The 60,000-nt window shown below is 44.9% G+C and overlaps 1 protein-coding gene across 4 annotated transcripts; it reads left to right on the top strand.

Moving 5' to 3' along the window:
* Positions 1 to 12,980: 12,980 nt before the first annotated feature.
* LOC106610569 (maternal embryonic leucine zipper kinase) lies at positions 12,981 to 44,037 on the top strand. Of its 4 annotated transcripts, none has more exons than XM_045723024.1 (17): positions 12,981 to 13,154; positions 13,576 to 13,663; positions 16,151 to 16,236; positions 16,868 to 16,984; positions 17,295 to 17,438; positions 18,456 to 18,524; positions 21,987 to 22,079; positions 24,557 to 24,655; positions 25,889 to 25,957; positions 26,247 to 26,345; positions 35,214 to 35,300; positions 36,593 to 36,727; positions 37,435 to 37,521; positions 37,620 to 37,920; positions 41,880 to 41,988; positions 43,045 to 43,207; positions 43,908 to 44,037. In XM_045723024.1, exons 2-17 carry the CDS (start codon positions 13,600 to 13,602, stop codon positions 44,013 to 44,015), a joined length of 1,830 nt encoding a protein of 609 aa, XP_045578980.1. In that variant the 5' UTR covers positions 12,981 to 13,154; positions 13,576 to 13,599; the 3' UTR covers positions 44,016 to 44,037. The 4 variants fall into 4 exon arrangements, with proteins under 4 accessions (XP_045578980.1, XP_045578981.1, XP_045578982.1 ...); XM_045723025.1 differs by having other exon boundaries at positions 12,988 to 13,154; positions 37,438 to 37,521; XM_045723026.1 differs by lacking the exon at positions 37,435 to 37,521 and having other exon boundaries at positions 12,988 to 13,154.
* The last annotated feature ends 15,963 nt before the right edge of the window (positions 44,038 to 60,000 follow it).

The raw sequence follows: 60,000 nt of genomic DNA, 5'->3' as shown, positions 1-60,000 counted from the left end.
GGGGAGAGAGAGGGGAGGGAGAGAGAGAGAGAGAGGTGGAGATAGATAGAGGTGGAGGGAGGGAGAGAGAGATGGGAGGGAGAGAGGGAGGGAGAGAGAGGGGGAGGGAGAGAGAGAGAGAGGGGGAGATAGAGGGGGGAGCAGGGAGAAAGGGGGGAGAGAGAGGGAGGGGACACCTTAACACAGGTGTGTATCTCAACAGTGTTACCTAACTGGTGTGTGAATCCTTCTCCTTCTCTCCACCTCTCTGGCTTCCCCCCTTGTCCCTTTCTACCCTCCTCTCTTCTCTCCACCTCTCTGGCTTCCCCCCTTTTCCCTTTCTACCCTCCTCTCTTCTCTCCACCTCTCTGGCTTCCCCCCTTGTCCCTTTCTACCCTCCTCTCTTCTCTCCACCTCTCTGGCTTCCCCCCTTGTCCCTTTCTACCCTCCTCTCTTCTCTCCACCTCTCTGGCTTCCCCCCTTGTCCCTTTCTACCCTCCTACCTCTCTGGCTTCCCCCCTTGTCCCTTTCTACCCTCCTCTCTTCTCTCCACCTCTCTGGCTTCCCCCCTTGTCCCTTTCTACCCTCCTCTCTTCTCTCTACCTCTCTGGCTTCCCCCTTGTCCCTTTCTACCCTCCTCTCTTCTCTCCACCTCTCTGGCTTCCCCCTTGTCCCTTTCTACCCTCCTCTCTTCTCTCCACCTCTCTGGCTTCCCCCCTTTTCCCTTTCTACCCTCCTCTCTTCTCCCCACCTCTCTGGCTTCCCCCCTTTCTACCCTCCTCTCTTCTCTCCAAAATGTTACTCAGATCTCCTGCCCCCCCCCCCCAGAACCACATTTCCCAGGAGGCCGCTGGTTACGTCTGATTCAGAACCACTCCACCTGATGATTCACTCCCTGAAGAATCAAACCATTAAATGATATACCGCTACGGACCAGCCATATCAGGAACCAATTAGAATGATTCAGAGGTTTACAGTAAGTTCACTGGCAGGGAATCAAACAACACAACGCTCTATTACCCCGTAGGCTGGAGCCTTAGCAACAATAAATAAAAAGGTTTTAAAGTATGACATTTGGTACAAACATTCCTCAGGTGATATGAAAACATCCCAGAAAGGGGTGAACATTACAAACGTTAACCGAGAAGCAAATTATTACAAAATTGTTAAATAGCTGCCATAATAGCTGGTATTTTCCCATTTAAAAAAAACTGTTGTGCAAACAGATAAAAGCATTAGAATTGGAACAAACATTCCTCTGATGAGATGAAAACATCCCAGAAGTGGGGAACGTTTCAAACTTAACCGAGATGCGGAATTCAAAATGGCCGCCAATGTAGATGGTAATGTTTACAACAGGTTATTAAAGACATTTTCTAAAATAACATGACATGAAAAAATAACAGTCGAGAAAAGAAAACACTCAGAAACTTGGTTCAGCATCATTATAACACAGCATCCTGGACACTTCAGAGCCCTGGTTCAGCATCATTATAACACAGCATCCTGGACACTTCAGAGCCCTGGTTCAGCATCATTATAACACAGCATCCTGGACACTTCAGAGCCCTGGTTCAGCATCACTATAACACAGCATCCTGGACACTTCAGAGCCCTGGTTCAGCATCACTATAACACAGCATCCTGGACACTTCAGAGCCCTGGTTCAGCATCACTATAACACAGCATCCTGGACACTTCAGAGCCCTGGCTCAGCATCATTATAACACAGCATCCTGGACACTACAGAGCCCTGGTTCAGCATCATTATAACACAGCATCCTGGACACTTCAGAGCCCTGGTTCAGCATCATTATAACACAGCATCCTGGACACTTCAGAGCCCTGGTTCAGCATCATTATAACACAGCATCCTGGACACTACAGAGCACTGGTTCAGCATCATTATAACACAGCATCCTGGACACTTCAGAGCCCTGGCTCAGCATCATTATAACACAGCATCCTGGACACTACAGAGCCCTGGTTCAGCATCATTATAACACAGCATCCTGGACACTTCAGAGCCCTGGTTCAGCATCATTATAACACAGCATCCTGGACACTTCAGAGCCCTGGTTCAGCATCATTATAACACAGCATCCTGGACACTACAGAGCACTGGTTCAGCATCATTATAACACAGCATCCTGGACACTTCAGAGCCCTGGCTCAGCATCATTATAACACAGCATCCTGGACACTACAGAGCCCTGGTTCAGCATCATTATAACACAGCATCCTGGACACTACAGAGCACTGGTTCAGCATCATTATAACACAGCATCCTGGACACTTCAGAGCCCTGGTTCAGCATCATTATAACACAGCATCCTGGACACTACAGAGCCCTGGTTCAGCATCATTATAACACAGCATCCTGGACACTACAGAGCACTGGTTCAGCATCACTATAACACAGCATCCTGGACACTTCAGAGCCCTGGTTCAGCATCACTATAACACAGCATCCTGGACACTTCAGAGCCCTGGTTCAGCATCACTATAGCTCAGCATCCTGGACACTTCAGAGCCCTGGTTCAGCATCACTATAGCTCAGCATCCTGGACTGTTCAGGTCCTGTTCCATCTCCAGTAGTCTGGTCTGTTCAGATCCTGTTACCCTCCATCTCCAGTAGTCTGGTCTGTTCAGGTCCTGTTACCCTCCATCTCCAGTAGTGTGTGTGTGTATTGTAGTGTGTGTGTATAGTGTGTGTGTGTGTGTGTGTAGTGTGTGTGTGTGTGTGTGTTTATCTCACATTCTCTCATGGTGTTGGCTGAGCTTCTCTCCGTCTTGCTTATGGTAATATTTATCTGGACATAAATGATTGGTTCAACTTTAAACACATACGGACGCAGTATTTTCATAACTCTGCTAACACGCACACACACCGTGAGAGGTAACTGTAGAAGTTTCCAGACCTTCTGATTTTTAACTGCTGGAAAATGACAGATGTGAAGACAGAAGAGAGATAAATAAATATTCCAAACGATCTTTACAGTAAAACAGGTTTTCTACGGTAAAGCTGTATCTATGAGGAGTAGTTCTGCTGATCCCCGATCAGTTCTGCCTTTCAGATCACAATGCAGACTTGAGAGCCAGAAATTCTGGAAGGCTCCGGAACACTGGTCTGGAATGTTGTGAATTCTAACCGGACGACAGTTCTAGAACCAGAACACCAGCGTTCCACTGTAACAGCTTCATACAAGCCATGTTGGATTATGCATGCATACTGTGTGTGTGTGTGTGTGTGTGTGGGTTTGTGCGTGCGTGCGTGCGTGCGTGCGTGCGCCAAAACATGTGGTCAGTTACGAGCATTGAGGGACCCTGAAATAACTTACAACACACACACATCAAGTTTGACGTTTTAATGTGCACAAGTACAGTAAAATACCTTTCTTGCTAACTCTAAACCCAACAATGCAGTAATCAATAACAATGTAATATTAAAATAACATAAGGTAGAACAAAAACATACAAAACTTTTTTTGTTTTGTTCCATGTTCGTTTAATTATTTGATTATTCACTCCCTGTACTTTGCTTCCCGACTCCCAGCGTACACGCTACACACACCTACTCATTCAAGGCTTTTTTCTTTATTGTTTACTAATTTCTACATTGTAGAATAATAGTGAAGACATCAACACTATGACATAACACATATGGAATCATGTAGTAACCAACAAAGTGTTCCTAGGCATTAACCACTCTAGCATGGTGGCTAAACACAACATCAGGAATTACTAATACGGGAAGTAACATTACTAGGCATTAACCACTAGCATGGTGGCTAAACACAACATCAGGAAGTAACATTACTAGACATTAACCACTAGCATGGTGGCTGAACACAATACACAACATCAGGAAGTAACATTACTAGATATTAACCACTAGCATGGTGGCTGAACACAACATCAGGAAGTAACATTACTAGATATTAACCACTAGCATGGTGGCTAAACACAACATCAGGAAGTAACATTACTAGGCATTAACCACTAGCATGGTGGCTAAACACAACATCAGGAAGTAACATTACTAGATATTAACCACTAGCATGGTGGCTAAACACAACATCAGGAAGTAACATTACTAGACATTAACCACTAGCATGGTGGCTAAACACAACACATCAGGAAGTAACATTACTAGACATTAACCACTAGCATGGTGGCTAAACACAACATCAGGAAGTAACATTACTAGACATTAACCACTAGCATGGTGGCTAAACACAACATCAGGAAGTAACATTACTAGACATTAACCACTAGCATGGTGGCTAAACACAATACACAACATCAGGAAGTAACATCACTAGATATTAACCACTAGCATGGTGGCTAAACACAACATCAGGAAGTAACATTACTAGATATTAACCACTAGCATGGTGGCTAAACACAACATCAGGAAGTAACATTACTAGACATTAACCACTAGCATGGTGGCTAAACACAATACACAACATCAGGAAGTAACATTACTAGACATTAACCACTAGCATGGTGGCTAAACACAACACAACATCAGGAAGTAACATTACTAGACATTAACCACTAGCATGGTGGCTAAACACAACATCAGGAAGTAACATTACTAGGCATTAACCACTAGCATGGTGGCTAAACACAACAACATCAGGAAGTAACATTACTAGATATTAACCACTAGCATGGTGGCTAAACACAACATCAGGAAGTAACATTACTAGATATTAACCACTAGCATGGTGGCTAAACATAACATCAATAAGTAACATTACTAGATATTAACCACTCTAGCATGGTGGCTGAACACAATACATAACATCAGGAAGTAACATTACTAGATATTAACCACTAGCATGGTGGCTGAACACAACATCAGGAAGTAACATTACTAGACATTAATCACTAGCATGGTGGCTAAACATAACATCAATAAGTAACATTACTAGATATTAACCACTCTAGCATGGTGGCTGAACACAATACACAACATCAGGAAGTAACATTACTAGATATTAACCACTAGCATGGTGGCTAAACACAATCCATAACATCAGGAAGTAACATTACTAGATATTAACCACTAGCATGGTGGCTGAACACAACATCAGGAAGTAACATTACTAGACATTACCCACTAGCATGGTGGCTAAACAAAACATCAGGAAGTAACATTACTAGACATTAACCACTAGCATGGTGGCTAAACACAATACACACATCAGGAAGTAACATTACTAGGCATTAACCACTAGCATGGTGGCTAAACACAACATCAGGAAGTAACATTACTAGACATTAACCACTAGCATGGTGGCTAAACACAACATCAGGAAGTAACATTACTAGACATTAACCACTCTAGCATGGTGGCTGAACACAATACATAACATCAGGAAGTAACATTACTAGGCATTAACCACTAGCATGGTGGCTAAACACAACATCAGGAAGTAACATTACTAGGCATTAACCACTAGCATGGTGGCTGAACACAAACACAACATCAGGAAGTAACATTACTAGATATTAACCACTATCATGGTGGCTGAACACAATACACAACATCAGGAAGTAACATTACTAGATATTAACCACTAGCATGGTGGCTAAACACAACATCAGGAAGTAACATTACTAGATATTAACCACTAGCATGGTGGCTAAACACAACATCAGGAAGTAACATTACTAGATATTAACCACTAGCATGGTGGCTAAACATAACATCAATAAGTAACATTACTAGATATTAACCACTCTAGCATGGTGGCTAAACACAATACATAACATCAGGAAGTAACATTACTAGATATTAACCACTAGCATGGTGGCTAAACACAATACACAACATCAGGAAGTAACATTACTAGACATTAACCACTAGCATGGTGGCTAAACACAACATCAGGAAGTAACATTACTAGATATTAACTACTAGCATGGTGGCTAAACACAACATCAGGAAGTAACATTACTAGACATTAACCACTCTAGCATGGTGGCTGAACACAATACATAACATCAGGAAGTAACATTACTAGGCATTAACCACTAGCATGGTGGCTAAACACAACATCAGGAAGTAACATTACTAGATATTAACCACTCTAGCATGGTGGCTGAACACAATACACAACATCAGGAAGTAACATTACTAGACATTAACCACTAGCATGGTGGCTAAACATAACATCAGGAAGTAACATTACTAGATATTAACCACTAGCATGGTGGCTAAACACAACATCAGGAAGTAACATTACTAGATATTAACCACTAGCATGGTGGCTAAACACAACATCAGGAAGTAACATTACTAGACATTAACCACTCTAGCATGGTGGCTGAACACAATACATAACATCAGGAAGTAACATTACTAGGCATTAACCACTAGCATGGTGGCTAAACACAACATCAGGAAGTAACATTACTAGATATTAACCACTCTAGCATGGTGGCTGAACACAATACACAACATCAGGAAGTAACATTACTAGACATTAACCACTAGCATGGTGGCTAAACACAACATCAGGAAGTAACATTACTAGATATTAACCACTAGCATGGTGGCTAAACACAACATCAGGAAGTAACATTACTAGACATTAACCACTCTAGCATGGTGGCTGAACACAATACACAACATCAGGAAGTAACATTACTAGACATTAACCACTAGCATGGTGGCTAAACACAACATCAGGAAGTAACATTACTAGATATTAACCACTCTAGCATGGTGGCTAACACAATACACAACATCAGGAAGTAACATTACTAGACATTAACCACTAGCATGGTGGCTAAACATAACATCAGGAAGTAACATTACTAGATATTAACTACTAGCATGGTGGCTAAACACAATACACAACATCAGGAAGTAACATTACTAGACATTAACCACTAGCATGGTGGCTAAACACAATACACAACATCAGGAAGTAACATTACTAGATATTAACTACTAGCATGGTGGCTAAACACAACATCAGGAAGTAACATTACTAGACATTAACCACTCTAGCATGGTGGCTGAACACAATACATAACATCAGGAAGTAACATTACTAGGCATTAACCACTAGCATGGTGGCTAAACACAACATCAGGAAGTAACATTACTAGGCATTAATCACTAGCATGGTGGCTAAACACAACATCAGGAAGTAACATTACTAGATATTAACCACTAGCATGGTGGCTGAACAGAATACATAACATCAGGAAGTAACATTACAAGGGATTAACCACTAGCATGGTGGCTGAACACAATACACAACATCAGGAAGTAACATTACTAGATATTAACCACTAGCATGGTGGCTGAACACAATACACAACATCAGGAAGTAACATTACTAGATATTAACCACTAGCATGGTGGCTAAACACAACATCAGGAAGTAACATTACTAGACATTAACCACTAGCATGGTGGCTAAACACAACATCAGGAAGTAACATTACTAGATATTAACCACTAGCATGGTGGCTAAACACAACATCAGGAAGTAACATTACTAGATATTAACCACTAGCATGGTGGCTAAACACAACATCAGGAAGTAACATTACTAGATATTACCACTAGCATGGTGGCTAAACACAATACACAAAATCAGGAAGTAACATTACTAGACATTAACCACTAGCATGGTGGCTAAACACAACATCAGGAAGTAACATTACTAGATATTAACCACTAGCATGGTGGCTAAACACAACATCAGGAAGTAACATTACTAGATATTAACCACTAGCATGGTGGCTAAACACAACATCAGGAAGTAACATTACTAGATATTAACCACTAGCATGGTGGCTAAACACAACATCAGGAAGTAACATTACTAGATATTAACCACTAGCATGGTGGCTAAACACAATACACAAAATCAAGAAGTAACATTACTAGATATTAACCACTAGCATGGTGGCTAAACACAACATCAGGAAGTAACATTACTAGGCATTAACCACTAGCATGGTGGCTAAACACAACATCAGGAAGTAACATTACTAGACATTAACCACTAGCATGGTGGCTAAACACAACATCAGGAAGTAACATTACTAGATATTAACCACTAGCATGGTGGCTAAACACAATACACAAAATCAGGAAGTAACATTACTAGACATTAACCACTAGCATGGTGGCTAAACACAACATCAGGAAGTAACATTACTAGACATTAACCACTAGCATGGTGGCTAAACACAACATCAGGAAGTAACATTACTAGATATTAACCACTAGCATGGTGGCTAAACACAACATCAGGAAGTAACATTTCTAGATATTAACCACTAGCATGGTGGCTAAACACAACATCAGGAAGTAACATTACTAGGCATTAACCACTAGCATGGTGGCTAAACACAACATCAGGAAGTAACATTAATAGACATTAACCACTAGCATGGTGGCTAAACACAACATCAGGAAGTAACATTACTAGATATTAACCACTAGCATGGTGGCTAAACACAACATCAGGAAGTAACATTACTAGACATTAACCACTAGCATGGTGGCTAAACACAACATCAGGAAGTAACATTACTAGACATTAACCACTAGCATGGTGGCTAAACACAACATCAGGAAGTAACATTACTAGACATTAACCACTAGCATGGTGGCTAAACACAATACACAACATCAGGAAGTAACATTACTAGGCATTAACCACTAGCATGGTGGCTAAACACAACATCAGGAAGTAACATTACTAGATATTAACCACTAGCATGGTGGCTAAACACAACATCAGGAAGTAACATTACTAGGCATTAACCACTAGCATGGTGGCTGAACACAATACACAACATCAGGAAGTAACATTACAAGGCATTAACCACTATCATGGTGGCTGAACACAATACACAACATCAGGAAGTAACATTACTAGATATTAACCACTCTAGCATGGTGGCTGAACACAATACACAACATCAGGAAGTAACATTACTAGATATTAACCACTAGCATGGTGGCTAAACACAACATCAGGAAGTAACATTACTAGACATTAACCACTAGCATGGTGGCTAAACATAACATCAGGAAGTAACATAACTAGATATTAACCACTAGCATGGTGGCTAAACACAACATCAGGAAGTAACATTACTAGACATTAACCACTAGCATGGTGGCTAAACACAACATCAGGAAGTAACATTACTAGACATTAACCACTAGCATGGTGGCTAAACACAACATCAGGAAGTAACATTACTAGACATTAACCACTAGCATGGTGGCTAAACACAACATCAGGAAGTAACATTACTAGACATTAACCACTAGCATGGTGGCTAAACACAATACACAACATCAGGAAGTAACATTACCAGGCATTAACCACTAGCATGGTGGCTAAACACAACATCAGGAAGTAACATTACTAGATATTAACCACTAGCATGGTGGCTAAACACAACATCAGGAAGTAACATTACTAGACATTAACCACTCTAGCATGGTGGCTGAACACAATACATAACATCAGGAAGTAACATTACTAGACATTAACCACTAGCATGGTGGCTAAACACAACATCAGGAAGTAACATTACTAGGCATTAACCACTAGCATGGTGGCTGAACACAATACACAACATCAGGAAGTAACATTACAAGGCATTAACCACTATCATGGTGGCTGAACACAATACACAACATCAGGAAGTAACATTACTAGATATTAACCACTAGCATGGTGGCTAAACACAACATCAGGAAGTAACATTACTAGACATTAACCTCTAGCATGGTGGCTGAACACAATACATAACATCAGGAAGTAACATTACTAGATATTAACCACTAGCATGGTGGCTAAACACAACATCAGGAAGTAACATTACTAGACATTAACCACTAGCATGGTGGCTAAACACAACATCAGGAAGTAACATTACTAGATATTAACCACTAGCATGGTGGCTAAACACAACATCAGGAAGTAACATTACTAGATATTAACCACTAGCATGGTGGCTAAACACAACATCAGGAAGTAACATTACTAGATATTAACCACTAGCATGGTGGCTAAACACAACATCAGGAAGTAACATTACTAGATATTAACCACTAGCATGGTGGCTAAACACAATACACAAAATCAGGAAGTAACATTACTAGACATTAACCACTAGCATGGTGGCTAAACACAACATCAGGAAGTAACATTACTAGATATTAACCACTAGCATGGTGGCTAAACACAACATCAGGAAGTAACATTACTAGATATTAACCACTAGCATGGTGGCTAAACACAACATCAGGAAGTAACATTACTAGATATTAACCACTAGCATGGTGGCTAAACACAACATCAGGAAGTAACATTACTAGATATTAACCACTAGCATGGTGGCTAAACACAACATCAGGAAGTAACATTACTAGATATTAACCACTAGCATGGTGGCTAAACACAACATCAGGAAGTAACATTACTAGATATTAACCACTAGCATGGTGGCTAAACACAACATCAGGAAGTAACATTACTAGATATTAACCACTAGCATGGTGGCTAAACACAACATCAGGAAGTAACATTACTAGACATTAACCACTAGCATGGTGGCTAAACACAATACACAAAATCAGGAAGTAACATTACTAGACATTAACCACTAGCATGGTGGCTAAACACAACATCAGGAAGTAACATTACTAGATATTAACCACTAGCATGGTGGCTAAACACAACATCAGGAAGTAACATTACTAGACATTAACCACTAGCATGGTGGCTAATCACAACATCAGGAAGTAACATTACTAGGCATTAACCACTAGCATGGTGGCTAAACACAACATCAGGAAGTAACATTACTAGATATTAACCACTAGCATGGTGGCTAAACATAACATCAGGAAGTAACATTACTAGATATTAACCACTAGCATGGTGGCTAAACACAATACACAACATCAGGAAGTAACATTACTAGGCATTAACCACTAGCATGGTGGCTAAACACAACATCAGGAAGTAACATTACTAGATATTAACCACTAGCATGGTGGCTAAACACAGCATCAGGAAGTAACATTACTAGACATTAACCACTAGCATGGTGGCTAAACACAACATCAGGAAGTAACATTACTAGACATTACCCACTAGCATGGTGGCTAAACACAACATCAGGAAGTAACATTACTAGACATTAACCACTAGCATGGTGGCTAAACACAATACACAACATCAGGAAGTAATATTACTAGGCATTAACCACTAGCATGGTGGCTAAACACAACATCAGGAAGTAACATTACTAGATATTAACCACTAGCATGGTGGCTAAACACAACATCAGGAAGTAACATTACTAGGCATTAACCACTCTAGCAGGGTGCTAGAAAATTGTGTTTTATTTTTTTTAAGTATGTATATTTTCCAGTTTTTTTCCGCCTTCTCAACATTAAAACTACTTAAGGAGGAAATCGAATCCTTTCCAGCCTGAATGGAGAATGTTTTAGGTGGGAACCGGTCACCAGGGGGACAGAAGTGTATCACCAGCTGTGTACATCAAGCCCAGAGGATAGTGGGGGTCCATAAAGCCCAGAGGATAGTGGAGGTCCATCAAGCCATGAGGATAGTGGAGGTCCATCAAGCCCAGAGGATAGTGGAGGTCCATCAAGCCCAGAGGATAGTGGAGGTCCATCAAGCCCAGAGGATAGTGGAGGTCCATCAAGCCCAGAGGATAGTGGAGGTCCATCAAGCCCAGAGGATAGTGGAGGTCCATCAAGCCCAGAAGGTAGTGGAGGTCCATCAAGCCCAGAAGGTAGTGGAGGTCCATAAAACCCAGAGGATAGTGGAGGTCCATCAAGCCCAGAAGATAGTGTAAACTCATCAAGCCCAGAGGATAGTGGAGGTCCATCAAGCCCAGAAGATAGTGTAAACTCATCAAGCCCAGAGGATAGTGGAGGTCCATCAAGCCCAGAGGATAGTGGAGGTCCATAAAGCCCAGAAGATAGTGGAAACTCATCAAGCCCAGAAGGTAGTGGAGGTCCATAAAGCCCAGAAGATAGTGGAAACTCATCAAGCCCAGAGGATAGTGGAGGTCCATCAAGCCCAGAGGATAGTGGAGGTCCATAAAGCCCAGAAGATAGTGGAAACTCATCAAGCCCAGAAGGTAGTGGAGGTCCATAAAGCCCACTAGCTTGCTCATGGCAACGTCATTTCGCTGAGTCTACCTTTAAATCTAGAATGTTATGGATGGTCAGTCCTTGCATCCATAGCTTCGTCTATGAACTTGAGAGTGATTACATTTCTCCAGCCCCCATCCTTCAGCTTTTTACTGAAACAGTGGCGTGGAGTTGCTTTGTTATTGTTTCAACCGCTGACTGGCCCTTTAAGATTAGGATTGTGGGCTAATAATCTGATCCTCGATCCTGTAGTTAGGGATTTGTAGTGTAGAATCAGTGTTATAGCTGCAGTGCCATTACTGAACGATAGATACATAACGGGGTAGGCCGTCATTGTAAATAAGAATTTGTTCTTAAATTACTTTCCAAATTAAATAAAGGTTAAATAAATAATAAATAAAATAAATAAATAAATCTATTTTATAGCTGCAATGTCATTACTGAACAATAGATACAATGACAGGGTAGGCTGTCATTGTAAATACTTTCCAAATTAAATAAAGGTTAAATATTAATATAAATTAAATAAATCTATTTTATAGCTGCAGTGCCATTAAATAAATGACTTTCCTAATTAAATAAAGGTAAAATAAATATAAATAAATAAAATAAATATTTTTATAGCTGCAGTGCCATTAAATAAATGACTTTCCTAATTAAATAAAGGTAAAATAAATATAAATAAATAAAATAAATATTTTTATAGCTGCAGTGCCATTAAATAAATGACTTTCCTAATTAAATAAAGGTAAAATAAATATAAATAAATAAAATAAATATTTTTATAGCTGCAGTGTCATTACTGAACGACAGAGGCAGGAAGGAGATACAGACACCGGAAGTAGGACGTTTCGTCACTGTAGTGGGGAATTCAAACTTCGACAACAGGACGTATATTACTAATACAAAGTATATATTTACCCACATTCGTGATAACGTTTGCTTTCTTCACTATATCCAAGTTTTTTAAAAGTTTTTTTTATTTAAGGTAGGTTCGACGCTTTTAGCATAGGATAAATTAGTTAGCCAAACTGTACTAAAGTATCGTTAGCCTAGCTTGGCAACCCCCAAGTCAGTGAATTAACTTAATGTAGCAATGTTGCTAACTGGTTTGAATTGATATGTCTTGTCACAGTTTACTACCGTATTTGTATATGCTAGAAGTATAAGTATAATATTGTCATCTTATGCGTTGAAACATTTCGTTTTAAGTTAACATTAGCTTATCGACTTTTCAAAGGAGACCGAAGGTTGATCAGTTGACAGGCAGCTAACGTTAGCTAGCTAAGCCAGACAGACAGACCGCTTGTGTGTTTGGGATGTTATTTTAGCCGTCAGTAGCCACCTATCGGAACTAACCTTCTGGAGACTTTCAGCTAAATGTCGCTGTGTGGGTTTTTATATCGCAGCTGGAAGGTTGTGTTTTCGGCGAGATGCCCATGGACAGCGCGGCGGAACTCCTCACGTACTATGAAGTCTACGAGACCATCGGCTCCGGTGAGACACTTCATCCCATCTATACCTGGCACAGGAGCAACCAGGAATGTGTGTGTGTGCGCATGTAGCTGTCTGGGTGGGTGTGTGTTATCCGTTCTAATCGGTGTGTGTGTGTTATCCGTTCTAATCTGTGTGTGTGTGTGTGTGTGTGTGTGTGTGTGTGTGTGTGTTATCCGTTCTAATCGGTGTGTGTGTGTGTTATCCGTTCTAATCGGTGTGTGTGTTATCCGTTCTAATCAGTGTGTGTGTGTGTTATCGGTTCTAATCAGTGTGTGTGTTATCGGTTCTAATCGGTGTGTGTGTGTGTTATCCGTTCTAATCGGTGTGTGTGTTATCCGTTCTAATCAGTGTGTGTGTGTGTTATCGGTTCTAATCAGTGTGTGTGTTATCCGTTCTAATCAGTGTGTGTGTGTGTTATCGGTTCTAATCAGTGTGTGTGTTATCCGTTCTAATCAGTGTGTGTGTGTGTTATCGGTTCTAATCAGTGTGTGTGTTATCGGTTCTAATCGGTGTGTGTGTGTGTTATCGGTTCTAATCGGTGTGTGTGTGTTATCGGTTCTAATCGGTGTGTGTGTGTGTGTGTTATCGGTTCTAATCGGTGTGTGTGTGTTATCGGTTCTAATCGGTGTGTGTGTGTGTTATCGGTTCTAATCGGTGTGTGTGTGTGTGTTATCCGTTCTAATCAGTGTGTGTGTGTGTTATCGGTTCTAATCGGTGTGTGTGTGTTATCGGTTCTAATCGGTGTGTGTGTGTGTTATTGGTTCTAATCAGTGTGTGTGTGTGTGTTATCGGTTCTAATCAGTGTGTGTGTGTTATCGGTTCTAATCGGTGTGTGTGTGTGTGTTATCGGTTCTAATCAGTGTGTGTGTGTGTGTTATCGGTTCTAATCAGTGTGTGTGTGTGTGTTATCGGTTCTAATCGGTGTGTGTGTGTGTGTTATCGGTTCTAATCAGTGTGTGTGTGTGTGTTATCGGTTCTAATCAGTGTGTGTGTGTTATCGGTTCTAATCGGTGTGTGTGTGTTATCGGTTCTAATCGGTGTGTGTGTGTGTGTTATCGGTTCTAATCGGTGTGTGTGTGTGTGTTATCGGTTCTAATCGGTGTGTGTGTGTGTTATCGGTTCTAATCGGTGTGTGTGTGTGTTATTGGTTCTAATCGGTGTGTGTGTGTGTGTTATCGGTTCTAATCGGTGTGTGTGTGTGTTATCGGTTCTAATCGGTGTGTGTGTGTGTTATCGGTTCTAATCGGTGTGTGTGTGTGTTATTGGTTCTAATCGGTGTGTGTGTGTGTTATCGGTTCTAATCGGTGTGTGTGTGTGTTATCGGTTCTAATCGGTGTGTGTGTGTGTGTTATCGGTTCTAATCAGTGTGTGTGTTATCGGTTCTAATCAGTGTGTGTGTTATCGGTTCTAATCAGTGTGTGTGTGTGTTATCGGTTCTAATCGGTGTGTGTGTGTGTGTTATCGGTTCTAATCGGTGTGTGTGTGTGTGTTATCGGTTCTAATCGGTGTGTGTGTGTTATCGGTTCTAATCGGTGTGTGTGTGTGTTATCCGTTCTAATCGGTGTGTGTGTGTGTTATCGGTTCTAATCGGTGTGTGTGTTATCCGTTCTAATCGGTGTGTGTGTGTTATCGGTTCTAATCGGTGTGTGTGTGTGTGTTATCGGTTCTAATCGGTGTGTGTGTGTGTTATCGGTTCTAATCGGTGTGTGTGTGTGTGTGTTATCGGTTCTAATCGGTGTGTGTGTGTGTTATCCGTTCTAATCGGTGTGTGTGTGTGTTATCCGTTCTAATCGGTGTGTGTGTGTGTTATCGGTTCTAATCGGTGTGTGTGTGTGTGTTATCGGTTCTAATCGGTGTGTGTGTGTGTTATCGGTTCTAATCGGTGTGTGTGTTATCCGTTCTAATCGGTGTGTGTGTGTTATCCGTTCTAATCGGTGTGTGTGTGTGTTATCGGTTCTAATCGGTGTGTGTGTTATCCGTTCTAATCAGTGTGTGTGTGTGTTATCCGTTCTAATCGGTGTGTGTGTGTGTGTTATCCGTTCTAATCGGTGTGTGTGTGTGTTATCGGTTCTAATCGGTGTGTGTGTGTGTTATCGGTTCTAATCGGTGTGTGTGTGTGTTATCGGTTCTAATCGGTGTGTGTGTGTGTTATCGGTTCTAATCGGTGTGTGTGTGTGTGTGTTATCCGTTCTAATCGGTGTGTGTGTGTGTGTTATCCGTTCTAATCGGTGTGTGTGTGTTATCGGTTCTAATCGGTGTGTGTGTGTGTTATCGGTTCTAATCGGTGTGTGTGTGTGTTATCCGTTCTAATCGGTGTGTGTGTGTGTGTTATCCGTTCTAATCGGTGTGTGTGTGTTATCGGTTCTAATCGGTGTGTGTGTGTGTTATCCGTTCTAATCGGTGTGTGTGTGTGTTATCGGTTCTAATCGGTGTGTGTGGTCTCTTATCTGACCTGCTGTTCTGCTGGGTGGGTGTTGTGTCCTACAGGAGGCTTTGCTAAGGTCAAGCTGGGTCGCCACATCCTGACTGGAGAGAATGTGGCCATTAAAATCATGGAGAAGAAGGAACTGGGGGTGAGTCTCTCTCTCATCTCTCTCTCTCTCTCTCTCTCTCTCTCTCTCTCTCTCTCTCTCTCTCTCTCTCTCTCTCTCTCTCTCTCTCTCTCTTTCCCTTCCTCTCTCTTTCCCTTCCTCTCTCTCTCTCTCATCTCTCTTTCCCTTCCTCTCTCTCTCTCATCTCTCTTTCCCTTCCTCTCTCTCTCTCTCATCTCTTTCCCCTTCCTCTCTCCCTCTCTCTCTCTCTCTCTCTCATCTCTCTTTCCATTCCTCTCTCTCTCTCTCCCTCTCTCATCTCTCTCTCTCTCTCTCTCTCTCTCTTTCCCTCCTCTCTCTCTCTCATCTCTCTTTCCCTTCCTCTCTCTCTCTCTCATCTCTTTCCCTTCCTCTCTCCCTCTCTCTCTCTCTCTCTCTCTCTCATCTCTCTTTCCATTCCTCTCTCTCTCTCTCTCTCATCTCTCTTTCCCTTCCTCTCTCTCTCTCTCTCTCTCTCTCTCTCTCTCTTCCTCTCTGTCTCTCTCATCTCTCTTTCCCTTCCTCTCTCTGTCTCTTTCATATATCTAAGTCTTTAATATTTAGTGTGTTTTTACTGTTTTAATCTAATGTGGACGGCTTGTTAAAGAAACACCCCATTTCTTCTTCTGTGCAGGAGGACCTTCCTCGTGTGAAGGTGGAGATAGAGGCCATGAAGAGTCTGAGCCATCAGCATGTCTGTAGACTGTACCACGTTATAGAGACTAACACCAAGATATACATGATCCTGGAGGTAGGACCCCCCCCCATCAGCATGTCTGTAGACTGTACCATGTTATATAGACTAACACCAAGATATACATGATCCTGGAGGTAGGACCCCCCCCCATCAGCATGTCTGTAGACTGTACCATGTTATATAGACTAACACCAAGATATACATGATCCTGGAGGTAGGACCCCCCCATCAGCATGTCTGTAGACTGTACCACGTTATAGAGACTAACACCAAGATATACATGATCCTGGAGGTAGGACCCCCCATCAGACAGACCAGCCCCAATATGAACCTCTCTTCTTCCCCTCCTCTTCTTCTTCTCCAGTATTGTCCAGGAGGAGAGCTGTTTGACTACATCATCGCTAAGGACCGTCTGTCTGAAGAGGAGACAAGAGTGTTCTTCAGACAGATCGTTTCGGCGCTGGCCTACGTCCACAGCCAGGGGTACGCCCACAGAGACCTGAAACCGGTAGGTAACCAGGGGTACGCCCACAGAGACCTGAAACCGGTAGGTAACCAGGGGTACGCCCACAGAGACCTGAAACCGGTAGGTAACCGGGGGATACGCCCACAGAGACCTGAAACCGGTAGGTAACCAGGGATACGCCCACAGAGACCTGAAACCGGTAGGTAACCGGGGATACGCCCACAGAGACCTGAAACCGGTAGGTAACCGGGGATACGCCCACAGAGACCTGAAACCACCGGTAGGTAACCGGGATACGCCCACAGAGACCTGAAACCACCGGTAGGTAACCGGGGATACGCCCACAGAGACCTGAAACCACCGGTAGGTAACCGGGGATACGCCCACAGAGACCTGAAACCACCGGTAGGTAACCGGGATACGCCCACAGAGACCTGAAACCGGTAGGTAACCGGGGATACGCCCACAGAGACCTGAAACCACCGGTAGGTAACCGGGGATACGCCCACAGAGACCTGAAACCACCGGTAGGTAACCGGGGATACGCCCACAGAGACTGTGTGGGTGTCTGTAATACGTGTATATAGTTAATACCTGGTATATATTATAATACGTGTATGGAACTACTGTTAATGCTTCCCTCCCTTCTCCCTCCCTCTCTCCCTCCCTTCTCTCTCTCTCCCTCCCTTCTCTCTCTCTCCCTCCCTTCTCTCTCTCTCCCTCCCTCCCTTCTCTCTCTCTCCCTCCCTTCTCTCTCTCTCTCTCCTCCCTTCTCTCTCTCTCCCTCCCTCCCTCCCCTTCTCTCTCTCCTCCCTCCTCTCTCTCTCTCTCCTTCTCTCTCTCCTCCCTTCTCTCTCTCCCTCCCTTCTCTCTCTCTCCCTCCCTCTCTCTCTCTCTCTCCCTCCCTTCTCTCTCTCTCCCTCCCTTCTCTCTCTCTCTCCCTCCCTTCTCTCTCTCTCTCTCCCTTCTCTCTCTCTCTCTCTCTCTCTCTTCTCTTCTATCTCTCTCCCCTCCCCCTCCTCTCTCTCCTCTCTCCTCCCTCTCTCCCCCCTCCCTCAGGAGAACTTGTTGCTAGATGAAGACCACAACCTGAAACTGATAGACTTTGGTCTCTGTGCCAAACCCAAGGTAACCACCCTGCCATGTTGTCTCAGTGATGTGTGTCAAGGCTTAGTGGTCGTTGTCTATAAATATATAGATTTCATTCATGTGTTTTGTGTGCTATTTCCTGTCTAATCACTGTGTTATAGATGGGGTGGTCCTGTGTTTATAGATGGGGTGGTCCTGTCTAATCGCTGTGTTTATAGATGGGGTGGTCCTGTCTAATCACTGTGTTTATAGATGGGGTGGTCCTGTCTAATCACTGTGTTTATAGATGGGGTGGTCCTGTCTAATCGCTGTGTTTATAGATGGGGTGGTCCTGTCTAATCGCTGTGTTTATAGATGGGGTGGTCCTGTCTAATCGCTGTGTTTATAGATGGGGTGGTCCTGTCTAATCGCTGTGTTTATAGATGGGGCGGTCCTGTCTAATCACTGTGTTTATAGATGGGGTAGTCCTGTCTAATCACTGTGTTTATAGATGGGGTAGTCCTGTCTAATCGCTGTGTTTATAGATGGGGTGGTCCTGTCTAATCGCTGTGTTTATAGATGGGGTAGTCCTGTCTAATCACTGTGTTTATAGATGGGGTGGTCCTGTCTAATCGCTGTGTTTATAGATGGGGTGGTCCTGTCTAATCACTGTGTTTATAGATGGGGTGGTCCTGTCTAATCACTGTGTTTATAGATGGGGTGGTCCTGTCTAATCGCTGTGTTTATAGATGGGGTGGTCCTGTCTAATCGCTGTGTTTATAGATGGGGTGGTCCTGTCTAATCGCTGTGTTTATAGATGGGGTGGTCCTGTCTAATCGCTGTGTTTATAGATGGGGCGGTCCTGTCTAATCACTGTGTTTATAGATGGGGTAGTCCTGTCTAATCACTGTGTTTATAGATGGGGTAGTCCTGTCTAATCGCTGTGTTTATAGATGGGGTAGTCCTGTCTAATCGCTGTGTTTATAGATGGGGTAGTCCTGTCTAATCGCTGTGTTTATAGATGGGGCGGTCCTGTCTAATCACTGTGTTTATAGATGGGGTAGTCCTGTCTAATCGCTGTGTTTATAGATGGGGTGGTCCTGTCTAATCACTGTGTTTATAGATGGGGTGGTCCTGTCTAATCACTGTGTTTATAGATGGGGTGGTCCTGTCTAATCGCTGTGTTTATAGATGGGGTAGTCCTGTCTAATCGCTGTGTTTATAGATGGGGTAGTCCTGTCTAATCGCTGTGTTTATAGATGGGGTGGTCCTGTCTAATCGCTGTGTTTATAGATGGGGTGGTCCTGTCTAATCACTGTGTTTATAGATGGGGTAGTCCTGTCTAATCGCTGTGTTTATAGATGGGGCGGTCCTGTCTAATCGCTGTGTTTATAGATGGGGCGGTCCTGTCTAATCACTGTGTTATAGATGGGGTGGTCCTGTGTTTATAGATGGGGTAGTCCTGTCTAATCGCTGTGTTTATAGATGGGGTGGTCCTGTCTAATCACTGTGTTTATAGATGGGGTAGTCCTGTCTAATCGCTGTGTTTATAGATGGGGCGGTCCTGTCTAATCGCTGTGTTTATAGATGGGGTGGTCCTGTCTAATCACTGTGTTTATAGATGGGGTAGTCCTGTCTAATCACTGTGTTTATAGATGGGGTGGTCCTGTCTAATCACTGTGTTTATAGATGGGGTGGTCCTGTCTAATCACTGTGTTTATAGATGGGGTAGTCCTGTCTAATCGCTGTGTTTATAGATGGGGCGGTCCTGTCTAATCGCTGTGTTTATAGATGGGGTAGTCCTGTCTAATCACTGTGTTTATAGATGGGGTGGTCCTGTCTAATCACTGTGTTTATAGATGGGGTGGTCCTGTCTAATCGCTGTGTTTATAGATGGGGTGGTCCTGTCTAATCACTGTGTTTATAGATGGGGTAGTCCTGTCTAATCGCTGTGTTTATAGATGGGGCGGTCCTGTCTAATCGCTGTGTTTATAGATGGGGCGGTCCTGTCTAATCACTGTGTTTATAGATGGGGTGGTCCTGTGTTTATAGATGGGGTAGTCCTGTCTAATCACTGTGTTTATAGATGGGGTAGTCCTGTCTAATCGCTGTGTTATAGATGGGGTGGTCCTGTCTAATCACTGTGTTATAGATGGGGTGGTCCTGTCTAATCGCTGTGTTTATAGATGGGGTGGTCCTGTCTAATCACTGTGTTTATAGATGGGGTAGTCCTGTCTAATCGCTGTGTTATAGATGGGGTAGTCCTGTCTAATCGCTGTGTTTATAGATGGGGCGGTCCTGTCTAATCACTGTGTTTATAGATGGGGTAGTCCTGTCTAATCGCTGTGTTATAGATGGGGTGGTCCTGTGTTTATAGATGGGGTGGTCCTGTCTAATCACTGTGTTTATAGATGGGGTGGTCCTGTCTAATCACTGTGTTATAGATGGGGTGGTCCTGTCTAATCACTGTGTTTATAGATGGGGTGGTCCTGTCTAATCACTGTGTTTATAGATGGGGTGGTCCTGTCTAATCACTGTGTTTATAGATGGGGTGGTCCTGTCTAATCACTGTGTTATAGATGGGGTGGTCCTGTGTTTATAGATGGGGTGGTCCTGTCTAATCGCTGTGTTTATAGATGGGGTGGTCCTGTCTAATCACTGTGTTTATAGATGGGGTGGTCCTGTCTAATCGCTGTGTTTATAGATGGGGTGGTCCTGTCTAATCACTGTGTTTATAGATGGGGTAGTCCTGTCTAATCGCTGTGTTTATAGATGGGGTGGTCCTGTCTAATCACTGTGTTTATAGATGGGGTAGTCCTGTCTAATCGCTGTGTTTATAGATGGGGCGGTCCTGTCTAATCGCTGTGTTATAGATGGGGTGGTCCTGTCTAATCGCTGTGTTATAGATGGGGTGGTCCTGTCTAATCACTGTGTTTATAGATGGGGTGGTCCTGTCTCATCACAGTCTCTCTTTTATAGGGGGGTCTGGGATATGAGCTGATGACCTGTTGTGGTAGTCCTGCCTCATCACAGTCTGTCTTTTATAGGGGGGTCTGGGATATGAGCTGATGACCTGTTGTGGTAGTCCAGCCTCATCACAGTCTGTCTTCTATAGGGGGGTCTGGGATATGAGCTGATGACCTGTTGTGGTAGTCCTGTCTCATCACAGTCTGTCTTCTACAGGGGGGTCTGGGATATGAGCTGATGACCTGTTGTGGTAGTCCAGTCTCATCACAGTCTGTCTTCTATAGGGGGGTCTGGGATATGAGCTGATGACCTGTTGTGGTAGTCCAGCCTCATCACAGTCTGTCTTTTATAGGGGGGTCTGGGATATGAGCTGATGACCTGTTGTGGTAGTCCAGCCTCATCACAGTCTGTCTTTTATAGGGGGTCTGGGATATGAGCTGATGACCTGTTGTGGTAGTCCAGCCTCATCACAGTCTGTCTTTTATAGGGGGGTCTGGGATATGAGCTGATGACCTGTTGTGGTAGTCCAGCCTCATCACAGTCTGTCTTTTATAGGGGGGTCTGGGATATGAGCTGATGACCTGTTGTGGTAGTCCAGCCTATGCCGCTCCAGAACTCATCCAGGGGAAATCCTACATCGGCTCTGAGGTGAGACACCTGTTGGGGGGGAATATAATATATCTGGCTGTGTGAATATAATGAGTGTGTGTGTGTGTATAACACACACACACACACACACACACACACACACACACACTACCGTTCAAAAGTTTGTGGTCACTTAGAAATGTCCTTGTTTTTGAAAGAAAAGCAAATTGTTTGTCCATTAAAAATAACATTAAATTGATCAGAAATACAGTGTAGTCATTGTTAATGTTGTAAATGACTATTGTAGCTGGAAACGGCTGATTTTTAATATGGAATATCTACATAGGCGTACAGAGGCCCATTATCAGCAACCATCACTCCTGTGTTCCAATGGCACGTTGTGTTAGCTAATCCAAGTTTATCATTTTAACCTCTATGGGCTAGGTGGGACGCTTGCAAAAACTTCAATTTTTCAAACATATGACTATTTTACACCATTTTAAAGACAAGACTCTCGTTAATCTAACCACACTGTCCGATTTCAAAAAGGCTTTACAACGAAAGCAAAACATTAGATTATGTCAGCAGAGTACCCAGCCAGAAATAATCAGACACCCATTTTTCAAGCTAGCATATAATGTCACATAAACCCAAACCACAGCTAAATGCAGCACTAACCTTTGATGATCTTCATCAGATGACAACCCTAGGACATTATGTTATACAATACATGCATGTTTTGTTCAATCAAGTTCATATTTATATCAAAAACCAGCTTTTTACATTAGCATGTGACTAGCATGTGACTAGCATTCCCACCGAACACTGCCTGTGAATTTACTAAATTACTCACGATAAACGTTCACAAAAAAACATAATTATTTTAAGAATTATAGATACAGAACTCCTCTATGCACTCGATATGTCCGATTTTAAAATAGCTTTTCGGTGAAAGCACATTTTGCAATATTCTCAGTAGATAGCCCGGCATCACAGGGCTAGCTATTTAGACACCCAGCAAGTTTAGCACTCACCAAAGTCAGATTTACTATAAGAAAAATGTTATTACCTTTGCTGTTCTTCGTCAGAATGCACTCCCAGGACTTCTACTTCAATAACAAATGTTGGTTTGGTCCCAAATAATCCATTGTTATATCCAAACAGCGGCGTTTTGTTCGTGCGTTCAAGACACTATCCGAAAGGGTAAATAAGGGTGACGAGCATGGCGCATTTCGTGACAAAAAAATTCTAAATATTCCATTTCCGTACTTCGAAGCATGTCAACCGCTGTTTAAAATCCATTTTTATGCCATTTTTCTCGTAAAAAAAGCGATAATATTCCGACCGGGAAATTGTTTTTTATTACAAAGAGAGTGAAAGTAAAAGCATGCTATCCCCTCATGCACGAGCCTCAGTCTAATGGCCCTCTGATAGAGCACTTGCCAAACGCGCTAATGTGTTTCAGCCTGAGGATGGAATTACATCGTTCAGCTTTTTCCCGCCTTCTGAGAGCCTATGGGAGCCGTAGGAAGTGTCACGTCATGCCAGAGGTCCCCTGTATTTGTTAGAGATGATCAAGGAGGGCCAAGAAATGGTCAGACAGGCCACTTCCTGTAAGGAATCTTCTCAGGTTTTGGCCTGCCAAATGAGTTCTGTTATACTCACAGACACCATTCAAACAGTTTTAGAAACTTTAGGGTGTTTTCTATCCAAAGCCAATAATTATATGCATATTCTAGTTACTGGGCAGGAGTAGTAACCAGATTAAATCGGGTACGTTTTTTATTCGGCCGTGCAAATACTGCCCCCTAGCCCCAACAGGTTAAAAGGCTAATTGATTATTAGAAAACCCTTTTGTGATTATGTTAGCACAGATGAAAACTGTTGTTCTGATTTTTAAAGAAGCAATAAAACTGGCCTTCTTTAGACTAGTTGAGTATCTGGAGTGTCAGCATTTGTGGGTTCGATTACAGGCTGAAAATGGCCAGAAACAAAGAACTTTCTTCTGAAACTTGTCAGTCTATTCTTGTTCTGAGAAATGAAGGCTATTCCATTCGAGAAATTGCCAAGGTACGACATCTTCAGTACAACGCTGTGTACTACTCCCTTCACAGAACAGCACGAACTGGCTCTAACCAGAATAGAAAGAGGAGTGGGAGGCCCCGGTGCACAACTGAGCAAGCGGACAAGTACATTAGAGTGTCTAGTTTGAGAAACAGACGCCTCACAAGTCTGGACAATAAATGTGCATTTCTCAGTGACCACAAACTTTTGAACGGTAGTTATGTGTAATGTGTGTGTTGTGTTACCAGGCTGATGTGTGGATATATAGTGTGTGTGTGTGTGTGTGTGTGTGTGTGTGTGTGTGTGTGTGTGTGTGTGTGTGTGTGTGTGTGTGTGTGTGTGTGTGTGTGTGTGTGTGTGTGTGTGTGTGTGTGTGTGTGTGTGTGTGTGTGTGTTGTGTTACCAGGCTGATGTGTGGAGTATGGGCGTACTGCTGTGTGGATATATAATGTGTGTGTGTGTTGTGTTACCAGGCTGATGTGTGGAGTATGGGGGTACTGCTGTTTGCTCTGCTGTGTGGATATCTGCCCTTTGACGACGACAACTGTATGGTTCTCTACAGGAAAATCACTGTAAGATCCTCTCTCTCTCTATTGGTCAAGTTACAGGGTGGTTATTAGATCCTCTCTCTCTATTGGTCAAGTTACAGGGTTATGTTATTAGATCCTCTCTCTCTATTGGTCAAGTTACAGGGTGGTTATTAGATCCTCTCTCTCTATTGGTCAAATTACAGGGTGGTTATTAGATCCTCTCTCTCTATTGGTCAACTTACAGGGTGGTTATTAGATCCTCTCTCTCTATTGGTCAACTTACAGGGTTATGTTATTAGATACCCTCTCTCTATTGGTCAAGTTACTGGGTTATGTTATTAGATACCCTCTCTCTATTGGTCAAGTTACTGGGTTATGTTATTAGATACCCTCTCTCTATTGGTCAAGTTACAGGGTGGTTATTAGTTCAGAACTGTTTCTCTGGTTCAACCAGGACTGTTTGTTTTCTCTGGAGAAAGGGTTCAACCAGGACGGTTTGTTTTCTCTGGAGAAAGGGTTCAACCAGGACGGTTTGTTTTCTCTGGAGAAAGGGTTCAACCAGGACGGTTTGTTTTCTCTGGGGAAAGGGTTCAACCAGAACGGTGTGTTTTCTCTGGAGAAAGGGTTCAACCAGGACGGTGTGTTTTCTCTGGAGAAAGGGTTCAACCAGGACGGTGTGTTTTCTCTGGAGAAAGGGTTCAACCAGGACGGTGTGTTTTCTCTGGGGAAAGGGTTCAACCAGGACGGTGTGTTTTCTCTGGAGAAAGGGTTCAACCAGGACGGTTTGTTTTCTCTGGAGAAAGGGTTCAACCAGGACGGTGTGTTTTCTCTGGAGAAAGGGTTCAACCAGGACGGTGTGTTTTCTCTGGAGAAAGGGTTCAACCAGGACGGTGTGTTTTCTCTGGAGAAAGGGTTCAACCAGAACGGTGTGTTTTCTCTGGAGAAAGGGTTCAACCAGGACGGTTTGTTTTCTCTGGAGAAAGGGTTCAATCAGGACGGTTTGTTTTCTCTGGAGAAAGGGATCAACCAGAACGGTGTGTTTTCTCTGGAGAAAGGGTTCAACCAGGACGGTGTGTTTTCTCTGGGGAAAGGGTTCAACCAGGACGGTGTGTTTTCTCTGGAGAAAGGGTTCAACCAGGACGGTTTGTTTTCTCTGGGGAAAGGGTTCAACCAGGACGGGTTGTTTTCTCTTTTGCTCAACTAAATATTTGGGCTACGTGTGAAAGCCAGATCCAAAGCCCTGGTGTAAAACTAACCTCCGCGTTAATGTTCTAGAGAGGTACATACAACAACCCTCACTGGCTGTCTCCTGGGAGCATCCTGCTGCTCAACCAGATGATGCAGGTACACACACACACACACACATACACACACACACACACACACACACACACACACACACCCAAACCTCCTCTTGCTCTTTTGATTTTGCCATATGATCAGGTTTTGTATAGGAGGAGTTATTGAGTGTGTGTGTGTGTGTGTGTGTGTGTGTGTGTGTGTGTGTGTGTGTGTGTGTGTGTGTTTGTGTGTGTGTGTGCGTGTGTGCGTGTGCGTGTGCGTGTGTTTGTATATGTGGTGTGTGTGTGTGTGTGTGTGTTTGTATATGTGGTGTGTGTGTGTGTGTGTGTAGGTGGATCCTAAGCATCGTGTGACCATCAAACAACTCCTAGACCACCCCTGGATGACGTCTGGCTATGACAGCCCTGTGGAGTGGCACAGCAAGCAACCTGTAAGAACACACACACACACACACACACACACACACACACACACGCCTGAGAACGCCCAAACGCGCCTGAGAACGCTCGAGAACACCCGAACACGCCTTGTTACAGGTTTTTGTTTTTCCTTGTACGTTTTGAGGTTGGACTTTAGCTCGGATGGCGACTCGATTGGTGTCACCTCGTTAGCCGGGATGTGTTTCACCTCGTTAGTCGGGATGTGTTTCACCTCGTTAGTCGGGATGTGTTTCACCTCGTTAGTCAGGATGTGTTTCACCTCGTTAGTCGGGATGTGTTTCACCTCGTTAGTCAGGATGTGTTTCACCTCGTTAGTCGGGATGTGTTTCACCTCGTTAGTCGGGATGTGTTTCACCTCGTTAGTCGGGATGTGTTTCACCTCGTTAGTCGGGATGTGTTTCACCTCCTTAGTCGGGATGTGTTTCACCTCGTTAGTCGGGATGTGTTTCACCTCGTTAGTCGGGATGTGTTTCACCTCGTTAGTCGGGATGTGTTTCACCTCGTTAGTCGGGATGTGTTTCACCTCGTTAGTCGGGATGTGTTTCACCTCGTTAGTCGGGATGTGTTTCACCTCGTTAGTCGGGATGTGTGTCACCTCGTTAGTCGGGATGTGTGTCACCTCGTTAGTCGGGATGTGTTTCACCTCGTTAGCCGGGATGTGTTTCACCTCGTTAGCCAGGATGTGTTTCACCTGTGCTGGTCCAGGTGCTATTTAAGGGTGGCTGACCCAGTTCTCCAGTGGTCTGGATAGATGTGGAGGGTTTAACTCCTTTAGTGGTCTGGATAGATGTGGAGGGTTTAACTCCTTTAGTGGTCTGGATAGATGTGGAGGGTCGAAGCCTTTAGTGGTCTGGATAGATGTGGAGTGTTTAACTCCTTTAGTTGTCTGGATAGATGTGGAGGGTCGAAGCCTTTAGTGGTCTGGATAGATGTGGAGGGTTTAACTCCTTTAGTTGTCTGGATAGATGTGGAGGGTCGAAGCCTTTAGTGGTCTGGATAGATATGGAGGGTTTAACTCCTTTAGTGGTCTGGATAGATGTGGAGGGTTTAACTCCTTTAGTGGTCTGGATAGATGTGGAGGGTTTAACTCCTTTAGTTGTCTGGATAGATGTGGAGGGTTTAACTCCTTTAGTGGTCTGGATAGATGTGGAGGGTTTAACTCCTTTAGTTGTCTGGATAGATGTGGAGGGTCGAAGCCTTTAGTGGTCTGGATAGATGTGGAGTGTTTAACTCCTTTAGTTGTCCTGATAGATGTGGAGGGTCGAAGCCTTTAGTGGTCTGGATAGATGTGGAGGGTTTAACTCCTTTAGTTGTCTGGATAGATGTGGAGGGTTTAACTCCTTTAGTTGTCCTGATAGATGTGGAGGGTCGAAGCCTTTAGTTGTCCTGATAGATGTGGAGGGTTTAACTCCTTTAGTTGTCCTGATAGATGTGGAGGGTCGAAGCCTTTAGTTGTCCTGATAGATGTGGAGGGTTGAAGCCTTTAGTGGTCTGGATAGATGTGGAGGGTCGAAGCCTTTAGTTGTCCTGATAGATGTGGAGGGTCGAAGCCTTTAGTTGTCCTGATAGATGTGGAGGGTTTAACTCCTTTAGTTGTCTGGATAGATGTGGAGGGTCGAAGCCTTTAGTGGTCTGGATAGATATGGAGGGTTTAACTCCTTTAGTGGTCTGGATAGATATGGAGGGTTTAACTCCTTTAGTGGTCTGGATAGATATGGAGGGTTTAACTCCTTTAGTTGTCTGGATAGATGTGGAGGGTTTAACTCCTTTAGTGGTCTGGATAGATGTGGAGGGTTTAACTCCTTTAGTGGTCTGGATAGATGTGGAGGGTCGAAGCCTTTAGTGGTCTGGATAGATGTGGAGTGTTTAACTCCTTTAGTTGTCTGGATAGATGTGGAGGGTCGAAGCCTTTAGTGGTCTGGATAGATGTGGAGGGTTTAACTCCTTTAGTTGTCCTGATAGATGTGGAGGGTCGAAGCCTTTACTGGTCTGGATAGATGTGGAGGGTTTAACTCCTTTAGTTGTCTGGATAGATGTGGAGGGTCGAAGCCTTTAGTGGTCTGGATAGATATGGAGGGTTTAACTCCTTTAGTGGTCTGGATAGATGTGGAGGGTCGAAGCCTTTAGTTGTCCTGATAGATGTGGAGGGTTTAGCTCCTTTAGTTGTCTGGATAGATGTGGAGGGTTTAGCTCCTTTAGTTGTCTGGATAGATGTGGAGGGTCGAAGCCTTTAGTTGTCCTGATAGATGTGGAGGGTCGAAGCCTTTAGTTGTCCTGATAGATGTGGAGGGTTTAACTCCTTTAGTTGTCTGGATAGATGTGGAGGGTCGAAGCCTTTAGTTGTCCTGATAGATGTGGAGGGTCGAAGCCTTTAGTGGTCTGGATAGATGTGGAGGGTTTAGCTCCTTTAGTTGTCTGGATAGATGTGGAGGGTCGAAGCCTTTAGTTGTCCTGATAGATGTGGAGGGTCGAAGCCTTTAGTTGTCCTGATAGATGTGGAGGGTTTAACTCCTTTAGTTGTCCTGATAGATGTGGAGGGTCGAAGCCTTTACTGGTCTGGATAGATGTGGAGGGTTTAACTCCTTTAGTTGTCTGGATAGATGTGGAGGGTCGAAGCCTTTAGTGGTCTGGATAGATATGGAGGGTTTAACTCCTTTAGTGGTCTGGATAGATGTGGAGGGTCGAAGCCTTTAGTTGTCCTGATAGATGTGGAGGGTTTAGCTCCTTTAGTTGTCTGGATAGATGTGGAGGGTTTAGCTCCTTTAGTTGTCTGGATAGATGTGGAGGGTCGAAGCCTTTAGTTGTCCTGATAGATGTGGAGGGTCGAAGCCTTTAGTTGTCCTGATAGATGTGGAGGGTTTAACTCCTTTAGTTGTCTGGATAGATGTGGAGGGTCGAAGCCTTTAGTTGTCCTGATAGATGTGGAGGGTCGAAGCCTTTAGTGGTCTGGATAGATGTGGAGGGTTTAGCTCCTTTAGTTGTCTGGATAGATGTGGAGGGTCGAAGCCTTTAGTTGTCCTGATAGATGTGGAGGGTCGAAGCCTTTAGTTGTCCTGATAGATGTGGAGGGTTTAACTCCTTTAGTTGTCTGGATAGATGTGGAGGGTCGAAGCCTTTAGTGGTCTGGATAGATATGGAGGGTTTAACTCCTTTAGTGGTCTGGATAGATGTGGAGGGTTTAACTCCTTTAGTGGTCTGGATAGATGTGGAGGATTTAACTCCTTTAGTTGTCTGGATAGATGTGGAGGGTTTAACTCCTTTAGTTGTCTGGATAGATGTGGAGGGTCGAAGCCTTTAGTGGTCTGGATAGATGTGGAGGGTCGAAGCCTTTAGTGGTCTGGATAGATGTGGAGGGTTTAACTCCTTTAGTTGTCCTGATAGATGTGGAGGGTCGAAGCCTTTAGTTGTCCTGATAGATGTGGAGGGTTTAACTCCTTTAGTTGTCCTGATAGATGTGGAGGGTCGAAGCCTTTAGTTGTCCTGATAGATGTGGAGGGTCGAAGCCTTTAGTTGTCTGGATAGATGTGGAGGGTCGAAGCCTTTAGTTGTCCTGATAGATGTGGAGGGTCGAAGCCTTTAGTTGTCCTGATAGATGTGGAGGGTCGAAGCCTTTAGTGGTCTGGATAGATGTGGAGGGTTTAACTCCTTTAGTTGTCCTGATAGATGTGGAGGGTCGAAGCCTTTAGTTGTCCTGATAGATGTGGAGGGTCGAAGCCTTTAGTGGTCTGGATAGATGTGGAGGGTTTAACTCCTTTAGTGGTCTGGATAGATGTGGAGGGTCGAAGCCTTTAGTTGTAGACCAAATCCTTTATCTCATTTGGTTTCGCTCCAACTTTTTTGCTTTCTGTCTTTCAGTTTGGTGTTGGTTTATCTTTTGTTTTCCTCGACTTGGGCAAATTATTGTGCGTCTCATGTTGGGTGTCTTTTAGGTCCCAGTTGTTGCTAGTCATCTTTCAGTGGACCCCCATGAGTCTTTCAGTGGACCCCCCCCATGAGTCTTTCAGTGGACCCCCCATGAGTCTTTCAGTGGACCCCCATGAGTCTTTCAGTGGACCCCCCCCATGAGTCTTTCAGTGGACCCCCCCAAGAGTCTTTCAGTGGACCCCCATGAGTCTTTCAGTGGACCCCCCATGAGTCTTTCAGTGGACCCCCCATGAGTCTTTCAGTGGACCCCCCCATGAGTCTTTCAGTGGACCCCCCCATGAGTCTTTCAGTGGACTCCCCATAGTGTCTTTCAGTGGACCCCCCATGAGTCTTTCAGTGGACCCCCCATGAGTCTTTCAGTGGACCCCCATGAGTCTTTCAGTGGACCCCCCATGAGTCTTTCAGTGGACCCCCATAGTGTCTTTCAGTGGACCCCCCATGAGTCTTTCAGTGGACCCCCATGAGTCTTTCAGTGGACCCCCCATGAGTCTTTCAGTGGACCCCCATGAGTCTTTCAGTGGACCCCCCATGAGTCTTTCAGTGGACCCCCCCATAGTGTCTTTCAGTGGACCCCCCATGAGTCTTTCAGTGGACCCCCCATGAGTCTTTCAGTGGACCCCCCATGAGTCTTTCAGTGGACCCCCATGAGTCTTTCAGTGGACACCCCATGAGTCTTTCAGTGGACCCCCATAGTGTCTTTCAGTGGACCCCCATAGTGTCTTTCAGTGGACCCCCATGAGTCTTTCAGTGGACCCCCATGAGTCTTTCAGTGGACCCCCCATGAGTCTTTCAGTGGACCCCCATAGTGTCTTTCAGTGGACCCCCATAGTGTCTTTCAGTGGACCCCCCATAGTGTCTTTCAGTGGACCCCCCATGAGTCTTTCAGTGGACCCCCCATGAGTCTTTCAGTGGACCCCCCATGAGTCTTTCAGTGGACCCCCCCATGAGTCTTTCAGTGGACCCCCCATGAGTCTTTCAGTGGACCCCCCCATGAGTCTTTCAGTGGACCCCCCATGAGTCTTTCAGTGGACCCCCATGAGTCTTTCAGTGGACCCCCCATGCGTCTTTCAGTGGACCCCCCCATGAGTCTTTCAGTTGACTCCCCCCATGAGTCTTTCAGTTGACTCCCCATAGTGTCTTTCAGTGGACCCCCATGAGTCTTTCAGTGGACCCCCATGAGTCTTTCAGTGGACCCCCCATGAGTCTTTCAGTGGACCCCCCATGAGTCTTTCAGTGGACCCCCCCATAGTGTCTTTCAGTGGACCCCCCCATAGTGTCTTTCAGTGGACCCCCCATGAGTCTTTCAGTGGACCCCCCATGAGTCTTTCAGTGGACCCCCCCATGAGTCTTTCAGTGGACCCCCATAGTGTCTTTCAGTGGACCCCCATGAGTCTTTCAGTGGACCCCCATAGTGTCTTTCAGTGGACCCCCCATGAGTCTTTCAGTGGACCCCCATGAGTCTTTCAGTGGACCCCCCCATGAGTCTTTCAGTGGACCCCCCCATGAGTCTTTCATTGGACCCCCCATGAGTCTTTCAGTGGACCCCCCCATGAGTCTTTCAGTGGACCCCCATAGTGTCTTTCAGTGGACCCCCATAGTGTCTTTCAGTGGACCCCCATGAGTCTTTCAGTGGACCCCCCATGAGTCTTTCAGTGGACCCCCATAGTGTCTTTAGTGGACCCCCATGAGTCTTTAAGTGGACCCCCCATGAGTCTTTCAGTGGACCCCCCATGAGTCTTTCAGTGGACCCCCCCATGAGTCTTTCAGTGGACCCCCCCATGAGTCTTTTAGTGGACCCCCATGAGTCTTTCAGTGGACCCCCCCATGAGTCTTTCAGTGGACTCCCCATAGTGTCTTTCAGTGGACCCCCATGAGTCTTTCAGTGGACCCCCCATGAGTCTTTCAGTGGACCCCCCATGAGTCTTTCAGTGGACCCCCCCATGAGTCTTTCAGTGGACCCCCCATAGTGTCTTTCAGTGGACCCCCCATAGAGTCTTTCAGTGGACCCCCATGAGTCTTTCAGTGGACCCCCATGAGTCTTTCAGTGGACCCCCCATGAGTCTTTCAGTGGACCCCCATAGTGTCTTTCAGTGGACCCCCATGAGTCTTTCAGTGGACCCCCATAGTGTCTTTCAGTGGACCCCCATGAGTCTTTCAGTGGACCCCCATGAGTCTTTCAGTGGACCCCCCATGAGTCTTTCAGTGGACCCCCCCATAGTGTCTTTCAGTGGACCCCCATAGTGTCTTTCAGTGGACCCCCATAGTGTCTTTCAGTGGACCCCCATAGTGTCTTTCAGTGGACCCCCCCATGAGTCTTTCAGTGGACCCCCCCATGAGTCTTTCAGTGGACCCCCCCATGAGTCTTTCAGTGGACCCCCCATGAGTCTTTCAGTGGACCCCCCCATGAGTCTTTCAGTGGACCCCCCATGAGTCTTTCAGTGGACCCCCATGAGTCTTTCAGTGGACCCCCCATGAGTCTTTCAGTGGACCCCCATAGTGTCTTTCAGTGGACCCCCATAGTGTCTTTCAGTGGACCCCCCATGAGTCTTTCAGTGGACCCCCCCATGAGTCTTTCAGTGGCCCCCCCATGAGTCTTTCAGTGGCCCCCCCCATGAGTCTTTCAGTGGACCCCCCCATGAGTCTTTCAGTGGACCCCCCCATGAGTCTTTCAGTGGACCCCCATAGTGTCTTTCAGTTGACCCCCCATGAGTCTTTCAGTTGACCCCCCATGAGTCTTTCAGTTGACCCCCCATGAGTCTTTCAGTGGACCCCCATGAGTCTTTCAGTGGACCCCCCCATAGTGTCTTTCAGTGGACCCCCCATAGTGTCTTTCAGTGGACCCCCCCATGAGTCTTTCAGTGGACCGGGTAGCCTGGAGGCAGGTAGTCTGGCGGTTAGAGGAGGCGGGCGGCCCGGCGGTTAGAGGAGGCGGGCGGCCCGGCGGTTAGAGGAGGCGGGCGGTTAGAGGAGGCGGGCGGCCCGGCGGTTAGAGGAGGCGGGCGGTTAGAGGAGGCGGGCGGCCCGGCGGTTAGAGGAGGCGGGCGGTTAGAGGAAGCGGGCGCCCGGCGGTTAGAGGAGGCGGGCGGTTAGAGGAGGCGGGCGGCCCGGCGGTTAGAGGAGGCGGGCGGTTAGAGGAGGCGGCGGCCCCCCCCCCCGTACCTGTTAAATGTTGAAGACACATTTCAGTTAAATACATTCTGGTGGTTAGAGGAGGCGGTTAAATACATTCTGGTGGTTAGAGGAGGCGGTTAAATACATTCTGGTGGTTAGAGGAGGCGGTTAAATACATTCTGGTGGTTAGAGGAGGCGGTTAAATACATTCTGGTGGTTAGAGGAGGCGGTTAAATACATTCTGGTGGTTAGAGGAGGCGGTTAAATACATTCTGGTGGTTAGAGGAGGCGGTTAAATACATTCTGGTGGTTAGAGGAGGCGGTTAAATACATTCTGGTGGTTAGAGGAGGCGGGCGGCCCGGCGGTTAGAGGAGGCGGTTAAATACATCCTGGTGGTTAGAGGAGGCGGGCGGCCCGGCGGTTAGAGGAGGCGGTTAAATACATCCTGTTGAACAACTGACTAGGTATCCCCCTTGTCACCCTAAACACACATTAGTGCTTTTTGAGGTTTCGGTTTGATTATAATTTATTATTTAAAGTATCACGGTTTTCCGTTTCGATTATATATATAATTTTTAAAACATTTAAATTCACTGTGTGTTGAGTCCCATGATGGTCGTGACTGTCCAGTACTGCTGATCTAAACTCACATTACTGTATTTTAATAACATATTTCAGTTGTTACATTGTCTATATTACATTTAGTTTTATTTAATGACTTTATTACTTCATTCCAAAGTCATCATTTCATTTCTATAGAGCTGCTGTTTGATTTAAAAATCACTATTTCAGTAGTTCTTCAAGGTAAATAAGACTTTTATGACTGTTGAATACCAAATATCAATCATTTAGATCCTGTATTTTCAGGTAGAGATACGTCACGAAAGACACGTTTGAGCTCAGAAAAAACGGAATAAAATGGTATTCTAGTAATTGAACCCCCCCCCAAAAAAATTATTTGCGTTTTATTATTTATTTTACGTAAAAATAAAAGTTAAATAACCAACATTTCATTTAATCACTCAGATTAATGTATTGTCTCTGTCCCTGTCCCTCTCTCTCCTCTCTCTCCCCCTCTCTCTCTCCTCTCTCTCCCCCTCTCTCTCTCCTCTCTCTGTCTCTGTCCCTCTCTCCTCTCTCTCCTCTCTCTCCTCTCTCTCTCTCTCTCTCTCTCTCTCTCTCTCTCTCTCTCTCTCTCTCTCTCTCTCTCTCTCTCTCTCTCTCTCTCTCTCCCCCTCTCTCCTCTCTGTCTCTGTCCCTCTCTCCTCTCTCTCCTCTCTCTCCTCTCTCTCTCTCTCTCTCTCTCCTCTCTCTCCCCCTCTCTCCCCCCCTCTCTCTCCCCCTTTCTCTCCATCTCTCTCTCTCATCTCTCCATCTCTCTTTCTCCATCTCTCCCCCCTCTCTCCTCTCTCTCTCTCCCCCCCTCTCTCCCCCTCTCTCTCCCCCCCTCTCTCCCCCTCTCTCTCCCCCTCTCTCTCCCCCCCCTCTCTCTCCATCTCTCTCTCATCTCTCCATCTCTCTTTCTCCATCTCTCTCCCCCCCTCTCTCCTCTCTCTCTCTCTCTCTCTCTCTCCCCCCCTCTCTCTCCCCCCTCTCTCTCCCCCCCTCTCTCTCCATCTCTCTCTCCATCTCTCTTTCTCCATCTCTCCCCCCCTCTCTCCTCTCTCTCTCTCTCTCTCTCTCTCTCCCCCCTCTCTCTCCTCTCTCTCTCCCCCTCTCTCTCCATCTCTCTCTCCATCTCTCTCTCTCATCTCTCCATCTCTCTTTCTCCATCTCTCCCCCCCTCTCTCTTCCCCTCTCTCCCCCCCTCTCTCTCCTCTAGTTGGGTTATATAGATGAGGACTGCATCACTGAGATGTCCGTCAACCTGAAGAACTCCAGGCAGAGCAGCCTACAGCTGGTCAATGAGGTATTATTAACCAATCAGGCTTCATCAGTAGTGGTAAGGGGGGGTTCATCAGTAGTGGTAAGGGGGGTTCATCAGTAGTTGTAAGGGGGGTTCATCAGTAGTGGTAAAGGGGGGGGTTCGTAAGTAGTGGTAAGGGGGGGGTTCATCAGTAGTGGTAAGGGGGGGTTCATCAGTAGTGGTAAGGGGGGGGGGTTCATCAGTAGTGGTAAGGGGGGGTTCATCAGTAGTGGTAAGGGGGTTCATCAGTAGTGGTAAGGGGGGGGTTAATCAGTAGTGGTAAGGGGGGGGGGTTAATCAGTAGTGGTAAGGGGGGGGGTTAATCAGTAGTGGTAAGGGGGGGGTTCATCAGTAGTGGTAAGGGGGGGTTCATCAGTAGTGGTAAGGGGGGGGTTAATCAGTAGTGGTAAGGGGGGGTTCATCAGTAGTGGTAAGGGGGGGGGGTTCATCAGTAGTGGTAAGGGGGGGGTTCATCAGTAGAGGTAAGGGGGGGGTTCATCAGTAGTGATAAGGGGGGGGTTCATCAGTAGTGGTAAGGGGGGGGGTTCATCAGTAGAGGTAGGGGGGGGTTCATCAGTAGAGGTAAGGAGGGAGGTTCATCAGTAGTGGTAAGGGGGGGGTTCATCAGTAGTGGTAAGGGGGGGGTTCATCAGTAGAGGTAAGGGGGGTTCATCAGTAGTGGTAAGGGGGGGTTCATCAGTAGTGGTAAGGGGGGGTTCATCAGTAGTGGTAAGGGGGGGTTTGTGGTGTAGAGTAGTGTGTAGTGTAGTTAGTGTAGTGTAGTGTGTAGTGTAGTGTAGTGTGTAGTGTAGGGTAGTGTGTAGTGTGTAGTGTAGTTAGTGTAGTGTGTGTAGTGTAGTGTGGTGTTGACGGGTTTCTCCAGTAGATGGCAGTATAACACAGCTGATTGAATGAATCCTGACAGTTATTTTATACATGAATTCATCAGACATATGTGTGTGTGTAGATATATATCACACACACACACACACACACACACACACACAGGACCAGTCAAAAGTTTGGACACACCGACTCATTTTAAGGGTTTTTCTTTATTTTGACTATTTTCTACATTGTTGAATAATAGTGAAGACATCAACACTATGAAATAACACATATGGAATCATGTAGTAACCAAAAAAGTGTTAAAACAAGTCAAAATATATGTTATATTTGAGATTCTTCAAACTAGCCACACTTTGCCTTGATGACAAGCTTTGCACACTGTGTGTGTGTGTGTGTGTGTGTGTGTGTGTGTGTGTGTGTGTGTGTGTGTGTGTGTGTACACACAGTGGAAGTACGACCAGACCACTGCCACCTACCTGTTGCTACTCTCTAAGAAACAGAGAGGGAAACCTGTCCGGATCAGGCCTCAACTTCCTGTCTGTGATGTCATATCCTGTTCACCTCAACACCTGGGAGTACAGGTCAGAATCTACTGCTACCTCTTTCCTTTCTCTCTCTCCTCTCTCCCTCTCCTCTCCTCATTCTCCCTCCTTTCTCTCTCCTCTCTCCCTCTCCTCATTCTCCCTCTCCTTTCTCTCTCCTCTCTCCCTCTCCTCATTCTCCCTCTCCTTTCTCTCTCCTCTCTCCCTCTCCTCTCTCCCTCTCCTTTCTCTCTCCTCTCTGCCTCTCCTCATTCTCCCTCTCCTTTCTCTCTCCTCTCTGCCTCTCCTCATTCTCCCTCTCCTTTCTCTCTCCTCTCTGCCTCTCCTCATTCTCCTCTCCTTTCTCTCTCTCCTCTCTCCCTCTCCTCTCTCCCTCTCCTTCCTCTCTCCCTCTCCTCATTCTCCCTCTCCTTTCTCTCTCCTCTCTGCCTCTCCTCATTCTCCCTCTCCTTTCTCTCTCCTCTCTCCCTCTCCTCATTCTCCCTCTCCTTTCTCTCTCCTCTCTCCCTCTCCTCATTCTCCCTCTCCTTTCTCTCTCCTCTCTCCCTCTCCTCATTCTCCCTCTCCTTTCTCTCTCCTCTCTCCCTCTCCTCATTCTCCCTCTCCTTTCTCTCTCCTCTCTGCATCAGTCCAGTTTAAGCTTCGTTGCCTTGAAAAGTGAGGAAACATATTTATGTTCCTTTTCTCTCTCTCCCTCCCCCTCTCTCTCTCTCTCTCTCTCTCTCTCTCTCTCCCTCCTGTCTAAGAAGACTCTACTCTTCGGTGATGATGATGCTGAGGACTGTTGCTATGATAACGACCTGCCCTGGGTTCCGCTCACACCCCAACAAGAGGTCAGGGGTCATCGCTCTCTCTCTCTCTCTCTCTGTCTCTCTGTCTCTCTCTCTCTCTCTCTCTTGTTATCAACATTCTTGTTTCTGTCTTCCTGAAGAGAGCGACCTGTCCGTCAGCTGAAAAGAGGCGGGATCAAACTAACCACGCCCCCACTCCGAAGAAGGAGCCAATCACACACCACCACCGTCGCCAGGAGAGGCGGGACCTAGGCCTGGAACGGACCAATGAAAACAAAGAGAACGTTGCCGTGGCCAATAAGGATGCTGATATATTTGCTTTGCCCGCCCCCCGAACCCCAGTAGCCAATAGGAAGGCGAATCGGCCCAATAAGAGGGTCTTGACTACACCAACCCATAATAACACCAACAAGGTTGGCAACAGGGTAGACACACCCCAAGGTAAGACCACACACACACACACACACACACGCACACACACACACACACACACACACACACACACAGCACAAACACACACACACACGCACAAACACACACACGCACAAACACACACACACACGCACAAACACACACACGCACAAACACACACACACACGCACAAACACACACACGCACAAACACACACACACACACGCACAAACACACACACGCACAAACACACACACGCACAAACACACACGCACAAACAAACACACACACGCACAAACACACACACACACGCACAAACACACACACGCACAAACACACACACACACACGCACAAACAAACACACACACGCACAAACACACACATGCACAAACACACACATGCACAAACACACGCACACACACACGCACACACACACACGCACAAGCACACACACACACACACACGCACAAACACACACACACGCACAAACACACACACACGCATAAACGCACGCACGCACACACACACACACACACACACACACATCCTGATTCCATTTTATTTTTTTCCCAAATTCATTTTTTTCCTCTTTTTGAGGGGGGTTTCTCTCCAAATCAGACTTTATTTCATTTTTTTCATAGAAAAACAACTCAATTGGATGTTTTAAGGCCACAACTATGCTAAAACGACATCAGAAGACCACTAGATAGCAGACAGCCTTTAATCCCAATCTCAATACGGTGTGTTTCTGTAGCTCCCAGCCTTTTAATCCCAGTGATCACCTCTCAATACGGTGTGTTTCTGTAGCTCCCAGCCTTTTAATCCCAGTGATCACCTCTCAATACGGTGTGTTTCTGTAGCTCCCAGCCTTTTAATCCCAGTGATCACCTCTCAATACGGTGTGTTTCTGTAGCTCACAGCCTTTTAATCCCAGTGATCACCTCTCAATACGGAGTGTTTCTGTAGCTCACAGCCTTTTAATCCCAGTGATCACCTCTCAATACGGTGTGTTTCTGTAGCTCCCAGCCTTTTAATCCCAGTGATCACCTCTCAATACGGAGTGTTTCTGTAGCTCACAGCCTTTTAATCCCAGTGATCACCTCTCAATACGGAGTGTTTCTGTAGCTCACAGCCTTTTAATCCCAGTGGTCACCTCTCAATACGGTGTGTTTCTGTAGCTCACAGCCTTTTAATCCCAGTGATCACCTCTCAATACGGTGTGTTTCTGTAGCTCACAGCCTTTTAATCCCAGTGATCACCTCTCAATACGGAGTGTTTCTGTAGCTCACAGCCTTTTTAATCCCAGTGGTCACCTCTCAATACGGTGTGTTTCTGTAGCTCACAGCCTTTTAATCCCAGTGATCACCTCTCAATACGGTGTGTTTCTGTAGCTCACAGCCTTTTAATCCCAGTGATCACCTCTCAATACGGAGTGTTTCTGTAGCTCACAGCCTTTTAATCCCAGTGGTCACCTCTCAATACGGTGTGTTTCTGTAGCTCACAGCCTTTTAATCCCAGTGGTCACCTCTCAATACTGTATGTTCAGTACATTGAGTTGATTCCCTACTAAAGTTGATTCCCTACTAAAGTTGATTCCCTACTAAAGTTCAATACCTTCCCTGTAGCTCAGTTGGTAGAGCATGGTGTTTGCAACTCCAGGGTTGTGGGTTCGATTCCCACGGGGGGCCAGCACAGAAAAAAAAAAAGTATGAAATGTATGCATTCACTACTGTAAGTCGCTCTGGATAAGAGCGTCTGCTAAATGACTAAAATGTTTAAAAAAAAAATGTAAATGTAATACGGTGAGTTGATTCCCTACTACAGTTCAATACGGTGAGTTGATTCCCTACTAAAGTCCAATACGGTGAGTTGATTCCCTACTAAAGTCCAATACGGTGAGTTGATTCCCTACTACAGTTCAATACGGTGAGTTGATTCCCTACTACAGTTCAATACGGTGAGTTGATTCCCTACTAAAGTTCAAAACGGTGAGTTGATTCCCTACTACAGTTCAATACGGTGAGTTGATTCCCTACTACAGTTCAATACGGTGAGTTGATTCCCTACTACAGTTCAATACGGTGAGTTGATTCCCTACTAAAGTTCAATACGGTGAGTTGATTCCCTACTACAGTTCAATACGGTGAGTTGATTCCCTACTAAAGTTCAATACGGTGAGTTGATTCCCTACTACAGTCCAATACGGTGAGTTGATTCCCTACGTTGAGTTGATTCCCTACGTTGAGTTGATTCCCTACGGTGAGTTGATTCCCTACGGTGAGTTGATTCCCTACGGTGAGTTGATTCCCTACTACAGTCCAATACGGTGAGTTGATTCCCTATGTTGAGTTGATTCCCTATGTTGAGTTATGTTGAGTTGATTCCCTATGTTGAGTTGATTCCCTATGTTGAGTTGATTCCCTATGTTGAGTTGATTCCCTATGTTGAGTTGATTCCCTATGTTGAGTTGATTCCCTATGTTGAGTTGATTCCCTATGTTGAGTTGATTCCCTACGGTGAGTTGATTCCCTACGGTGAGTTGATTCCCTGTGGGGGTTTTAAAGGGACATACAGCCCCCCCACCACCACTCAGAATCAGAAGTGGCACATTTGCAAGTTAATTGTATTCTGCTAATAGTCATTTAGCAGCTTTGTGCCGAAGACTCATATTCATCTGATTTATCTCTCGCTCTCTCTGTGTGTGTGTGTGTGTGTGTGTGTGTGTGTGTGTGTGATTATGATCACCGTCGACCCCCAAAAATGTGCCCCGTTTTTAAAATGTTTAATAATAGCTAGCCTAATGCTAACTAGCGTGGCTAACGCCATAACAGTTATTTGTGATTGAGTGGGATGCTAATGCTGTTAGCTATTAGCTGTTATCCCTCTGCGTTTCAATGAGAGCGATGATAATGATGGTTGGTTTATTATGTATCCTGCTCTGTCTCAGCCTTTCACTGGATCCTGGCTTTTACCTCTGACAAATAATACAGACGATATAGAGATAGATCTATATAGATAGAGAGAGATCTATATTCATCTATAGAGATAGATAGATCTATATAGAGAGAGATCTATATATATAGAGAGAGAGAGAATATAGATAGATAGATCTATATATAGAGAGAGAGAATATAGATCGATAGATCTATATATATAGAGAGAGAGAATATAGATCTATCTCTATATAGATCTATGTAGATATAGATGGATTTAGAGAGAGATCTATTTATTTATTTATTTATTTCACCTTTATTTAACCAGGTAGGCTAGTTGAGAACAAGTCCTTTATTTAACCAGGTAGGCTAGTTGAGAACAAGTTCTCATTTACAATTGCGACCTGGCCAAGATAAAGCAAAGCAGTTCGACAACATACAACAAGACAGAGTTACACATGGAGTTAAACAAACATACAGTCAATAATACAGTAGAAAAATAAGACTATATACAATGTGAGCAAATGAGGTGAGATAAGGGAGGTAAAGGCAATAAATAGGCCGTGGTGGCGAAGTAAATACAATATAGCAAGTAAAACACTGGAATGGTAGATTTGTAGTAGCAGAAAGTGCAAAGTAGAAATAGAGTTAATGGGGTGCAAAGGAGCAAAATAAAATAAATAAATACAGTAGGGGAAGAGGTAGTTGATCTAGATCTATAGATCTATGTAGAGATCTGTGAGCAGTTTTTCAGTAATAATATTGATGTCACACATTCTCTCTGTGTAATTTATAACCCACCTCTCCAGTCCTGCTACAGCTGACAGCTCTGTCCAGACCAACACACCAGGGACCGTGTGTGTGTGTGTGGGTCCCTGGGCGTGTACTGTGACAGGTGTTGCTGTCTCTTTCCCTGCTCTCTGTCCCATGTGGTGTGTACTGACATGTGTTACACACTTTTCCCGTGTGTGTGTGTGTGTGTGTGTGTGTGTGTGTGTGTGTGTGTGTGTGTGTGTGTGTGTGTGTGTGTGTGTGTGTGTGTGTGTGTGTTGCAGGAGGAGGCGGCAGTACTTGCAAGGACCCGTCGAGGAAGAGACAGAGGGAGAGAGTGGAAAGAAAGGAGGAAGAAGAGATGGAGATGCTGACCTTCAGCCCAGAGAGAAGGTATGATGGAGATGCTGACCTTCAGCCCAGAGAGAAGGTATGATGGAGGAACTGTCCTTCAGCCCAGAGAGAAGGTATGATGGAGGAACTGACCTTCAGCCCAGAGAGAAGGTATGATGGAGGAACTGGCCTTCAGCCCAGAGAGAAGGTATGATGGAGGAACTGACCTTCAGCCCAGAGAGAAGGTATGATGGAGATGCTGACCTTCAGCCCAGAGAGAAGGTATGATGGAGGAACTGTCCTTCAGCCCAGAGAGAAGGTATGATGGAGGAACTGACCTTCAGCCCAGAGAGAAGGTATGATGGAGGAACTGACCTTCAGCCCAGAGAGAAGGTATGATGGAGGAACTGACCTTCAGCCCAGAGAGAAGGTATGATGGAGGAACTGTCCTTCAGCCCAGAGAGAAGGTATGATGGAGGAACTGACCTTCAGCCCAGAGAGAAGATATGATGGAGAAACTGACCTTCAGCCCAGAGAGAAGGTTACTGATGATGACTTGATAAAGACAGACAACAGAAAGTATCCATTCTATCCCGAGGTTAGAATGGAGGGTTTGGCTGGGGGGTCCTTGGCTCATCCCGAGGTTAGAATGGAGGGTTTGGCTGGGGGGGGTCCTTGGCTCATCCCGAGGTTAGAATGGAGGGTTTGGCTGGGGGGGGTCCTTGGCTCATCCCGAGGTTAGAATAGAGGGTTTGGCTGGGGGGGGGTCCTTGTCTCATCCCGAGGTTAGAATGGAGGGTTTGGCTGGGGGGGGTCCTTGGCTCGTCGTGTTCTAGCGACTCCTTGTGGCGGGCCGGGCGCCTGCAAGCTGACCACGTTTGTCAGTTGGACTGGGGTGTTTCCTCCGTCACGTCGGTGAGGCTGGCTTCCGGGTTAACCGAGCCGTGTGTTTTTTAAGAATTAGAGCTGCTTTGACCTTCGACCTCTCCCGAGTCCGTTGGGGAGTCGCAGCGATGAGACAACATCCAATTGGATATCAGGAAACTTGGGGAGGAAAAATATCAAAAAAGAACCTCTGGTCTTGAGATCGTTGTCCTCCGTCCGTCCGTCTCTTAGGTCCCGGTCCTTAGACCTGGCGGGGGCGTCTCGGGGGGACAGCGGCCAGAAGAGGAAGGGCGGTAAGGTATTCGGCAGTCTGGAGAGAGGGCTGGATAAAGTCATCACCATGCTCACACCCAGCAAGAGACGAGGGCTACGGGACGGACCACGCAGGATCAAGGTACATATATATAGACACCCCCTATAGGATCAAGGTACATATATATATATATATATATATATATATATATATATAGACACCCCCCTATAGGATCAAGGTACATATATATATATATATATATAGACACCCCCCTATAGGACCAAGGTACATATATATAGACACCCCCTATAGGATCAAGGTACATATATATAGACACCCCCCTATAGGACCAAGGTACATGTATATAGACACCCCCTATAGGATCAAGGTACATATATATATATAGACACCCCCTATAGGATCAAGGTACATATATATAGACACCCCCTATAGGATCAAGGTACATATATATAGACACCCCCCTATAGGACCAAGGTACATATATATAGACACCCCCTATAGGATCAAGGTACATATATATAGACACCCCCTATAGGATCAAGGTACATATATATAGACACCCCCTATAGGATCAAGGTATATATAGACACCCCCCTATAGGACCAAGGTACATATATATAGACACCCCCCTATAGGATCAAGGAACAATCACTCAGTCTTACATAAACTCAAACTGACTCTCTCTGTCTCTCTCCCTCGTCTGTCTGTCTGTCTGTCCCCCCCTCTCTCTCTCCCTCCCCCTCTCTCTCTCTCTCTCTCCTCTCTCTCTCCCCCCTCTCTCTCTCTCCTCTCCTCTCTCTCTTCTCTCCTCTCTCTCCAGGCCCAGTATAATGTAACATTGACCAGTCAGACCAACCCGGACCAGGTGTTGAACCAGATCCTCGCCATTCTACCGGAGAAACACGTCGACTTCGCACAGAAAGGGTGAGCGCCCGCACACAGTGCCAGCCAGGCCCCTCCCTCAGAAAGCCAGGCCCCTCCCTCAGAAAGCCAGGCCCCTCCCTCAGAAAGCCAGGCCCCTCCCTCAGAAAGCCAGGCCCCTCTCTCAGAAAGCCAGGCCAGGCCCCTCCCTCAGAAAGCCTGGCCCCTCTCTCAGAAAGCCAGGCCCCTCTCTCAGAAAGCCAGGCCCCTCCCTCAGAAAGCCAGGCCCCTCCCTCAGAAAGCCGGGCCCCTCCCTCAGAAAGCCGGGCCCCTCCCTCAGAAAGCCAGGCCCCTCCCTCAGAAAGCCAGGCCCCTCTCTCAGAAAGCCAGGCCCCTCTCTCAGAAAGCCAGGCCAGGCCCCTCTCTCAGAAAGCCAGGCCCGTCCCTCAGAAAGCCAGGCCAGGCCCCTCTCTCAGAAAGCCAGGCCTGGCCCCTCTCTCAGAAAGCCAGGCCCCTCCCTCAGAAAGCCAGGCCCCTCTCTCAGAAAGCCAGGCCCCTCTCTCAGAAAGCCAGGCCAGGCCCCTCTCTCAGAAAGCCAGGCCTGGCCCCTCTCTCAGAAAGCCAGGCCTGGCCCCTCTCTCAGAAAGCCAGGCCTGGCCCCTCTCTCAGAAAGCCAGGCCTGGCCCCTCTCTCAGAAAGCCAGGCCTGGCCCCTCTCTCAGAAAGCCAGGCCTGGCCCCTCTCTCAGAAAGCCAGGCCTGGCCCCTCTCTCAGAAAGCCAGGCCTGGCCCCTCTCTCAGAAAGCCAGGCCTGGCCCCTCTCTCAGAAAGCCTGGCCCCTCCCTCAGAAAGCCAGGCCCCTCCCTCAGAAAGCCAGGCCCCTCTCTCAGAAAGCCAGGCCCGTCCCTCAGAAAGCCAGGCCCCTCTCTCAGAAAGCCAGGCCAGGCCCCTCTCTCAGAAAGCCAGGCCAGGCCCCTCTCTCAGAAAGCCAGGCCAGGCCCCTCTCTCAGAAAGCCAGGCCCCTCTCTCAGAAAGCCAGGCCAGGCCCCTCTCTCAGAAAGCCAGGCCCCTCTCTCAGAAAGCCAGGCCCCTCTCTCAGAAAGCCAGGCCCGTCCCTCAGAAAGCCAGGCCCCTCTCTCAGAAAGCCAGGCCAGGCCCCTCTCTCAGAAAGCCAGGCCAGGACCCTCTCTCAGAAAGCCAGGCCAGGCCCCTCTCTCAGAAAGCCAGGCCAGGACCCTCTCTCAGAAAGCCAGGCCCCTCTCTCAGAAAGCCAGGCCAGGCCCCTCTCTCAGAAAGCCAGGCCAGGCCCCTCTCTCAGAAAGCCAGGCCAGGACCCTCTCTCAGAAAGCCAGGCCAGGACCCTCTCTCAGAAAGCCAGGCCAGGCCCCTCTCTCAGAAAGCCAGGCCAGGACCCTCTCTCAGAAAGCCAAGCCAGGACCCTCTCTCAGAAAGCCAGGCCAGGCCCCTCTCTCAGAAAGCCAGGCCAGGCTCCTCTCTCAGAAAGCCAGGCCCCTCTCTCAGAAAGCCAGGCCTCAGTCCCCATCTTTCTTTCTTTCAGCTTTTCTTCCCAGTCTCTCCATCTTTCTCCCTCGGCTTTTCTTCTGTCTCTCCATCCATCTCTCTCAGCTATTCTCTTCTTTACCTGAATATTATTTATCAGAATCACCTTTATTCAACAAGAGCATTTACATATAAAAGGAATTGAAGTTAAGTGGTGCTGACATGGTCTAACAATGGACAGAATACAATACACAGAATATAGACAGTAGAATGTTCCCTTTAAACAGAATACAGATGGAGGGATGTTCCCTTTAATAAACAGAATACAGATGGAGGGATGTTCCCTTTAATAAACAGAATACAGATGGAGGGACGTTCCCTTTAATTAACAGAATACAGATGGAGGGACGTTCCCTTTAAACAGAATACAGATGGAGGGATGTTCCCTTTAATAAACACAATACAGATGGATGGATGTTCCCTTTAATAAACAGGATACAGATGGAGGGATGTTCCCTTTAATAAACAGAATACAGATGGAGGGATGTTCCCTTTAAACAGAATACAGATGGAGGGATGTTCCCTTTAATAAACACAATACAGATGGAGGGATGTTCCCTTTAATAAACAGGATACAGATGGAGGGATGTTCCCTTTAATAAACAGAATACAGATGGAGAGATGTTCCCTTTAACAGAATACAGATGGAGGGATGTTCCCTTTAATAAACAGAATACAGATGGAGGGATGTTCCCTTTAAACAGAATACACATGGAGGGATGTTCCCTTTAATAAACACAATACAGATGGAGGGATGTTCCCTTTAATAAACAGAATACAGATGGAGGGATGTTCCCTTTAACAGAATACAGATGGAGGGACGTTCCCTTTAATAAACAGAATACAGATGGAGAGATGTTCCCTTTAACAGAATACAGATGGAGGGATGTTCCCTTTAATAAACAGAATACAGATGGAGGGACGTTCCTTTTAATAAACAGAATACAGATGGAGGGATGTTTCTCTTTAATAAACAGAATACAGATGGAGGGATGTTCCCTTTAATAAACAGAATACAGATGGAGGGATGTTCCCTTTAAACAGAATACAGATGGAGGGATGTTCCCTTTAATAAACACAATACAGATGGAGGGATGTTCCCTTTAATAAACAGAATACAGATGGAGGATGTTCCCTTTAATAAACAGGATACAGATGGAGGGATGTTCCCTTTAATAAACAGAATACAGATGGAGGATGTTCCCTTTAATAAACAGGATACAGATGGAGGGATGTTCCCTTTAATAAACAGAATACAGATGGAGGGATGTTCCCTTTAAACAGAATACAGATGGAGGGATGTTCCCTTTAATAAACACAATACAGATGGAGGGATGTTCCCTTTAATAAACAGAATACAGATGGAGGGATGTTCCCTTTAACAGAATACAGATGGAGGGACGTTCCCTTTAATAAACAGAATACAGATGGAGAGATGTTCCCTTTAACAGAATACAGATGGAGGGATGTTCCCTTTAATAAACAGAATACAGATGGAGGGACGTTCCTTTTAATAAACAGAATACAGATGGAGGGATGTTTCTCTTTAATAAACAGAATACAGATGGAGGGATGTTCCCTTTAATAAACAGAATACAGATGGAGGGATGTTCCCTTTAATAAACAGAATATAGATGTTCCCTTTAATAATCAGAATACAGATGGAGGGATGATCCCTTTAATAAACAGAATACAGACGTTCCCTTTAATAATCAGAATACAGATGGAGGGACGTTCCCTTTAATAAACAGAATACAGATGGAGGGATGTTCCCTTTAATAAACAGAATAAGGATGGAGGGATGTTCCTTTTAATAAACAGAATACAGATGGAGGGATGTTTCTCTTTAATAAACAGAATACAGATGGAGGGATGTTCCCTTTAATAAACAGAATACAGATGGAGGGATGTTCCCTTTAAACAGAATACAGATGGAGGGATGTTCCCTTTAATAAACACAATACAGATGGAGGGATGTTCCCTTTAATAAACAGAATACAGATGGAGGATGTTCCCTTTAATAAACAGGATACAGATGGAGGGATGTTCCCTTTAATAAACAGAATACAGATGGAGGATGTTCCCTTTAATAAACAGGATACAGATGGAGGGATGTTCCCTTTAATAAACAGAATACAGATGGAGGGATGTTCCCTTTAAACAGAATACAGATGGAGGGATGTTCCCTTTAATAAACACAATACAGATGGAGGGATGTTCCCTTTAATAAACAGAATACAGATGGAGGGATGTTCCCTTTAACAGAATACAGATGGAGGGACGTTCCCTTTAATAAACAGAATACAGATGGAGAGATGTTCCCTTTAACAGAATACAGATGGAGGGATGTTCCCTTTAATAAACAGAATACAGATGGAGGGACGTTCCTTTTAATAAACAGAATACAGATGGAGGGATGTTTCTCTTTAATAAACAGAATACAGATGGAGGGATGTTCCCTTTAATAAACAGAATACAGATGGAGGGATGTTCCCTTTAATAAACAGAATATAGATGTTCCCTTTAATAATCAGAATACAGATGGAGGGATGATCCCTTTAATAAACAGAATACAGACGTTCCCTTTAATAATCAGAATACAGATGGAGGGACGTTCCCTTTAATAAACAGAATACAGATGGAGGGATGTTCCCTTTAAAAAACAGAATAAGGATGGAGGGATGTTCCCTTTAATAAACAGGATACAGATGTTCCCTTTAATAAACAGAATACAGATGGAGGGATGTTCCCTTTAATTAACAGAATACAGATGGAGGGACGTTCCCTTTAATAAACAGAATACAGATGGAGGGATGTTCCCTTTAATAAACACAATACAGATGGAGGGATGTTCCCTTTAATAAACAGAATACAGATGGAGGGATGTTCCCTTTAACAGAATACAGATGGAGGGACGTTCCCTTTAATAAACAGAATACAGATGGAGAGATGTTCCCTTTAACAGAATACAGATGGAGGGATGTTCCCTTTAATAAACAGAATACAGATGGAGGGACGTTCCTTTTAATAAACAGAATACAGATGGAGGGATGTTTCTCTTTAATAAACAGAATACAGATGGAGGGATGTTCCCTTTAATAAACAGAATACAGATGGAGGGATGTTCCCTTTAATAAACAGAATATAGATGTTCCCTTTAATAATCAGAATACAGATGGAGGGATGATCCCTTTAATAAACAGAATACAGACGTTCCCTTTAATAATCAGAATACAGATGGAGGGACGTTCCCTTTAATAAACAGAATACAGATGGAGGGATGTTCCCTTTAATAAACAGAATAAGGATGGAGGGATGTTCCCTTTAATAAACAGGATACAGATGTTCCCTTTAATAAACAGAATACAGATGGAGGGATGTTCCCTTTAATAAACAGAATACAGATGGAGGGACGTTCCTTTTAATAAACAGAATACAGATGGAGGGATGTTTCTCTTTAATAAACAGAATACAGATGGAGGGACGTTCCCTTTAAACAGAATACAGATGGAGGGATGTTCCCTTTAATAAACAGGATACAGATGGAGGGATGTTCCCTTTAATAAACACAATACAGATGGAGGAATGTTCCCTTTAATAAACAGAATACAGATGTTCCCTTTAATAATCAGAATACAGATGGAGGGATGTTCCCTTTAATAAACAGAATACAGACGTTCCCTTTAATAATCAGAATACAGATGGAGGGACGTTCCCTTTAATAAACAGAATACAGATGGAGGGACGTTCCTTTTAATAAACAGAATACAGATGGAGGGATGTTTCCTTTAATAAACAGAATACAGATGGACGGATGTTCCCTTTAAACAGAATACAGATGGAGGGATGTTCCCTTTAATAAACACAATACAGATGGAGGGATGTTCCCTTTAATAAACAGAATACAGATGGAGGGACGTTCCTTTTAATAAACAGAATAAAGATGGAGGGAGGTTTCTCTTTAATAAACAGAATACAGATGGAGGGATGTTCCCTTTAATAAACAGAATACAGATGGAGGGATGTTTCTCTTTAATAAACAGAATACAGATGGAGGGATGTTCCCTTTAATAAACAGAATACAGATGGAGGGACGTTCCCTTTAATAAACACAATACAGATGGAGGGATGTTTCTCTTTAATAAACAGAATACAGATGGAGGGATGTTCCCTTTAATAAACAGAATACAGATGGAGGATGTTCCCTTTAATAAACAGGATACAGATGGAGGGATGTTCCCTTTAATAAACAGAATACAGATGGAGGATGTTCCCTTTAATAAACAGGATACAGATGGATGGATGTTCCCTTTAATAAACAGAATACAGATGGAGGGATGTTCCCTTTAAACAGAATACAGATGGAGGGATGTTCCCTTTAATAAACACAATACAGATGGAGGGATGTTCCCTTTAATAAACAGAATACAGATGGAGGGATGTTCCCTTTAACAGAATACAGATGGAGGGACGTTCCCTTTAATAAACAGAATACAGATGGAGAGATGTTCCCTTTAACAGAATACAGATGGAGGGATGTTCCCTTTAATAAACAGAATACAGATGGAGGGACGTTCCTTTTAATAAACAGAATACAGATGGAGGGATGTTTCTCTTTAATAAACAGAATACAGATGGAGGGATGTTCCCTTTAATAAACAGAATACAGATGGAGGGATGTTCCCTTTAATAAACAGAATACAGATGTTCCCTTTAATAATCAGAATACAGATGGAGGGATGATCCCTTTAATAAACAGAATACAGACGTTCCCTTTAATAATCAGAATACAGATGGAGGGACGTTCCCTTTAATAAACAGAATACAGATGGAGGGATGTTCCCTTTAATAAACAGAATAAGGATGGAGGGATGTTCCATTTAATAAACAGGATACAGATGTTCCCTTTAATAAACAGAATACAGATGGAGGGATGTTCCCTTTAATTAACAGGGAATACAGATGGAGGGACGTTCCCTTTTAATAAACAGAATACAGATGGAGGGATGTTTCTCTTTAATAAACAGAATACAGATGGAGGGATGTTTCTCTTTAATAAACAGAATACAGATGGAGGGACGTTCCCTTTAAACAGAATACAGATGGAGGGATGTTCCCTTTAATAAACAGGATACAGATGGAGGGATGTTCCCTTTAATAAACACAATACAGATGGAGGAATGTTCCCTTTAATAAACAGAATACAGATGTTCCCTTTAATAATCAGAATACAGATGGAGGGATGTTCCCTTTAATAAACAGAATACAGACGTTTCCCTTTAATAATCAGAATACAGATGGAGGGACGTTCCCTTTAATAAACAGAATACAGATGGAGGGACGTTCCTTTTAATAAAACAGAATACAGATGGAGGGATGTTTCCTTTAATAAACAGAATACAGATGGAGGGATGTTCCCTTTAAACAGAATACAGATGGAGGGATGTTCCCTTTAATAAACACAATACAGATGGAGGGATGTTCCCTTTAATAAACAGAATACAGATGGAGGGACGTTCCCTTTTAATAAACAGAATACAGATGGAGGGATGTTTCTCTTTAATAAACAGAATACAGATGGAGGGATGTTCCCTTTAATAAACAGAATACAGATGGAGGGATGTTTCTCTTTAATAAACAGAATACAGATGGAGGGACGTTCCCTTTAATAAACACAATACAGATGGAGGGATGTTTCTCTTTAATAAACAGAATACAGATGGAGGGATGTTCCCCTTTAATAAACAGAATACAGATGGAGGGATGTTCCCTTTAATAAACAGAATACAGATGGAGGGATGTTCCCTTTAAACAGAATACAGATGGAGGGATGTTCCCTTTAATAAACACAATACAGATGGAGGGATGTTCCCTTTAATAAACACAATACAGATGGAGGGATTTTCCCTTTAATAAACACAATACAGATGGAGGGATGTTCCCTTTAATAAACACAATACAGATGGAGGGATGTTCCCTTTAATAAACAGAATACAGATGGAGGGATGTTCCCTTTAATAAACACAATACAGATGGAGGGATGTTCCCTTTAATAAACACAATACAGATGGAGGGATGTTCCCTTTAATAAACAGAATACAGATGGAGGGATGTTCCCTTTAATAAACAGAATACAGATGGAGGGACGTTCCCTTTAATAGACAGAATACAGATGGAGGGACGTTCCCTTTAAACAGAATACAGATGGAGGGATGTTCCCTTTAATTAACAGAATACAGATGGAGGGATGTTCCCTTTAATAAACACAATACAGATGGAGGGATGTTTCCTTTAATAAACAGAATACAGATGGAGGGATGTTCCCTTTAATAAACAGAATACAGATGTTCCCTTTAATAATCAGAATACAGATGGAGGGATGTTCCCTTTAATAAACAGAATACAGACGTTCCCTTTAATAATCAGAATACAGATGGAGGGACGTTCCCTTTAATAAACAGAATACAGATGGAGGGACGTTCCCTTTTTAATAAACAGAATACAGATGGAGGGATGTTTCCTTTAATAAACACAATACAGATGGAGGGATGTTCCCTTTAAACAGAATACAGATGGAGGGATGTTCCCTTTAATAAACACAATACAGATGGAGGGATGTTCCCTTTAACAGAATACAGATGGAGGGACGTTCCCTTTAATAAACAGAATACAGATGGAGGGATGTTCCCTTTAATAAACAGAATACAGATGGAGGGACGTTCCCTTTTAATAAACAGAATACAGATGGAGGGATGTTTCTCTTTAATAAACAGAATACAGATGGAGGGATGTTCCCTTTAATAAACAGAATACAGATGGAGGGATGTTCCCTTTAATAAACAGAATACAGATGTTCCCTTTAATAATCAGAATACAGATGGAGGGATGTCCCTTTAATAAACAGAATACAGACGTTCCCTTTAATAATCAGAATACAGATGGAGGGACGTTCCCTTTAATAAACAGAATACAGATGGAGGGATGTTCCCTTTAATAAACAGAATAAGGATGGAGGGATGTTCCCTTTAATAAACAGGATACAGATGTTCCCTTTAATAAACAGAATACAGATGGAGGGATGTTCCCTTTAATTAACAGAATACAGATGGAGGGACGTTCCCTTTAATAAACAGAATAGAGATGGAGGGATGTTCCCTTTAATAAACAGAATACAGATGGAGTGACGTTCCCTTTTAATAAACAGAATACAGATGGAGGGATGTTCCCTTTAATAAACAGAATACAGATGGAGGGATGTTCCCTTTAAAACAGAATACAGATGGAGGGATGTTCCCTTTAATAAACAGAATACAGATGGAGGGATGTTCCCTTTAATAAACAGAATACAGATGGAGGGATGTTCCCTTTAATAAACACAATACAGATGGAGGGATGTTCCCTTTAATAAACAGAATACAGATGGAGGGACGTTCCCTTTAATAAACAGAATACAGATGGAGGGACGTTCCCTTTAATAAACAGAATACAGATGGAGGGATGTTCCCTTTAATAAACAGAATACAGATGGAGGGACGTTCCCTTTAATAAACAGAATACAGATGGAGGGATGTTCCCTTTAATAAACAGAATACAGATGGAGGATGTTCCCTTTAATAAACAGAATACAGATGGAGGGACGTTCCCTTTAATAAACAGAATACAGATGGAGAGATGTTCCCTTTAATAAACAGAATACAGATGGAGGGACGTTCCCTTTAATAAACAGAATACAGATGGAGGGATGTTTCTCTTTAATAAACAGAATACAGATGGAGGATGTTCCCTTTAATAAACAGAATACAGATGGAGGGACGTTCCCTTTAATAAACAGAATACAGATGGAGGGATGTTCCCTTTAATAATCAGAATACAGATGGAGGGATGTTCCCTTTAATAAACACAATACAGATGGTAGAGGTATGGGACTGTAGGTATAGAGGTATGGGACTGTAGGTATAGAGGTATGGGACTGTAGGTGGAGGTATAGAGGTATGGGATTGTAGGTGGAGGTATAGAGGTATGGGATTGTAGGTGGAGGTATGTGACTGTAGGTGCAAGTAAGGATGACAAAGGCAGAGAATTTACTGTTTACTGGGAATTTATTCCTTCATAAGGTACATTTGGGGAAAAGGGGCTGGACGGAACCAAAGGAGAGAAAGTAAATGTCAAACCCCCTCTCCTACCTTACCTGCCTACCCACTACTGACCTAACTAGCACCGCCTGGTGACCTACCCACTACTGACCTAACTTAGCACCACCTGGTGACCTACCCACTACTGACCTAACTTAGCACCACCTGGTGACCTACCCACTACTGACCTAACTAGCACCGCCTGGTGACCTACCCACTACTGACATAACTTAGCACCACCTGGTGACCTAACTAGCACCGCCTGGTGACCTACCCACTACTGACATAACTTAGCACCACCTGGTGACCTAACTAGCACCTCCTGGTGAGCTACCCACTACTTACCTAACTTAGCACCTCCTGGTGACCTACCCACTACTGACCTAACTAGCACCGCCTGGTGACCTACCCACTACTGACCTAACTAGCACCGCCTGGTGACCTACCCACTACTGACCTAACTTAGCACCACCTGGTGACCTACCCACTACTGACCTAACTTAGCACCACCTGGTGACCTACCCACTACTGACCTAACTAGCACCGCCTGGTGACCTACCCACTACTGACATAACTTAGCACCACCTGGTGACCTAACTAGCACCGCCTGGTGACCTACCCACTACTTACCTAACTTAGCACCGCCTGGTGACCTACCCACTACTGACCTAACTAGCACCACCTGGTGAACTACCCACTACTGACCTAACTAGCACCGCCTGGTGACCTACCCACTACTGACCTAATTTAGCACCACCTGGTGACCTACCCACTACTGACCTAACGTAGCACCACCTGGTGACCTACCCACTACTGACCTAACTTAGCACCACCTGGTGCACTAACCAAAATACAGGGGATGGTCCGCCCAGGTCTTACCTAGTGTGTATAGACAGTAAATACTACGGGTTATGTAAGCCCGCGGGCCTCTTCCCTAAGCACTCCCTAGGTGCCTCTCCCCCCCCGGGGACAAAAACAGAATAATACAAACAATGTCAATAATAAAAACAAAAAACACTGTGTCCTATTGACACACACAGGACATACGAATCAGCTCTCTCTCTAACAAAGGAACGCTGGCTTTTCTAGCTGGAGAAGGAGTCTGTACAGCTGTATCCCTTGACGAGAGGGCGAGATCTTCGATGTGGCCGACCAATCAGCTGCTTGGGGGGGAATTTCAGGAAGCCATTTCCTGAAACACACACATACACACACATACAAAACCACAACACAGAAACTGGGGAACGTAACAACATGTTTCATGGGAATGTTGCAAGAATGTTCCGGTGTTCCAGTTTTTCGGAGGGTTAATTTACCCAGAACGTGGTTACCGTGGGAATGTTAACTCTCAGAGAACTGGACGCCGGAACATTCTTGCAACATTTCCCACGGTAACCAGGTTCTGGCTAAGTTTCTGTTTGACATTAATGACGGAGTCTGCGTTAGGGGGGAAATGATGCCTGTTGTTATTGTTATTGTTGTTATTGTTGTTGTAGCTGAGCAGAGGAGAATGGTCATAATGTTCGGTGTATAACGGGCTTTTCTGTCGTGCCTGCGACGATGTCAGAGGGGGGAAATAAAACTATGTTGGTGAGTAACTTCTTTGTCGTTGTAAAATATCACAAACGGACTTGGCGGTTTCATTTAATGAAGGATTCCAGCTTTTTTAAGGGAATATTCTCTTAACTTTTACGCCAAAACGTGCTAAACAAAGGCCAAAGGTTCTCAGAAGGTTGTAGAAGTTGTCCCAATTTAGTTTTCTTTCAGGTTTAGAAGAAGTGACTGCTAAATGCTAACTCCTGTCCGTATAAGCTGGTAGCATAGCTAGCATACAGTAATCGGTGGTGGTAGTCAGTTCGTTTTTTTTTTAACTGTAATGCAGTTGATTGATTGACGAGGAACAAGCATTATACTCCGATTTTATTTACCTCAACATAGTGTGAAATACGCAAACAATAGGCTAAAATGTCGGCTAATTTTGCTGAGGGGGGCAAATGAGGAACTAGACGCTCTAACATCAAGGAAACGTTCCCGGATGACGTCACAAACGGGTTCTTTCTACCAACAATTGTTAGCTGGGGCCTCAACAACTGATGTTTCCACACGGTGTGCACTGATGAACATGTCCCATGTCCCCCCCTCTGTTGTTTTTAACATTTTAACCCTTCACCTCTCTCTCTCTCTCTCCTCCCTCAGGGCTTCAGAATGCCCATAGGTCTGACATCAACCAACAAGGAAGTGTTTGTGATCAGGTCAGTCTATAATGTACTGAAGAAGAAGGGAAAAAAAAACATGATGCCTCTGATCGTGTTTGTGTACATGCACGTTGAAGATGGGGACCGTTTTTTTGTTGTTGTAGATGGCTGAAATATTCAAGACTAGAGAAGAGAAGTAACTCTCATTCGGTTCCTTTCCAGGTTCTTCCTCTGTCCATTTCCAGGCTCCTCTTCTCCCCTCTCTCTGTCTACTCCTGGCTGGTCTCTGTGATGGTTAAACTCGTCTTCTCCTCTCTGGCCATCATCCTGTCTTCTCTGTATTACACTGTCCTGCTCCTGCTGGCCGGGCCCTGCTGTATCGTCACCTTGTCTCTGTCTGTGGTATTGTACTGTCTCCATGTAGTTATCTATATGGTTCACCTGGTGTTGGTGCTCTGTGCTCTGGCAGTGCTCGCTATGACTCCACACAAAATGGCTGACGTGAATGGACCTAAAATGGCCGCCGGTGCCACTGCTAATGAACAAACGTTCTACGGCCAACTGAAACTGCAGCTCCAGGATTCGGACAGATCTGGGATCAGTGTTGGGTCGTAAAGGCTTCACAGCAAGGCTGAGGGCACAGTGTTAAGTCTGAAATACAGTTGATCAGCTTTTTTGTTGTATTTGTTAATTAAGGAATAAATTCCCTTCCCTGCTTCATGATTGTGTAGGCATATCCCTTCCTTTTATCCTTTAGTCTGTTTGGGCAACTTGAGTCTCCCTCATTTAGTAAAGTGAATGTGTTTTAAACTATGGTTTTGGATTGTGACGTTTTATACCTGGTGGTGTGAAAACTGTGATGTTTGATTGCTGTGTGTTTTGCTGTGAGCTGACTGAGACACAGAAATACTAGAATACATAATGGCTACTTAGACTAGTGTCTCTCTCTCCTCATTCTTCACCCCCATCCAATTATCTCTGTTCTTACTCCTCTGCACAGAGAGAGAGAGAGATATTATCTCTGCTCTTACTCCTCTGAAGAGAGCGAGAGAGATATTATCTCTGTTCTTACTCCTCTGCACACAGAGAGAGAGAGAGAGAGATATTATCTCTGCTCTTACTCCTCTGAAGAGAGCGAGAATCTCTGTTCTTACTCCTCTGCACAGAGAGAGAATCTCTGTTCTTACTCCTCTGCAGAGAGGGAGGGAGAGAGAGAGGGAGAGAGAGAGAGAGAGAGAGAGAGAGAGAGAGAGAGAGAGAGAGAGAGAGAGAGAGAGAGAGAGAGAGAGAGAGAGAGAGAGAGAGAGAGAGAGAGAGAGAGAGAGAGAGAGAGAGAGAGAGAGAGAGAGAGAGAGAGAGAGAGAGAGAGAGAGAGAGAGAGAGAGAGAGAGAGAGAGAGAGAGAGAGAGAGAGAGAGAGAGATATTTGTGTAGAATGTTGGTGTGTTTTCCAACTCAAGGACCTCCAAATATACACACCAGCTTCCAGAACCGGCCAATAAAGAGACTAAGGCAGCGTTTAGACATGTAGGCCAATTCTATGTTTTTACTAATTGGTCTTTTGACCAATCATATCAGCTCTGAAAAATATCTGATGTGATTGGTCAAAAGACCAATTAGTGGTAAAAAATATCAGATTTGGGCTACCTGTGTAAACGCTGCCTAATCCTAAAATCAGATTGTGTTTTGTCAACTATGCACCTTTTTTAAAGTGGCAATCTGCGATTTCTACATTTTTTTTCTTCTTTTAACCTCTATGGGCTAGGTGGGACGCTTGCGAGTACCCGACTCAGTCCCGTAGACACTGATGAGAGTACCCGACTCAGTCCATTAGACACTGATGAGAGTACCCGACTCAGTCCATTAGACACTGATGAGAGTACCCGACTCGGTCCCGTAGATACTGATGAGAGTACCCGACTCAGTCCATTAGACACTGATGAGAGTACCCGACTCGGTCCCGTAGACACTGATGAGAGTACCCGACTCAGTCCATTAGACACTGATGAGAGTACCCGACTCAGTCCATTAGACACTGATGAGAGTACCCGATTCAGTCCTGTAGACACTGATGAGAGTACCTCGACTCAGTCCCGTAGACACTGATGAGAGTACCCGACTCAGTCCATTAGACACTGATGAGAGTACCCGACTCGGTCCATTAGACACTGATGAGAGTACCCGACTCGGTCCATTAGACACTGATGAGAGTACCCGACTCGGTCCCGTAGATACTGATGAGAGTACCCGACTCAGTCCATTAGACACTGATGAGAGTACCCGACTCGGTCCCGTAGACACTGATGAGAGTACCCGACTCAGTCCATTAGACACTGATGAGAGTACCCGATTCAGTCCTGTAGACACTGATGAGAGTACCTCGACTCAGTCCCGTAGACACTGATGAGAGTACCCGACTCAGTCCCGTAGACACTGATGAGAGTACCCGACTCAGTCCTGTAGACACTGATGAGAGTACCCGACTCAGTCCATTAGACACTGATGAGAGTACCCGACTCAGTCCATTAGACACTGATGAGAGTACCCGACTCAGTCCCGTAGACACTGATGAGAGTACCCGACTCAGTCCATTAGACACTGATGAGAGTACCCGACTCAGTCCATTAGACACTGACGAGAGTACCCGACTCGGTCCCGTAGACACTGATGAGAGTACCCGACTCAGTCCATTAGACACTGATGAGAGTACCCGACTCAGTCCCGTAGACACTGATGAGAGTACCCGACTCAGTCCATTAGACACTGATGAGAGTACCCGACTCAGTCCATTAGACACTGATGAGAGTACCCGACTCAGTCCATTAGACACTGATGAGAGTACCTCGACTCAGTCCATTAGACACTGATGAGAGTACCCGACTCGGTCCATTAGACACTGATGAGAGTACCCGACTCAGTCCATTAGACACTGATGAGAGTACCCGACTCAGTCCTGTAGACACTGATGAGAGTACCCGACTCGGTCCATTAGACACTGATGAGAGTACCCGACTCAGTCCATTAGACACTGACGAGAGTACCCGACTCAGTCCATTAGACACTGATGAGAGTACCCGACTCAGTCCATTAGACACTGATGAGAGTACCCGACTCAGTCCATTAGACACTGACGAGAGTACCCGACTCAGTCCCGTAGACACTGATGAGAGTACCCGACTCAGTCCCGTAGGCACTGATGAGAGTACCCGACTCAGTCCATTAGACACTGACGAGTACCCGACTCAGTCCATTAGACACTGATGAGAGTACCTCGACTGAGTCCTGTAGACACTGATGAGAGTACCCGACTCAGTCCATTAGACACTGATGAGAGTACCCGACTCAGTCCATTAGACACTGATGAGAGTACCCGACTCAGTCCATTAGACACTGATGAGAGTACCCGACTCAGTCCATTAGACACTGATGAGAGTACCCGACTCGGTCCATTAGACACTGATGAGAGTATTCCTCAAAGCAATTTGATGCATAAACCCATAGTAGAACAATCCTGTAATGTTTTCTCTCACAAGATGGAAACCGCTCCTCAGTAAAAAGGCACATGACAGCCCTCTTGGAGTTTTGCCAAAAGGCACCTAAACGACTCTCGAACCATGAGAAATAAGATTTTCTGATCTGATGAAACCAAGCTTGAACTCTTTGCCCTGAATGCCAAGCGTCACAACTGGATAGAAACCAGGCACTGCTCATCACCTGGCCAATACCACCTCTATGGTGAAGCATGGTGGTGGCAGCATCATGCTGTGGGGATGTTTTTCAGGGACTGGGAGACTAGTCATGATTGAGGGGAAAGATGAATAGAGCAGAGAGATCGTTGATGAAAACCTGCTCCAGAGCGCTCAGGACCTCAGACTGGGGTGAAGGTTCACCTTCCAACAGGACAACGACCCTAAGCATACAGCCAAGACAATGCAGGAGTGGCTTCGGAACAAGTCTCTGAATGTCGTTGAGTGGCCCAGCCAGAGCCCAGACTTGAACCCGATCCAACATCTCTGGAGAGACCTGAAAATAGCTGTGCAGCGACGCTCCCCATCCAACCTGACAGAGCTTGAGAGGATCTGCAGAGAAGAATGGGAGAAACTCCCCAAATACAGGTGTGCAAAGCTTGTAGCGTCATACCCAAGAAGACTCGAGGCTGTAATCACTG

Source organism: Salmo salar, chromosome ssa08 (assembly GCF_905237065.1).
Source record: "Salmo salar chromosome ssa08, Ssal_v3.1, whole genome shotgun sequence".
Lineage (NCBI taxonomy): Eukaryota > Metazoa > Chordata > Actinopteri > Salmoniformes > Salmonidae > Salmo > Salmo salar.
Note: the sequence above shows the minus strand (reverse complement) of the source record. Positions and strands in the feature narration are given on the sequence as shown.

Coding starts and splice junctions, on each gene's coding strand:
- LOC106610569 (XM_045723024.1), top strand. CDS start 13,600: ATGCCCATGGACAGCGCGGCGGAACTCCTCACGTACTATGAAGTCTAC. Junction 17,439..18,455: donor CCCACAGAGACCTGAAACCG/GTAGGTAACCAG, acceptor CCCCTCCCTCAG/GAGAACTTGTTGCTAGATGA. Junction 25,958..26,246: donor TGCTCAACCAGATGATGCAG/GTACACACACAC, acceptor GTGTGTGTGTAG/GTGGATCCTAAGCATCGTGT.